This window comes from Ochotona princeps, chromosome 4, assembly GCF_030435755.1.
Source record: "Ochotona princeps isolate mOchPri1 chromosome 4, mOchPri1.hap1, whole genome shotgun sequence".
NCBI classification, from domain to species: Eukaryota; Metazoa; Chordata; class Mammalia; order Lagomorpha; family Ochotonidae; genus Ochotona; species Ochotona princeps.
The window spans coordinates 101,901,224-101,973,312 of NC_080835.1; positions in this window are offsets into that span (position 1 = coordinate 101,901,224).

Below are 72,089 nucleotides of genomic sequence, written 5' to 3' on the forward strand. Positions count from 1 at the left end.
AACTTCACATACCATCAGCTGTGCTAGCAGCGTTCTAAGAAACCCTGTTTGGTCACTTCCGGTCCAATGCCCATTGAGCCCAGTGGGATGGAATCAAGCAGGTTGAGCACCCACACTAAACTAACATGGAGCTCCTCACTCAAGGCGCTCAAAACTCCACAGCCAAACACAAGTTCAGTGCAAAAGCCATTTCCCGCTGCCATGGAAACCAAGTGCTCTGGCACCACATATGTCTGAAAGTGGATATGACACCTAGGGAACTCAGGGCAGTGGTGAATGGCAAGTGCCCGAAGCAGCAGCACAGCTCTTCCAGTGCCAAAACAACTCCACCTGCCTCATGAACTTCACATAGCATCAGCTGTGCTAGGAGCTAACTAGGAAACCCTGTTTGGTCACTTCCGGTCCAATGCCCATTGAGCCCAGTGGGATGGAATCAAGCAGGTTGAGCACCGACACTAAACTCACATGGAGCTCCTCACTCAAGGCACTCAAAACTCCAGAGCCAAACACAAGTTCAGCACCCAAGCCATTTCCCGCTGCCATGGAAACCAAGTGCTCTGGCACCACATATGTCTGAAAGTGGATATGACACCTACGGAACTCAGGGCGGTGGTGAATGGAAACTGCCTGAAGCAGCAGCACAGCTCTTCCAGTGCCAAAACAACTCCACCTGCCTCATTCACTTCACATACCATCAGCTGTGCTAGCAGCTATCTAGGAAACCCTGTTTGGTCACTTCCGGTCCAATGCCCATTGAGCCCAGTGGGATGGAATCAAGCAGGTTGAGCACCCACACTAAACTAACATGGAGCTCCTCACTCAAGGCGCTCAAAACTCCACAGCCAAACACAAGTTCAGCGCCCAAGCCATTTCCCGCTGCCATGGAAACCAAGTGCTCTGGCACCACATATGTCTGAAAGTGGATATGACACCTAGGGAACTCAGTGACGTAGTGGTGAATGGCAACTGCCTGAAGCAGCACAGCTCTTCCAGTGCCAAAACAACTCCACCTGCCTCATGAACTTCACATACCATCAGCTGTGCTAGCAGCGTTCTAAGAAACCCTGTCTGGTCACTTCCGGTCCAATGCCCATTGAGCCCAGTGGGATGGAATCAAGCAGGTTGAGCACCCACACTAAACTAACATGGAGCTCCTCACTCAAGGCGCTCAAAACTCCACAGCCAAACACAAGTTCAGTGCAAAAGCCATTTCCCGCTGCCATGGAAACCAAGTGCTCTGGCACCACATATGTCTGAAAGTGGATATGACACCTAGGGAACTCACGGCGGTGGTGAATGGCAACTGCCTGAAGCAGCAGCACAGCTCTTCCAATGCCAAAACAACTCCACCTGCCTCATGAACTTCACATACCATCAGCTGTGCTAGCAGCTATCTAGGAAACCCTGTTTGGTCACTTCCGGTCCAATGACCATTGAGCCCAGTGGGATGGAATCAAGCAGGTTGAGCACCCACACGAAACTAACATGGAGCTCCTCACTCAAGGCGCTCAAAACTCCACAGCCAAACACAAGTTCAGTGCAAAAGCCATTTCCCGCTGCCATGGAAACCAAGTGCTCTGGCACCACATATGTCTGAAAGTGGATATGACACCTAGGGAACTCAGGGCGGTGGTGAATGGAAACTGCCTGAAGCAGCAGCACAGCTCTTCCAGTGCCAAAACAACTCCACCTGCCTCATTCACTTCACATACCATCAGCTGTGCTAGCAGCTATCTAGGAAACCCTGTTTGGTCACTTCCGGTCCAATGCCCATTGAGCCCAGTGGGATGGAATCAAGCAGGTTGAGCACCCACACTAAACTAACATGGAGCTACTCACTCAAGGCGCTCAAAACTCCACAGCCAAACACAAGTTCAGTGCAAAAGCCATTTCCCGCTGCCATGGAAACCAAGTGCTCTGGCACCACATATGTCTGAAAGTGGATATGACACCTAGGGAACTCAGGGCGGTGGTGAATGGCAAGTGCCCGAAGCAGCAGCACAGCTCTTCCAGTGCCAAAACAACTCCACCTGCCTCATGAACTTCACATACCATCAGCTGTGCTAGCAGCTATCTAGGAAACCCTGTTTGGTCACTTCCGGTCCAATGCCCATTGAGCCCAGTGGGATGGAATCAAGCAGGTTGAGCAGCCACACTAAACTAACATGGAGCTCCTCACTCAAGGCACTCAAAACTCCACAGCCAAACACAAGTTCAGCGCCCAAGCCATTTCCCGCTGCCATGGAAACCAAGTGCTCTGGCACCACATATGTCTGAAAGTGGCTATGACACCTAGGGAACTCAGGGCGGTGGTGAATGGAAACTGCCCGAAGCAGCAGCACAGCTCTTCCAGTGCCAAAGGAACTCCACCTGCCTCATGAACTTCACATACCATCAGCTGTGCTAGCAGCTATCTAGGAAACCCTGTTTGGTCACTTCCGGTCCAATGCCCATTGAGCCCAGTGGGATGGAATCAAGCAGGTTGAGCACCCACACTAAACTAACATGGAGCTCCTCACTCAAGGCGCTCAAAACTCCACAGCCAAACACAAGTTCAGCGCCCAAGCCATTTCCCGCTGCCATGGAAACCAAGTGCTCTGGCACCACATATGTCTGAAAGTGGATATGACACCTAGGGAACTCAGTGACGTAGTGGTGAATGGCAACTGCCCGAAGCAGCAGCACAGCTCTTCCAGTGCCAAAACAACTCCACCTGCCTCATGAACTTCACATACCATCAGCTGTGCTAGCAGCTATCTAGGAAACCCTGTTTGGTCACTTCCGGTCCAATGCCCATTGAGCCCAGTGGGATGGAATCAAGCAGGTTGAGCACCCACACTAAACTCACATGGAGCTCCTCACTCAAGGCGCTCAAAACTCCACAGCCAAACACAAGTTCAGCGCCCAAGCCATTTCCCGCTGCCATGGAAACCAAGTGCTCTGGCACCACATATGTCTGAAAGTGGCTATGACACCTAGGGAACTCAGAGCGTTGGAGAATGGGAACTGCCTGAAGCAGCAGCACAGCTCTTCCAGTGCCAAAACAACTCCACCTGCCTCATGAACTTCACATACCATCAGCTGTGCTAGCAGCTATCTAGGAAACCCTGTTTGGTCACTTCCGGTCCAATGCCCATTGAGCCCAGTGGGATGGAATCAAGCAGGTTGAGCACCCACACTAAACTAACATGGAGCTCCTCACTCAAGGCACTCAAAACTCCACAGCCAAACACAAGTTCAGTGCCGAAGCCATTTTCCGCTGCCATGGAAACCAAGTGCTCTGGCACCACATATGTCTGAAAGTGGATATGACACCTAGGGAACTCAGGGCGGTGGTGAATGGCAACTGCCCGAAGCAGCAGCACAGCTCTTCCAGTGCCAAAGGAACTCCACCTGCCTCATGAACTTCACATACCATCAGCTGTGCTAGCAGCTATCTAGGAAACCCTGTTTGGTCACTTCCGGTCCAATGCCCATTGAGCCCAGTGGGATGGAATCAAGCAGGTTGAGCACCCACACTAAACTAACATGGAGCTCCTCACTCAAGGCACTCAAAACTCCACAGCCAAACACAAGTTCAGTGCCGAAGCCATTTTCCGCTGCCATGGAAACCAAGTGCTCTGGCACCACGTATGTCTGAAAGTGGCTATGACACCTAGGGAACTCAGGGCGGTGGTGAATGGCAACTGCCCGAAGCAGCAGCACAGCTCTTCCAATGCCAAAACAACTCCTCCTGCCTCATTCACTTCACATACCATCAGCTGTGCTAGCAGCTATCTAGGAAACCCTGTTTGGTCACTTCCGGTCCAATGCCCATTGAGCCCAGTGGGATGGAATCAAGCAGGTTGAGCACCCACACTAAACTAACATGGAGCTCCTCACTCAAGGTGCTCAAACCTCCACAGCCAAACACAAGTTCAGCGCAAAAGCTATTTCCCGCTGCCATGGAAACCAAGTGCTCTGGCACCACATATATCTGAAAGTGGATATGACACCTAGGGAACTTAGGGCGGTGGTGAATGGCAACTGCCTGAAGCAGCAGCACAGCTCTTCCAATGGCAAAACAACTCCACCTGCCTCATGAACTTCACATACCATCAGCTGTGCTAGCAGCTATCTAGGAAACCCTGTTTGGTCACTTCCGGTCCAATGCCCATTGAGCCCAGTGGGATGGAATCAAGCAGGTTGAACAAACACACTAAACTAACATGGAGTTCGTCACTCAAGGCACTCAAACTCCACAGCCAAACACAAGTTCAGCGCCCAAGCCATTTCCCGCTGCCATGGAAACCAAGTGCTCTGGCACCACATATGTCTGAAAGTGGCTATGACACCTAGGGAACTCAGGGCGGTGGTGAATGGCAACTGCCCGAAGCAGCAGCACAGCTCTTCCAGTGCCAAAACAACTCCACCTGCCTCATTCACTTCACATACCATCAGCTGTGCTAGCAGCTATCTAGGAAACCCTGTTTGGTCACTTCCGGTCCAATGCCCATTGAGCCCAGTGGGGTGGAATCAAGCAGGTTGAGCACCCACAATAAACTAACATGGAGCTCCTGACTCAAGGCGCTCAAAACTCCACAGCCAAACACAAGTTCAGCGCCCAAGCCATTTCCCGCTGCCATGGAAACCAAGTGCTCTGGCACCACATATGTCTGAAAGTGGATATGACACCTAGGGAACACAGGGCGATGGTGAATGGCAAGTGCCCGAAGCAGCAGCACAGCTCTTCCAGTGCCAAAACAACTCCACCTGCCTCATTCACTTCACATACCATCAGCTGTGCTAGCAGCTATCTAGGAAACCCTGTTTGGTCACTTCCGGTCCAATGCCCATTGAGCCCAGTGGGATGGAATCAAGCAGGTTGAGCACCCACACTAAACTAACATGGAGCTCCTCACTCAAGGCGCTCAAAACTCCACAGCCAAACACAAGTTCAGCGCCCAAGCCATTTCCCGCTGCCATGGAAACCAAGTGCTCTGGCACCACATATGTCTGAAAGTGGATGTGATACCTAGGGAACTCAGGGCGGTGACGAATGGCAAGCGCCCGAAGCAGCAGCACAGCTCTTCCAGTGCCAAAACAACTCCACCTGCCTCATTCACTTCACATACCATCAGCTGTGCTAGCAGCGTTCTAGGAAACCCTGTTTGGTCACTTCCAGTCCAATGCCCATTGAGCCCAGTGGGATGGAATCAAGCAGGTTGAGCACCCACACTAAACTAACATGGAGCTCCTCACTCAAGGCGCTCAAAACTCCACAGCCAAACACAAGTTCAGCGCCCAAGCCATTTCCCGCTGCCATGGAAACCAAGTGCTCTGGCACCACATATGTCTGAAAGTGGCTATGACACCTAGGGAACTCAGGGCGGTGACGAATGGCAAGTGCCCGAAGCAGCAGCACAGCTCTTCCAGTGCCAAAACAACTCCACCTGCCTCATGAACTTCACATACCATCAGCTGTGCTAGCAGCTATCTAGGAAACCCTGTTTCGTCACTTCCGGTCCAATGCCCATTGAGCCCAGTGGGATGGAATCAAGCAGGTTGAGCACCCACACTAAACTAACATGGAGCTCCTGACTCAAGGCGCTCAAAACTCCACAGCCAAACACAAGTTCAGCGCCCAAGCCATTTCCCGCTGCCATGGAAACCAAGTGCTCTGGCACCACATATGTCTGAAAGTGGATATGACACCTAGGGAACTCAGGGCGGTGGTGAATGGCAACTGCCTGAAGCAGCAGCACAGCTCTTCCAGTGCCAAAACAACTCCACCTGCCTCATGAACTTCACATACCATCAGCTGTGCTAGCAGCTATCTAGGAAACCCTGTTTGGTCACTTCCGGTCCAATGCCCATTGAGCCCAGTGGGATGGAATCAAGCAGGTTGAGCACCCACACTAAACTAACATGGAGTTCGTTACTCAAGGCACTCAAAACTCCACAGCCAAACACAAGTTCAGTGCAAAAGCCATTTCCCGCTGCCATGGAAACCAAGTGCTCTGGCACCACATATGTCTGAAAGTGGATATGACACCTAGGGAACTCAGTGTGGTGGTGAATGGCAACTGCCCGAAGCAGCAGCACAGCTCTTCCAGTGCAAAAACAACTCCACCTGCCTCATTCACTTCACATACCATCAGCTGTGCTAGCAGCTATCTAGGAAACCCTGTTTGGTCACTTCCGGTCCAATGCCCATTGAGCCCAGTGGGATGGAATCAAGCAGGTTGAACACCCACACTAAACTAACATGAGTTCGTCACTAAAGGCACTCAAAACTCCACACCCAAACACAAGTTCAGCATCCAAGCCATTTCCCGCTGCCATGGAAACCAAGTGCTCTGGCACCACATATGTCTGAAAGTGGATATGACACCTAGGGAACTCAGGGCGGTGGTGAATGGCAACTGCCCGAAGCAGCAGCACAGCTCTTCCAGTGCCAAAACAACTCCACCTGCCTCATGAACTTCACATACCATCAGCTGTGCTAGCAGCTATCTAGGAAACCCTGTTTGGTCACTTCCGGTCCAATGCCCATTGAGCCCAGTGGGATGGAATCAAGCAGGTTGAGCACCCACACTGAACTATCATTGAGCTCCTCACTCAAGGCGCTCAAAACTCCACAGCCAAACACAAGTTCAGTGCAAAAGCCATTTCCCGCTGCCATGGAAACCAAGTGCTCTGGCAGCACATATGTCTGAAAGTGGCTATGACACCTAGGGAACTCAGGGCGGTGGTGAATGGCAAGTGCCCGAAGTAGCAGCACAGCTCTTCCAGTGCCAAAACAACTCCACCTGCCTCATGAACTTCACATACCATCAGCTGTGCTAGCAGCGTTCTAAGAAACCCTGTTTGGTCACTTCCGGTCCAATGCCCATTGAGCCCAGTGGGATGGAATCAAGCAGGTTGAGCAACCACACTAAACTAACATGGAGCTCCTCACTCAAGGCGCTCAAAACTCCACAGCCAAACACAAGTTCAGTGCAAAAGCCATTTCCCGCTGCCATGGAAACCAAGTGCTCTGGCACCACATATGTCTGAAAGTGGATATGACACCTACGGATCTCTGGGCGGTGGTGAATGGCAACTGCCTGAAGCAGCAGCACAGCTCTTCCAGTGCCAAAACAACTCCACCTGCCTCATGAACTTCACATACCATCAGCTGTGCTAGCAGCTATCTAGGAAACCCTGTTTGGTCACTTCCGGTCCAATGCCCATTGAGCCCAGTGGGATGGAATCAAGCAGGTGGAGCACCCACACTAAAATAACATGCAGCTCCTCACTCAAGGCACTCAAACCTCCACAGCCAAACACAAGTTCAGCGCCCAAGCCATTTCCCGCTGCCATGGAAACCAAGTGCTCTGGCACCACATATGTCTGAAAGTGGATATGACACCTAGGGAACTCACGGCGGAAGTGAATGGCAAGTGCCTGAAGCAGCAGCACAGCTCTTCAAATGGCAAAACAACTCCACCTGCCTCATTCACTTCACATACCATCAGCTGTGCTAGCAGCTATCTAGGAAACCCTGTTTGGTCACTTCCGGTCCAATGCCCATTGAGCCCAGTGGGATGGAATCAAGCAGGTTGAGCACCCACACTAAACTCACATGGAGCTCCTCACTCAAGGCGCTCAAAACTCCACAGCCAAACACAAGTTCAGCGCCCAAGCCATTTCCCGCTGCCATGGAAACCAAGTGCTCTGGCACCACATATGTCTGAAAGTGGCTATGACACCTAGGGAACTCAGAGCGTTGGAGAATGGGAACTGCCTGAAGCAGCAGCACAGCTCTTCCAGTGCCAAAACAACTCCACCTGCCTCATGAACTTCACATACCATCAGCTGTGCTAGCAGCTATCTAGGAAACCCTGTTTGGTCACTTCCGGTCCAATGCCCATTGAGCCCAGTGGGATGGAATCAAGCAGGTTGAGCACCCACACTAAACTAACATGGAGCTCCTCACTCAAGGCACTCAAAACTCCACAGCCAAACACAAGTTCAGTGCCGAAGCCATTTTCCGCTGCCATGGAAACCAAGTGCTCTGGCACCACATATGTCTGAAAGTGGATATGACACCTAGGGAACTCACGGCGGTGGTGAATGGCAACTGCCCGAAGCAGCAGCACAGCTCTTCCAGTGCCAAAGGAACTCCACCTGCCTCATGAACTTCACATACCATCAGCTGTGCTAGCAGCTATCTAGGAAACCCTGTTTGGTCACTTCCGGTCCAATGCCCATTGAGCCCAGTGGGATGGAATCAAGCAGGTTGAGCACCCACACTAAACTAACATGGAGCTCCTCACTCAAGGCACTCAAAACTCCACAGCCAAACACAAGTTCAGTGCCGAAGCCATTTTCCGCTGCCATGGAAACCAAGTGCTCTGGCACCACGTATGTCTGAAAGTGGCTATGACACCTAGGGAACTCAGGGCGGTGGTGAATGGCAACTGCCCGAAGCAGCAGCACAGCTCTTCCAATGCCAAAACAACTCCTCCTGCCTCATTCACTTCACATACCATCAGCTGTGCTAGCAGCTATCTAGGAAACCCTGTTTGGTCACTTCCGGTCCAATGCCCATTGAGCCCAGTGGGATGGAATCAAGCAGGTTGAGCACCCACACTAAACTAACATGGAGCTCCTCACTCAAGGTGCTCAAACCTCCACAGCCAAACACAAGTTCAGCGCAAAAGCTATTTCCCGCTGCCATGGAAACCAAGTGCTCTGGCACCACATATATCTGAAAGTGGATATGACACCTAGGGAACTTAGGGCGGTGGTGAATGGCAACTGCCTGAAGCAGCAGCACAGCTCTTCCAATGGCAAAACAACTCCACCTGCCTCATGAACTTCACATACCATCAGCTGTGCTAGCAGCTATCTAGGAAACCCTGTTTGGTCACTTCCGGTCCAATGCCCATTGAGCCCAGTGGGATGGAATCAAGCAGGTTGAACAAACACACTAAACTAACATGGAGTTCGTCACTCAAGGCACTCAAACTCCACAGCCAAACACAAGTTCAGCGCCCAAGCCATTTCCCGCTGCCATGGAAACCAAGTGCTCTGGCACCACATATGTCTGAAAGTGGCTATGACACCTAGGGAACTCAGGGCGGTGGTGAATGGCAAGTGCCCGAAGCAGCAGCACAGCTCTTCCAGTGCCAAAACAACTCCACCTGCCTCATTCACTTCACATACCATCAGCTGTGCTAGCAGCTATCTAGGAAACCCTGTTTGGTCACTTCCGGTCCAATGCCCATTGAGCCCAGTGGGGTGGAATCAAGCAGGTTGAGCACCCACAATAAACTAACATGGAGCTCCTGACTCAAGGCGCTCAAAACTCCACAGCCAAACACAAGTTCAGCGCCCAAGCCATTTCCCGCTGCCATGGAAACCAAGTGCTCTGGCACCACATATGTCTGAAAGTGGATATGACACCTAGGGAACACAGGGCGATGGTGAATGGCAAGTGCCCGAAGCAGCAGCACAGCTCTTCCAGTGCCAAAACAACTCCACCTGCCTCATTCACTTCACATACCATCAGCTGTGCTAGCAGCTATCTAGGAAACCCTGTTTGGTCACTTCCGGTCCAATGCCCATTGAGCCCAGTGGGATGGAATCAAGCAGGTTGAGCACCCACACTAAACTAACATGGAGCTCCTCACTCAAGGCGCTCAAAACTCCACAGCCAAACACAAGTTCAGCGCCCAAGCCATTTCCCGCTGCCATGGAAACCAAGTGCTCTGGCACCACATATGTCTGAAAGTGGATGTGATACCTAGGGAACTCAGGGCGGTGACGAATGGCAAGCGCCCGAAGCAGCAGCACAGCTCTTCCAGTGCCAAAACAACTCCACCTGCCTCATTCACTTCACATACCATCAGCTGTGCTAGCAGCGTTCTAGGAAACCCTGTTTGGTCACTTCCAGTCCAATGCCCATTGAGCCCAGTGGGATGGAATCAAGCAGGTTGAGCACCCACACTAAACTAACATGGAGCTCCTCACTCAAGGCGCTCAAAACTCCACAGCCAAACACAAGTTCAGCGCCCAAGCCATTTCCCGCTGCCATGGAAACCAAGTGCTCTGGCACCACATATGTCTGAAAGTGGCTATGACACCTAGGGAACTCAGGGCGGTGACGAATGGCAAGTGCCCGAAGCAGCAGCACAGCTCTTCCAGTGCCAAAACAACTCCACCTGCCTCATGAACTTCACATACCATCAGCTGTGCTAGCAGCTATCTAGGAAACCCTGTTTCGTCACTTCCGGTCCAATGCCCATTGAGCCCAGTGGGATGGAATCAAGCAGGTTGAGCACCCACACTAAACTAACATGGAGCTCCTGACTCAAGGCGCTCAAAACTCCACAGCCAAACACAAGTTCAGCGCCCAAGCCATTTCCCGCTGCCATGGAAACCAAGTGCTCTGGCACCACATATGTCTGAAAGTGGATATGACACCTAGGGAACTCAGGGCGGTGGTGAATGGCAACTGCCTGAAGCAGCAGCACAGCTCTTCCAGTGCCAAAACAACTCCACCTGCCTCATGAACTTCACATACCATCAGCTGTGCTAGCAGCTATCTAGGAAACCCTGTTTGGTCACTTCCGGTCCAATGCCCATTGAGCCCAGTGGGATGGAATCAAGCAGGTTGAGCACCCACACTAAACTAACATGGAGCTCCTCACTCAAGGTGCTCAAAACTCCACAGCCAAACACAAGTTCAGCGCCCAAGCCATTTCCCGCTGCCATGGAAACCAAGTGCTCTGGCACCACATATGTCTGAAAGTGGATATGACACCTAGGGAACTCAGTGTGGTGGTGAATGGCAACTGCCCGAAGCAGCAGCACAGCTCTTCCAGTGCAAAAACAACTCCACCTGCCTCATTCACTTCACATACCATCAGCTGTGCTAGCAGCTATCTAGGAAACCCTGTTTGGTCACTTCCGGTCCAATGCCCATTGAGCCCAGTGGGATGGAATCAAGCAGGTTGAACACCCACACTAAACTAACATGAGTTCGTCACTAAAGGCACTCAAAACTCCACACCCAAACACAAGTTCAGCATCCAAGCCATTTCCCGCTGCCATGGAAACCAAGTGCTCTGGCACCACATATGTCTGAAAGTGGATATGACACCTAGGGAACTCAGGGCGGTGGTGAATGGCAACTGCCCGAAGCAGCAGCACAGCTCTTCCAGTGCCAAAACAACTCCACCTGCCTCATGAACTTCACATACCATCAGCTGTGCTAGCAGCTATCTAGGAAACCCTGTTTGGTCACTTCCGGTCCAATGCCCATTGAGCCCAGTGGGATGGAATCAAGCAGGTTGAGCACCCACACTGAACTATCATTGAGCTCCTCACTCAAGGCGCTCAAAACTCCACAGCCAAACACAAGTTCAGTGCAAAAGCCATTTCCCGCTGCCATGGAAACCAAGTGCTCTGGCAGCACATATGTCTGAAAGTGGCTATGACACCTAGGGAACTCAGGGCGGTGGTGAATGGCAAGTGCCCGAAGTAGCAGCACAGCTCTTCCAGTGCCAAAACAACTCCACCTGCCTCATGAACTTCACATACCATCAGCTGTGCTAGCAGCGTTCTAAGAAACCCTGTTTGGTCACTTCCGGTCCAATGCCCATTGAGCCCAGTGGGATGGAATCAAGCAGGTTGAGCAACCACACTAAACTAACATGGAGCTCCTCACTCAAGGCGCTCAAAACTCCACAGCCAAACACAAGTTCAGTGCAAAAGCCATTTCCCGCTGCCATGGAAACCAAGTGCTCTGGCACCACATATGTCTGAAAGTGGATATGACACCTACGGATCTCTGGGCGGTGGTGAATGGCAACTGCCTGAAGCAGCAGCACAGCTCTTCCAGTGCCAAAACAACTCCACCTGCCTCATGAACTTCACATACCATCAGCTGTGCTAGCAGCTATCTAGGAAACCCTGTTTGGTCACTTCTGGTCCAATGCCCATTGAGCCCAGTGGGATGGAATCAAGCAGGTGGAGCACCCACACTAAAATAACATGCAGCTCCTCACTCAAGGCACTCAAACCTCCACAGCCAAACACAAGTTCAGCGCCCAAGCCATTTCCCGCTGCCATGGAAACCAAGTGCTCTGGCACCACATATGTCTGAAAGTGGATATGACACCTAGGGAACTCACGGCGGAAGTGAATGGCAAGTGCCTGAAGCAGCAGCACAGCTCTTCAAATGGCAAAACAACTCCACCTGCCTCATTCACTTCACATACCATCTGCTGTGCTAGCAGCTATCTAGGAAACCCTGTTTGGTCACTTCCGGTCCAATGCCCATTGAGCCCAGTGGGATGGAATCAAGCAGGTTGAGCACCCACACTAAACTAACATGGAGCTCCTCACTCAAGGCGCTCAAAACTCCACAGCCAAACACAAGTTCAGCCCCCAAGCCATTTCCCGCTGCCATGGAAACCAAGTGCTCTGGCACCACATATGTCTGAAAGTGGATATGACACCTAGGGAACTCAGGGCGGTGGTGAATGGCAACTGCCCGAAGCAGCAGCACAGCTCTTCCAGTGCCAAAACAACTCCACCTGCCTCATTCACTTCACATACCATCAGCTGTGCTACCAGCTATCTAGGAAACCCTGTTTGGTCACTTCCGGTCCAATGCCCATTGAGCCCAGTGGGATGGAATCAAGCAGGTTGAACACCCACACTAAACTAACATGAGTTCGTCACTAAAGGCACTCAAAACTCCACAGCCAAACACAAGTTCAGCATCCAAGCCATTTCCCGCTGCCATGGAAACCAAGTGCTCTGGCACCACATATGTCTGAAAGTGGATATGACACCTAGGGAACTCAGGGCGGTGGTGAATGGCAACTGCCCGAAGCAGCAGCACAGCTCTTCCAGTGCCAAAACAACTCCACCTGCCTCATGAACTTCACATACCATCAGCTGTGCTAGCAGCTATCTAGGAAACCCTGTTTGGTCACTTCCGGTCCAATGCCCATTGAGCCCAGTGGGATGGAATCAAGCAGGTTGAGCACCCACACTAAACTAACATGGAGCTCCTCACTTAAGGCACTCAAAACTCCACAGCCAAACACAAGCTCAGTGCAAAAGCCATTTCCCGCTGCCATGGAAACCAAGTGCTCTGGCACCACATATGTCTGAAAGTGGATATGACACCTAGGGAACTCAGGGCGGTGGTGAATGGCAACTGCCCGAAGCAGCAGCACAGCTCTTCCAGTGCCAAAACAACTCCACCTGCCTCATTCACTTCACATACCATCAGCTGTGCTAGCAGCTATCTAGGAAACCCTGTTTGGTCACTTCCGGTCCAATGCCCATTGAGCCCAGTGGGATGGAATCAAGCAGGTTGAGCACCCACACTAAACTAACATGGAGCTCCTCACTCAAGGCGCTCAAAACTCCACAGCCAAACACAAGTTCAGCGCAAAAGCCATTTCCCGCTGCCATGGAAACCAAGTGCTCTGGCACCACATATGTTTGAAAGTGGCTATGACACCTAGGGAACTCAGGGCGGTGGTGAATGGCAACTGCCTGAAGCAGCAGCACAGCTCTTCCAGTGCCAAAACAACTCCACCTGCCTCATTCACTTCACATACCATCAGCTGTGCTAGCAGCTATCTAGGAAACCCTGTTTGGTCACTTCCGGTCCAATGCCCATTGAGCCCAGTGGGATGGAATCAAGCAGGTGGAGCACCCACACTAAACTAACATGGAGCTCCTCACTCAAGGCGCTCAAAACTCCACAGCCAAACACAAGTTCAGCGCCCAAGCCATTTCCCGCTGCCATGGAAACCAAGTGCTCTGGCACCACATATGTCTGAAAGTGGCTATGACACCTAGGGAACTCAGGGCGGTGGTGAATGGCAAGTGCCCGAAGCAGCAGCACAGCTCTTCCAGTGCCAAAACAACTCCACCTGCCTCATTCACTTCACATACCATCAGCTGTGCTAGCAGCTATCTAGGAAACCCTGTTTGGTCACTTCCTGTCCAATGCCCATTGAGCCCAGTGGGATGGAATCAAGCAGGTTGAGCACCCACACTAACCTAACATGGAGCTCCTGACTCAAGGCGCTCAAAACTCCACAGCCAAACACAAGTTCAGCGCAAAAGCCATTTCCCGCTGCCATGGAAACCAAGTGCTCTGGCACCACATATGTCTGAAAGTGGATATGACACCTAGGGAACTCAGGGCGGTGGTGAATGGCAACTGCCCGAAGCAGCAGCACAGCTCTTCCAGTGCCAAAACAACTCCACCTGCCTCATGAACTTCACATACCATCAGCTGTGCTAGCAGCTATCTAGGAAACCCTGTTTGGTCACTTCCGGTCCAATGCCCATTGAGCCCAGTGGGATGGAATCAAGCAGGTTGAGCACCCACACTAAACTAACATGGAGCTCCTCACTCAAGGCACTCAAAACTCCACAGCCAAACACAAGTTCAGTGCCCAAGCCATTTCCCGCTGCCATGGAAACCAAGTGCTCTGGCACCACATATGTCTGAAAGTGGCTATGACACCTAGGGAACTCAGGGCGGTGGTGAATGGCAACTGCCCGAAGCAGCAGCACAGCTCTTCCAGTGCCAAAACAACTCCACCTGCCTCATGAACTTCACATACCATCAGCTGTGCTAGCAGCTATCTAGGAAACCCTGTTTGGTCACTTCCGGTCCAATGCCCATTGAGCCCAGTGGGATGGAATCAAGCAGGTTGAGCACCCACACTAAACTAACATGGAGCTCCTCACTTAAGGCACTCAAAACTCCACAGCCAAACACAAGTTCAGTGCAAAAGCCATTTCCCGCTGCCATGGAAACCAAGTGCTCTGGCACCACATATGTCTGAAAGTGGATATGACACCTAGGGAACTCAGAGCGGTGGTGAATGGCAACTACCCGAAGTAGCAGCACAGCTCTTCCAGTGCCAAAACAAGTCCACCTGCTTCATGAACTTCACATACCATCAGCTGTGCTAGCAGCGTTCTAAGAAACCCTGTTTATTCACTTCCGGTCCAATGCCCATTGAGCCCAGTGGGATGGAATCAAGCAGGTTGAGCACCCACACTGAACTAACATGGAGCTCCTCACTCAACGCGCTCAAAACTCCACAGCCAAACACAAGTTCAGTGCAAAAGCCATTTCCCGCTGCCATGGAAACCAAGTGCTCTGGCACCACATATGTCTGAAAGTGGATATGACACCTACGGATCTCAGGGCGGTGGTGAATGGCAACTGCCTGAAGCAGCAGCACAGCTCTTCCAATGCCAAAACAACTCCACCTGCCTCATGAACTTCACATACCATCAGCTGTGCTAGCAGCTATCTAGGAAACCCTGTTTGGTCACTTCCGGTCCAATGCCCATTGAGCCCAGTGGGATGGAATCAAGCAGGTGGAGCACCCACACTAAACTAACATGCAGCTCCTCACTCAAGGCACTCAAACCTCCACAGCCAAACACAAGTTCAGCGCCCAAGCCATTTCCCGCTGCCATGGAAACCAAGTGCTCTGGCACCACATATGTCTGAAAGTGGCTATGACACCTAGGGAACTCAGGGCGGTGGTGAATGGCAAGTGCCTGAAGCAGCAGCACAGCTCTTCAAATGGCAAAACAACTCCACCTGCCTCATGAACTTCACATACCATCTGCTGTGCTAGCAGCTATCTAGGAAACCCTGTTTGGTCACTTCCGGTCCAATGCCCATTGAGCCCAGTGGGATGGAATCAAGCAGGTTGAGCACCCACACTAAACTAACATGGAGCTCCTCACTCAAGGCACTCAAAACTCCACAGCCAAACACAAGTTCAGCACCCAAGCCATTTCCCGCTGCCATGGAAACCAAGTGCTCTGGCACCACATATGTCTGAAAGTGGATATGACACCTAGGGAACTCAGGGCGGTGGTGAATGGCAACTGCCCGAAGCAGCAGCACAGCTCTTCCAGTGCCAAAACAACTCCACCTGCCTCATTCACTTCACATACCATCAGCTGTGCTAGCAGCTATCTAGGAAACCCTGTTTGGTCACTTCCGGTCCAATGCCCATTGAGCCCAGTGGGATGGAATCAAGCAGGTTGAACACCCACACTAAACTAACATGAGTTCGTCACTAAAGGCACTCAAAACTCCACAGCCAAACACAAGTTCAGCATCCAAGCCATTTCCCGCTGCCATGGAAACCAAGTGCTCTGGCACCACATATGTCTGAAAGTGGATATGACACCTAGGGAACTCAGGGCGGTGGTGAATGGCAACTGCCCGAAGCAGCAGCACAGCTCTTCCAGTGCCAAAACAACTCCACCTGCCTCATTCACTTCACATACCATCAGCTGTGCTAGCAGCTATCTAGGAAACCCTGTTTGGTCACTTGTGGTCCAATGCCCATTGAGCCCAGTGGGATGGAATCAAGCAGGTTGAGCACCTACACTAAACTAACATGGAGCTCCTCACTCAAGGCACTCAAAACTCCACAGCCAAACACAAGTTCAGCGCCCAAGCCATTTCCCGCTGCCATAGAAACCAAGTGCTCTGGCACCACATATGTCTGAAAGTGGATATGACACCTAGGGAACTCAGGGCGGTGGTGAATGGAAACTGCCCGAAGCAGCAGCACAGCTCTTCCAGTGCCAAAACAACTCCACCTGCCTCATGAACTTCACATACCATCAGCTGTGCTAGCAGCTATCTAGGAAACCCTGTTTGGTCACTTCCGGTCCAATGCCCATTGAGCCCAGTGGGATGGAATCAAGCAGGTTGAGCACCCACACTAAACTAACATGGAGCTCCTCACTCAAGGCGCTCAAAACTCCACAGCCAAACACAAGTTCAGCGCCCAAGCCATTTCCCGCTGCCATGGAAACCAAGTGCTCTGGCACCACATATGTTTGAAAGTGGATATGACACCTAGGGAACTCAGGGCGGTGGTGAATGGCAACTGCCTGAAGCAGCAGCACAGCTCTTCCAGTGCCAAAACAACTCCACCTGCCTCATGAACTTCACATACCATCAGCTGTGCTACCAGTTAATTAGGAAACCCTGTTTGGTCACTTCCGGTCCAATGCCCATTGAGCCCAGTGGGATGGAATCAAGCAGGTTGAGCACCCACACGAAACTAACATGGAGCTCCTCACTCAAGGCGCTCAAAACTCCACAGCCAAATACAAGTTCAGCGCCCAAGCCATTTCCCGCTGCCATGGAAACCAAGTGCTCTGGCACCACATATGTCTGAAAGTGGCTATGACACCTAGGGAACTCAGGGCGGTGGTGAATGGCAACTGCCCGAAGCAGCAGCACAGCTCTTCCAGTGCCAAAACAACTCCACCTGCCTCATTCACTTCACATACCATCAGCTGTGCTAGCAGCTATCTAGGAAACCCTGTTTGGTCACTTCCGGTCCAATGCCCATTGAGCCCAGTGGGATGGAATCAAGCAGGTTGAGCACCCACACTGAACTATCATGGAGCTCCTCACTCAAGGCGCTCAAAACTCCACAGCCAAACACAAGTTCAGTGCAAAAGCCATTTCCCGCTGATATGGAAACCAAGTGCTCTGGCAGCACATATGTCTGAAAGTGGATATGACACCTAGGGAACTCAGGGCGATGGTGAATGGCAACTGCCCGAAGCAGCAGCACAGCTCTTCCAGTGCCAAAACAACTCCACCTGCCTCATTCACTTCACATACCATCAGCTGTGCTAGCAGCTATCTAGGAAAACCTGTTTGGTCACTTCCGGTCCAATGCCCATTGAGCCCAGTGGGATGGAATCAAGCAGGTTGAGCACCCACACTAAACTAACATGGAGCTCCTCACTCAAGGCACTCAAAACTCCACAGCCAAACACAAGTTCAGTGCAAAAGCCATTTCCCGCTGCCATGGAAACCAAGTGCTCTGGCACCACATATGTCTGAAAGTGGCTATGACACCTAGGGAACTCAGTGACGCGGTGGTGAATGGCAACTGGATGAAGCAGCAGCACAGCTCTTCCAGTGCCAAAACAACTCCACCTGCCTCATGAACTTCACATACCATCAGCTGTGCTAGCAGCTATCTAGGAAACCCTGTTTGGTCACTTCCGGTCCAATGCCCATTGAGCCCAGTGGGATGGAATCAAGCAGGTTGAGCACCCACACTAAACTAACATGGAGCTCCTCACTCAAGGCGCTCAAAACTCCACAGCCAAACACAAGTTCAGCGCCCAAGCCATTTCCCGCTGCCATGGAAACCAAGTGCTCTGGCACCATATATGTCTGAAAGTGGATATGACACCTAGGGAACTCAGTGACGCGGTGGTGAATGGCAAGTGCCCGAAGAAGCAGCACAGCTCTTCCAGTGCCAAAACAACTCCACCTGCCTCATTCACTTCACATACCATCAGCTGTGCTAGCAGCTATCTAGGAAACCCTGTTTGGTCACTTCCGGTCCAATGCCCATTGAGCCCAGTGGGATGGAATCAAGCAGGTGGAGCACCCACACTAAACTAACATGGAGCTCCTGACTCAAGGCGCTCAAAACTCCACAGCCAAACACAAGTTCAGCGCAAAAGCCATTTCCCGCTGCCATGGAAACCAAGTGCTCTGGCACCACATATGTCTGAAAGTGGATATGACACCTAGGGAACTCAGGGAGGTGGTGAATGGCAACTGCCCGAAGCAGCAGCACAGCTCTTCCAGTGCCAAAACAACTCCACCTGCCTCATGAACTTCACATACCATCAGCTGTGCTAGCAGCGTTCTAAGAAACCCTGTTTGGTCACTTCCGGTCCAATGCTCATTGAGCCCAGTGGGATGGAATCAAGCAGGTTGAGCACCCACACTAAACTAACATGGAGCTCCTCACTCAAGGCACTCAAAACTCCACAGCCAAATACAAGTTCAGTGCCCAAGCCATTTCCCGCTGCCATGGAAACCAAGTGCTCTGGCACCACATATGTCTGAAAGTGGATATGACACCTAGGGAACTCAGGGAGGTGGTGAATGGCAACTGCCCGAAGCAGCAGCACAGCTCTTCCAGTGCCAAAACAACTCCACCTGCCTCATTCACTTCACATACCATCAGCTGTGCTAGCAGCTATCTAGGAAACCCTGTTTGGTCACTTCCGGTCCAATGCCCATTGAGCCCAGTGGGATGGAATCAAGCAGGTTGAGCACCCACACTAAACTAACATGGAGCTTCTCACTAAAGGCACTCAAAACTCCACAGCCAAACACAAGCTCAGTGCAAAAGCCATTTCCCGCTGCCATAGAAACCAAGTGCTCTGGCACCACATATGTCTGAAAGTGGATATGACACCTAGGGAACTCAGGGCGGTGGTGAATGGCAAGTGCCCGAAGCAGCAGCACAGCTCTTCCAGTGCCAAAACAACTCCACCTGCCTCATTCACTTCACATACCATCAGCTGTGCTAGCAGCTATCTAGGAAACCCTGTTTGGTCACTTCCGGTCCAATGCCCATTGAGCCCAGTGGGATGGAATCAAGCAGGTTGAGCACCCACACTAAACTAACATGGAGCTCCTCACTCAAGGCGCTCAAAACTCCAGGGCCAAACACAAGTTCAGTGCCCAAGCCATTTCCCGCTGCCATGGAAACCAAGTGCTCTGGCACCACATATGTTTGAAAGTGGCTATGACACCTAGGGAACTCAGGGCGGTGGTGAATGGCAACTGCCTGAAGCAGCAGCACAGCTCTTCCAGTGCCAAAACAACTCCACCTGCCTCATGAACTTCACATACCATCAGCTGTGCTAGCAGCTATCTAGGAAACCCTGTTTGGTCACTTCCGGTCCAAAGCCCATTGAGCCCAGTGGGATGGAATCAAGCAGGTTGAGCACCCACACTAAACTAACATGGAGCTCCTCACTCAAGGCGCTCAAAACTCCACAGCCAAACACAAGTTCAGCCCCCAAGCCATTTCCCGCTGCCATGGAAACCAAGTGCTCTGGCACCACATATGTCTGAAAGTGGATATGACACCTAGGGAACTCAGGGCGGTGGTGAATGGCAACTGCCCGAAGCAGCAGCACAGCTCTTCCAGTGCCAAAACAACTCCACCTGCCTCATGAACTTCACATACCATCAGCTGTGCTAGCAGCTATCTAGGAAACCCTGTTTGGTCACTTCCGGTCCAATGCCCATTGAGCCCAGTGGGATGGAATCAAGCAGGTTGAGCACCCACACTAAACTAACATGGAGCTCCTCACTCAAGGCGCTCAAAACTCCACAGCCAAACACAAGTTCAGCGCCCAAGCCATTTCCCGCTGCCATGGAAACCAAGTGCTCTGGCACCACATATGTCTGAAAGTGGCTATGACACCTAGGGAACTCAGTGTCGCGGTGGTGAATGGCAACTGCCCGAAGCAGCAGCACAGCTCTTCCAGTGCCAAAACAACTCCACCTGCCTCATGAACTTCACATACCATCAGCTGTGCTAGCAGCTATCTAGGAAACCCTGTTTGGTCACTTCCGGTCCAATGCCCATTGAGCCCAGTGGGATGGAATCAAGCAGGTTGAGCACCCACAATAAACTAACATGGAGCTCCTCACTCAAGGCGCTCAAAACTCCACAGCCAAACACAAGTTCAGCGCCCAAGCCATTTCCCGCTGCCATGGAAACCAAGTGCTCTGGCACCACATATGTCTGAAAGTGGATATGACACCTAGGGAACTCAGGGCGGTGGTGAATGGCAAGTGCCCGAAGCAGCAGCACAGCTCTTCCAGTGCCAAAACAACTCCACCTGCCTCATTCACTTCACATACCATCAGCTGTGCTAGCAGCTATCTAGGAAACCCTGTTTGGTCACTTACGGTCCAATGCCCATTGAGCCCAGTGGGATGGAATCAAGCAGGTTGAGCACCCACAATAAACTAACATGGAGCTCCTCACTCAAGGCACTCAAAACTCCACAGCCAAATACAAGTTCAGCGCCCAGGCCATTTCCCGCTGCCATGGAAACCAAGTGCTCTGGCACCACATATGTCTGAAACTGGATATGACACCTAGGGAACTCAGGGCGGTGGTGAATGGCAACTGCCCGAAGCAGCAGCACAGCTCTTCCAGTGCCAAAACAACTCCACCTGCCTCATGAACTTCACATACCATCAGCTGTTCCAGCAGCGTTCTAAGAAACCCTGTTTCGTCACTTCCGGTCCAATGCCCATTGAGCCCAGTGGGATGGAATCAAGCAGGTGGAGCACCCACACTAAACTAACATGCAGCTCCTCACTCAAGGCACTCAAACCTCCACAGCCAAACACAAGTTCAGCGCCCAAGCCATTTCCCGCTGCCATGGAAACCAAGTGCTCTGGCACCACATATGTCTGAAAGTGGCTATGACACCTAGGGAACTCAGGGCGGTGGTGAATGGCAAGTGCCTGAAGCAGCAGCACAGCTCTTCAAATGGCAAAACAACTCCACCTGCCTCATGAACTTCACATACCATCTGCTGTGCTAGCAGCTATCTAGGAAACCCTGTTTGGTCACTTCCGGTCCAATGCCCATTGAGCCCAGTGGGATGGAATCAAGCAGGTTGAGCACCCACACTAAACTAACATGGAGCTCCTCACTCAAGGCACTCAAAACTCCACAGCCAAACACAAGTTCAGCACCCAAGCCATTTCCCGCTGCCATGGAAACCAAGTGCTCTGGCACCACATATGTCTGAAAGTGGATATGACACCTAGGGAACTCAGGGCGGTGGTGAATGGCAACTGCCCGAAGCAGCAGCACAGCTCTTCCAGTGCCAAAACAACTCCACCTGCCTCATTCACTTCACATACCATCAGCTGTGCTAGCAGCTATCTAGGAAACCCTGTTTGGTCACTTCCGGTCCAATGCCCATTGAGCCCAGTGGGATGGAATCAAGCAGGTTGAGCACCCACACTGAACTATCATGGAGCTCCTCACTCAAGGCGCTCAAAACTCCACAGCCAAACACAAGTTCAGTGCAAAAGCCATTTCCCGCTGATATGGAAACCAAGTGCTCTGGCACCACATATGTCTGAAAGTGGATATGACACCTAGGGAACTCAGGGCGATGGTGAATGGCAACTGCCCGAAGCAGCAGCACAGCTCTTCCAGTGCCAAAACAACTCCACCTGCCTCATTCACTTCACATACCATCAGCTGTGCTAGCAGCTATCTAGGAAAACCTGTTTGGTCACTTCCGGTCCAATGCCCATTGAGCCCAGTGGGATGGAATCAAGCAGGTTGAGCACCCACACTAAACTAACATGGAGCTCCTCACTCAAGGCACTCAAAACTCCACAGCCAAACACAAGTTCAGTGCAAAAGCCATTTCCCGCTGCCATGGAAACCAAGTGCTCTGGCACCACATATGTCTGAAAGTGGCTATGACACCTAGGGAACTCAGTGACGCGGTGGTGAATGGCAACTGGATGAAGCAGCAGCACAGCTCTTCCAGTGCCAAAACAACTCCACCTGCCTCATGAACTTCACATACCATCAGCTGTGCTAGCAGCTATCTAGGAAACCCTGTTTGGTCACTTCCGGTCCAATGCCCATTGAGCCCAGTGGGATGGAATCAAGCAGGTTGAGCACCCACACTAAACTAACATGGAGCTCCTCACTCAAGGCGCTCAAAACTCCACAGCCAAACACAAGTTCAGCGCCCAAGCCATTTCCCGCTGCCATGGAAACCAAGTGCTCTGGCACCATATATGTCTGAAAGTGGATATGACACCTAGGGAACTCAGTGACGCGGTGGTGAATGGCAAGTGCCCGATGAAGCAGCACAGCTCTTCCAGTGCCAAAACAACTCCACCTGCCTCATTCACTTCACATACCATCAGCTGTGCTAGCAGCTGTCTAGGAAACCCTGTTTGGTCACTTCCGGTCCAATGCCCATTGAGCCCAGGGGGATGGAATCAAGCAGGTGGAGCACCCACACTAAACTAACATGGAGCTCCTGACTCAAGGCGCTCAAAACTCCACAGCCAAACACAAGTTCAGCGCAAAAGCCATTTCCCGCTGCCATGGAAACCAAGTGCTCTGGCACCACATATGTCTGAAAGTGGATATGACACCTAGGGAACTCAGGGCGGTGGTGAATGGCAACTGCCCGAAGCAGCAGCACAGCTCTTCCAGTGCCAAAACAACTCCACCTGCCTCATTCACTTCACATACCATCAGCTGTGCTAGCAGCTATCTAGGAAACCCTGTTTGGTCACTTCCGGTCCAATGCTCATTGAGCCCAGTGGGATGGAATCAAGCAGGTTGAGCACCCACAATAAACTAACATGGAGCTCCTCACTCAAGGCACTCAAAACTCCACAGCCAAATACAAGTTCAGCGCCCAAGCCATTTCCCGCTGCCATGGAAACCAAGTGCTCTGGCACCACATATGTCTGAAAGTGGATATGACACCTAGGGAACTCAGGGAGGTGGTGAATGGCAAGTGCCCGAAGCAGCAGCACAGCTCTTCCAGTGCCAAAACAACTCCACCTGCCTCATTCACTTCACATACCATCAGCTGTGCTAGCAGCTATCTAGGAAACCCTGTTTGGTCACTTCCGGTCCAATGCCCATTGAGCCCAGTGGGATGGAATCAAGCAGGTTGAGCACCCACACTAAACTAACATGGAGCTTCTCACTCAAGGCACTCAAAACTCCACAGCCAAACACAAGCTCAGTGCAAAAGCCATTTCCCGCTGCCATAGAAACCAAGTGCTCTGGCACCACATATGTCTGAAAGTGGATATGACACCTAGGGAACTCAGGGCGGTGGTGAATGGCAACTGCCCGAAGCAGCAGCACAGCTCTTCCAGTGCCAAAACAACTCCACCTGCCTCATTCACTTCACATACCATCAGCTGTGCTAGCAGCTATCTAGGAAACCCTGTTTGGTCACTTCCGGTCCAATGCCCATTGAGCCCAGTGGGATGGAATCAAGCAGGTTGAGCACCCACACTAAACTCACATGGAGCTCCTCACTCAAGGCGCTCAAAACTCCAGGGCCAAACACAAGTTCAGTGCCCAAGCCATTTCCCGCTGCCATGGAAACCAAGTGCTCTGGCACCACATATGTTTGAAAGTGGCTATGACACCTAGGGAACTCAGGGCGGTGGTGAATGGCAACTGCCTGAAGCAGCAGCACAGCTCTTCCAGTGCCAAAACAACTCCACCTGCCTCATTCACTTCACATACCATCAGCTGTGCTAGCAGCTATCTAGGAAACCCTGTTTGGTCACTTCCGGTCCAATGCCCATTGAGCCCAGTGGGATGGAATCAAGCAGGTTGAGCACCCACACTAAACTAACATGGAGCTCCTCACTCAAGGCGCTCAAAACTCCACAGCCAAACACAAGTTCAGCCCCCAAGCCATTTCCCGCTGCCATGGAAACCAAGTGCTCTGGCACCACATATGTCTGAAAGTGGATATGACACCTAGGGAACTCAGGGCGGTGGTGAATGGCAACTGCCCGAAGCAGCAGCACAGCTCTTCCAGTGCCAAAACAACTCCACCTGCCTCATGAACTTCACATACCATCAGCTGTGCTAGCAGCTATCTAGGAAACCCTGTTTGGTCACTTCCGGTCCAATGCCCATTGAGCCCAGTGGGGTGGAATCAAGCAGGTTGAGCACCCACACTAAACTAACATGGAGCTCCTCACTCAAGGCGCTCAAAACTCCACAGCCAAACACAAGTTCAGCGCCCAAGCCATTTCCCGCTGCCATGGAAACCAAGTGCTCTGGCACCACATATGTCTGAAAGTGGCTATGACACCTAGGGAACTCAGTGACGCGGTGGTGAATGGCAACTGCCCGAAGCAGCAGCACAGCTCTTCCAGTGCCAAAACAACTCCACCTGCCTCATGAACTTCACATACCATCAGCTGTGCTAGCAGCTATCTAGGAAACCCTGTTTGGTCACTTCCGGTCCAATGCCCATTGAGCCCAGTGGGATGGAATCAAGCAGGTTGAGCACCCACAATAAACTAACATGGAGCTCCTCACTCAAGGCGCTCAAAACTCCACAGCCAAACACAAGTTCAGCGCCCAAGCCATTTCCCGCTGCCATGGAAACCAAGTGCTCTGGCACCACATATGTCTGAAAGTGGATATGACACCTAGGGAACTCAGGGCGGTGGTGAATGGCAAGTGCCCGAAGCAGCAGCACAGCTCTTCCAGTGCCAAAACAACTCCACCTGCCTCATTCACTTCACATACCATCAGCTGTGCTAGCAGCTATCTAGGAAACCCTGTTTGGTCACTTCCGGTCCAATGCCCATTGAGCCCAGTGGGATGGAATCAAGCAGGTTGAGCACCCACAATAAACTAACATGGAGCTCCTCACTCAAGGCACTCAAAACTCCACAGCCAAATACAAGTTCAGCGCCCAGGCCATTTCCCGCTGCCATGGAAACCAAGTGCTCTGGCACCACATATGTCTGAAAGTGGATATGACACCTAGGGAACTCAGGGCGGTGGTGAATGGCAACTGCCCGAAGCAGCAGCACAGCTCTTCCAGTGCCAAAACAACTCCACCTGCCTCATGAACTTCACATACCATCAGCTGTTCCAGCAGCGTTCTAAGAAACCCTGTTTCGTCACTTCCGGTCCAATGCCCATTGAGCCCAGTGGGATGGAATCAAGCAGGTGGAGCACCCACACTAAACTAACATGCAGCTCCTCACTCAAGGCACTCAAACCTCCACAGCCAAACACAAGTTCAGCGCCCAAGCCATTTCCCGCTGCCATGGAAACCAAGTGGTCTGGCACCACATATGTCTGAAAGTGGCTATGACACCTAGGGAACTCAGGGCGGTGGTGAATGGCAAGTGCCTGAAGCAGCAGCACAGCTCTTCAAATGGCAAAACAACTCCACCTGCCTCATGAACTTCACATACCATCTGCTGTGCTAGCAGCTATCTAGGAAACCCTGTTTGGTCACTTCCGGTCCAATGCCCATTGAGCCCAGTGGGATGGAATCAAGCAGGTTGAGCACCCACACTAAACTAACATGGAGCTCCTCACTCAAGGCACTCAAAACTCCACAGCCAAACACAAGTTCAGCACCCAAGCCATTTCCCGCTGCCATGGAAACCAAGTGCTCTGGCACCACATATGTCTGAAAGTGGATATGACACCTAGGGAACTCAGGGCGGTGGTGAATGGCAACTGCCCGAAGCAGCAGCACAGCTCTTCCAGTGCCAAAACAACTCCACCTGCCTCATTCACTTCACATACCATCAGCTGTGCTAGCAGCTATCTAGGAAACCCTGTTTGGTCACTTCCGGTCCAATGCCCATTGAGCCCAGTGGGATGGAATCAAGCAGGTTGAACACCCACACTAAACTAACATGAGTTCGTCACTAAAGGCACTCAAAACTCCACAGCCAAACACAAGTTCAGTGCAAAAGCCATTTCCCGCTGCCATGGAAACCAAGTGCTCTGGCACCACATATGTCTGAAAGTGGATATGACACCTAGGGAACTCAGGGCGGTGGTGAATGGCAACTACCCGAAGCAGCAGCACAGCTCTTCCAGTGCCAAAACAACTCCACCTGCCTCATTCACTTCACATACCATCAGCTGTGCTAGCAGCTATCTAGGAAACCCTGTTTGGTCACTTGTGGTCCAATGCCCATTGAGCCCAGTGGGATGGAATCAAGCAGGTTGAGCACCTACACTAAACTAACATGGAGCTCCTCACTCAAGGCACTCAAAACTCCACAGCCAAACACAAGTTCAGCGCCCAAGCCATTTCCCGCTGCCATGGAAACCAAGTGCTCTGGCACCACATATGTCTGAAAGTGGATATGACACCTAGGGAACTCAGGGCGGTGGTGAATGGAAACTGCCCGAAGCAGCAGCACAGCTCTTCCAGTGCCAAAACAACTCCAGCTGCCTCATGAACTTCACATACCATCAGCTGTGCTAGCAGCTATCTAGGAAACCCTGTTTGGTCACTTCCGGTCCAATGCCCATTGAGCCCAGTGGGATGGAATCAAGCAGGTTGAGCACCCACACTAAACTAACATGGAGCTCCTCACTCAAGGCGCTCAAAACTCCACAGCCAAACACAAGTTCAGCGCCCAAGCCATTTCCCGCTGCCATGGAAACCAAGTGCTCTGGCACCACATATGTTTGAAAGTGGATATGACACCTAGGGAACTCAGGGCGGTGGTGAATGGCAACTGCCTGAAGCAGCAGCACAGCTCTTCCAGTGCCAAAACAACTCCACCTGCCTCATGAACTTCACATACCATCAGCTGTGCTAGCAGCTATCTAGGAAACCCTGTTTGGTCACTTCCGGTCCAATGCCCATTGAGCCCAGTGGGATGGAATCAAGCAGGTTGAGCACCCACACGAAACTAACATGGAGCTCCTCACTCAAGGCGCTCAAAACTCCACAGCCAAATACAAGTTCAGCGCCCAGGCCATTTCCCGCTGCCATGGAAACCAAGTGCTCTGGCACCACATATGTCTGAAAGTGGCTATGACACCTAGGGAACTCAGTGACGCGGTGGTGAATGGCAACTGCCCGAAGCAGCAGCACAGCTCTTCCAGTGCCAAAACAACTCCACCTGCCTCATGAACTTCACATACCATCAGCTGTGCTAGCAGCTATCTAGGAAACCCTGTTTGGTCACTTCCGGTCCAATGCCCATTGAGCCCAGTGGGATGGAATCAAGCAGGTTGAGCACCCACAATAAACTAACATGGAGCTCCTCACTCAAGGCGCGCAAAACTCCACAGCCAAACACAAGTTCAGCGCCCAAGCCATTTCCCGCTGCCATGGAAACCAAGTGCTCTGGCACCACATATGTCTGAAAGTGGATATGACACCTAGGGAACTCAGGGCGGTGGTGAATGGCAAGTGCCCGAAGCAGCAGCACAGCTCTTCCAGTGCCAAAACAACTCCACCTGCCTCATTCACTTCACATACCATCAGCTGTGCTAGCAGCTATCTAGGAAACCCTGTTTGGTCACTTCCGGTCCAATGCCCATTGAGCCCAGTGGGATGGAATCAAGCAGGTTGAGCACCCACAATAAACTAACATGGAGCTCCTCACTCAAGGCACTCAAAACTCCACAGCCAAATACAAGTTCAGCGCCCAGGCCATTTCGCGCTGCCATGGAAACCAAGTGCTCTGGCACCACATATGTCTGAAACTGGATATGACACCTAGGGAACTCAGGGCGGTGGTGAATGGCAACTGCCCGAAGCAGCAGCACAGCTCTTCCAGTGCCAAAACAACTCCACCTGCCTCATGAACTTCACATACCAGCAGCTGTTCCAGCAGCGTTCTAAGAAACCCTGTTTCGTCACTTCCGGTCCAATGCCCATTGAGCCCAGTGGGATGGAATCAAGCAGGTTGAGCACCCACACTAAACTAACATGGAGCTCCTCACTCAAGGCGCTCAAAACTCCACAGCCAAACACAAGTTCAGCACCCAAGCCATTTCCCGCTGCAATGGAAACCAAGTGCTCTGGCGCCACATATGTCTGAAAGTGGATATGACACCTAGGGAACTCAGGGCGGTGGTGAATGGCAAGTGCCCGAAGCAGCAGCACAGCTCTTCCAGTGCCAAAACAACTCCACCTGCCTCATTCACTTCACATACCATCAGCTGTGCTAGCAGCTATCTAGGAAAGCCTGTTTGGTCACTTCCGGTCCAATGCCCATTGAGCCCAGTGGGATGGAATCAAGCAGGTTGAGCACCCACACTAAACTAACATGGAGTTCGTCACTCAAGGCACTCAAAACTCCACAGCCAAACACAAGTTCAGTGCCCAAGCCATTTCCCGCTGCCATGGAAACCAAGTGCTCTGGCACCACATATGTCTGAAAGTGGATATGACACCTAGGGAACTCAGGGCGGTGGTGAATGGCAAGTGCCCGAAGCAGCAGCACAGCTCTTCCAGTGCCAAAACAACTCCACCTGCCTCATGAACTTCACATACCATCAGCTGTGCTAGCAGCTATCTAGGAAACCCTGTTTGGTCACTTCCGGTCCAATGCCCATTGAGCCCAGTGGGATGGAATCAAGCAGGTTGAGCACCCACACTAAACTAACATGGAGCTCCTCACTCAAGGCGCTCAAAACTCCACAGCCAAACACAAGTTCAGCACCCAAGCCATTTCCCGCTGCCATGGAAACCAAGTGCTCTGGCACCACATATGTCTGAAAGTGGATATGACACCTAGGGAACTCAGGGTGGTGGTGAGTGGCAACTGCCCGAAGCAGCAGCACAGCTCTTCCAGTGCCAAAACAACTCCACCTGCCTCATGAACTTCACATACCATCAGCTGTGCTAGCAGCTATCTAGGAAACCCTGTTTGGTTACTTCCGGTCCAATGCCCATTGAGCCCAGTGGGATGGAATCAAGCAGGTTGAGCACCCACACTAAACTAACATGGAGTTCGTCACTCAAGGCACTCAAAACTCCACAGCCAAACACAAGTTCAGTGCCCAAGCCATTTCCCGCTGCCACGGAAACCAAGTGCTCTGGCACCACATATGTCTGAAAGTGGATATGACACCTAGGGAACTCAGGGCGGTGGTGAATGGCAACTGCCCGAAGCAGCAGCACAGCTCTTCCAGTGCCAAAACAACTCCACCTGCCTCATTCACTTCACATACCATCAGCTGTGCTAGCAGCTATCTAGGAAACCCTGTTTGGTCACTTCCGGTCCAATGCCCATTGAGCCCAGTGGGATGGAATCAAGCAGGTTGAGCATCCACACTAAACTCACATGGAGCTCCTCACTCAAGGCACTCAAAACTCCACAGCCAAACACAAGTTCAGCGCAAAAGCCATTTCCCGCTGCCATGGAAACCAAGTGCTCTGGCACCACATATGTCTGAAAGTGGATATGACACCTAGGGAACTCAGGGCGGTGGTGAATGGCAACTGCCCGAAGCAGCAGCACAGCTCTTCCAGTGCCAAAACAACTCCACCTGCCTCATTCACTTCACATACCATCAGCTGTGCTAGCAGCTATCTAGGAAACCCTGTTTGGTCACTTCCGGTCCAATGCCCATTGAGCCCAGTGGGATGGAATCAAGCAGGTTGAGCACCCACACTAAACTAACATGGAGCTCCTCACTCAAGGCGCTCAAAACTTCACAGCCAAATACAAGTTCAGCACCCAAGCCATTTCCCGCTGCCATGGAAACCAAGTGCTCTGGCACCACATATGTCTGAAAGTGGATATGACACCTAGGGAACTCAGGGCGGTGGTGAATGGCAAGTGCCCGAAGCAGCAGCACAGCTCTTCCAGTGCCAAAACAACTCCTCCTGCCTCATGAACTTCACATACCATCAGCTGTGCTAGCAGCTATCTAGGAAACCCTGTTTGGTCACTTCCGGTCCAATGCCCATTGAGCCCAGTGGGATGGAATCAAGCAGGTTGAGCACCCACACTAAACTAACATGGAGTTCGTCACTCAAGGCACTCAAAACTCCACAGCCAAACACAATTTCAGTGCCCAAGCCATTTCCCGCTGCCATGGAAACCAAGTGCTCTGGCACCACATATGTCTGAAAGTGGATATGACACCTAGGGAACTCAGGGCGGTGGTGAATGGCAACTGCCCGAAGCAGCAGCACAGCTCTTCCAGTGCCAAAACAACTCCACCTGCCTCATTCACTTCACATACCATCAGCTGTGCTAGCAGCTATCTAGGAAACCCTGTTTGGTCACTTCCGGTCCAATGCCCATTGAGCCCAGTGGGATGGAATCAAGCAGGTTGAGCATCCACACTAAACTAACATGGAGCTCCTCACTCAAGGCACTCAAAACTCCACACCTAAACACAAGTTCAGCACCCAAGCCATTTCCCGCTGCCATGGAAACCAAGTGCTCTGGCACCACATATGTCTGAAAGTGGATATGACACCTAGGGATCTCAGGGCGGTGGTGAATGGCAAGTGCCCGAAGCAGCAGCACAGCTCTTCCAGTGCCAAAACAACTCCACCTGCCTCATTCACTTCACATACCATCAGCTGTGCTAGCAGCTATCTAGGAAACCCTGTTTGGTCACTTCCGGTCCAATGCCCATTGAGCCCAGTGGGATGGAATCAAGCAGGTTGAGCACCCACACTAAACTAACATGGAGTTCGTCACTCAAGGCACTCAAAACTCCACAGCCAAACACAAGTTCAGTGCCCAAGCCATTTCCCGCTGCCATGGAAACCAAGTGCTCTGGCACCACATATGTCTGAAAGTGGATATGACACCTAGGGAACTCAGGGCGGTGGTGAATGGCAACTGCCCGAAGCAGCAGCACAGCTCTTCCAGTGCCAAAACAACTCCACCTGCCTCATGAACTTCACATACCATCAGCTGTGCTAGCAGCTATCTAGGAAACCCTGTTTGGTCACTTCCGGTCCAATGCCCATTGAGCCCAGTGGGATGGAATCAAGCAGGTTGAGCATCCACAGTAAACTCACATGGAGCTCCTCACTCAAGGCACTCAAAACTCCACACCTAAACACAAGGTCAGCACCCAAGCCATTTCCCGCTGCCATGGAAACCAAGTGCTCTGGCACCACATATGTCTGAAAGTGGCTATGACACCTAGGGAACTCAGTGAGGCGGTGGTGAATGGCAACTGCCCGAAGCAGCAGCACAGCTCTTCCAGTGCCAAAACAACTCCACCTGCCTCATGAACTTCACATACCATCAGCTGTGCTAGCAGCTATCTAGGAAACCCTGTTTGGTCACTTCCGGTCCAATGCCCATTGAGCCCAGTGGGATGGAATCAAGCAGGTTGAGCACCCACACTAAACTAACATGGAGCTCCTCACTCAAGGCGCTCAAAACTCCACAGCCAAATACAAGTTCAGCACCCAAGCCATTTCCCGCTGCCATGGAAACCAAGTGCTCTGGCACCACATATGTCTGAAAGTGGATATGACACCTAGGGAACTCAGGGCGGTGGTGAATGGCAACTGCCCGAAGCAGCAGCACAGCTCTTCCAGTGCCAAAACAACTCCTCCTGCCTCATGAACTTCACATACCATCAGCTGTGCTAGCAGCTATCTAGGAAACCCTGTTTGGTCACTTCCGGTCCAATGCCCATTGAGCCCAGTGGGATGGAATCAAGCAGGTTGAGCACCCACACTAAACTAACATGGAGCTCCTCACTCAAGGCGCTCAAAACTCCACAGCCAAATACAAGTTCAGCCCCCAAGCCATTTCCCGCTGCCATGGAAACCAAGTGCTCTGGCACCACATATGTCTGAAAGTGGATATGACACCTAGGGAACTCAGGGCGATGGTGAATGGCAACTGCCCGAAGCAGCAGCACAGCTCTTCCAGTGCCAAAACAACTCCACCTGCCTCATTCACTTCACATACCATCAGCTGTGCTAGCAGCTATCTAGGAAACCCTGTTTGGTCACTTCCGGTCCAATGCCCATTGAGCCCAGTGGGATGGAATCAAGCAGGTTGAGCACCCACATTAAACTCACATGGAGCTCCTCACTCAAGGCACTCAAAACTCCACAGCCAAACACAAGTTCAGCACCCAAGCCATTTCCCGCTGCCATGGAAACCAAGTGCTCTGGCACCACATATGTCTGAAAGTGGCTATGACACCTAGGGAACTCAGTGTGGTGGTGAATGGCAACTGCCCGAAGCAGCAGCACAGCTCTTCCAGTGCCAAAACAACTCCACCTGCCTCATTCACTTCACATACCATCAGCTGTGCTAGCAGCGTTCTAAGAAACCCTGTTTGGTCACTTCCGGTCCAATGCCCATTGAGCCCAGTGGGATGGAATCAAGCAGGTTGAGCACCCACACTAAACTAACATGGAGTTCGTCACTCAAGGCACTCAAAACTCCACAGCCAAACACAAGTTCAGTGCAAAAGCCATTTCCCGCTGCCATGGAAACCAAGTGTTGTGGCACCACATATGTCTGAAAGTGGATATGACACCTAGGGAACTCAGGGCGGTGGTGAATGGCAACTGCCCGAAGCAGCAGCACAGCTCTTCCAGTGCCAAAACAACTCCACCTGCCTCATGAACTTCACATACCATCAGCTGTGCTAGCAGCTATCTAGGAAACCCTGTTTGGTCACTTCCGGTCCAATGCCCATTGAGCCCAGTGGGATGGAATCAAGCAGGTTGAGCACCCACACTAAACTAACATGGAGCTCCTCACTCAAGGCACTCAAAACTCCACAGCCAAACACAAGTTCAGCGCCCAAGCCATTTCCCGCTGCCATGGAAACCAAGTGCTCTGGCACCACATATGTCTGAAAGTGGCTATGACACCTAGGGAACTCAGGGCGGTGGTGAATGGCAAGTGCCCGAAGCAGCAGCACAGCTCTTCCAGTGCCACAACAACTCCACCTGCCTCATGAACTTCACATACCATCAGCTGTGCTAGCAGCTATCTAGGAAACCCTGTTTGGTCACTTCCGGTCCAATGCCCATTGAGCCCAGTGGGATGGAATCAAGCAGGTTGAGCACCCACACTAAACTAACATGGAGCTCCTCACTCAAGGCGCTCAAAACTCCACAGCCAAACACAAGTTCAGCGCCCAAGCCATTTCCCGCTGCCATGGAAACCAAGTGCTCTGGCACCACATATGTCTGAAAGTGGATATGACACCTAGGGAACTCAGGGCGGTGGTGAATGGCAACTGCCCGAAGCAGCAGCACAGCTCTTCCAGTGCCAAAACAACTCCACCTGCCTCATGAACTTCACATACCATCAGCTGTGCTAGCAGCTATCTAGGAAACCCTGTTTGGTCACTTCCGGTCCAATGCCCATTGAGCCCAGTGGGATGGAATCAAGCAGGTTGAGCACCCACACTAAACTAACATGGAGCTCCTCACTCAAGGCGCTCAAAACTCCACAGCCAAACACAAGTTCAGCGCCCAAGCCATTTCCCGCTGCCATGGAAACCAAGTGTTGTGGCACCACATATGTCTGCAAGTGGCTATGACACCTAGGGAACTCAGGGCGGTGGTGAATGGCAACTGCCCGAAGCAGCAGCACAGCTCTTCCAGTGCCAAAACAACTCCACCTGCCTCATGAACTTCACATACCATCAGCTGTGCTAGCAGCTATCTAGGAAACCCTGTTTGATCACTTCCGGTCCAATGCCCATTGAGCCCAGTGGGATGGAATCAAGCAGGTTGAGCACCCACACTAAACTCACATGGAGCTTCTCACTCAAGGCACTCAAAACTCCACAGCCAAACACAAGTTCATTGCCCAAGCCATTTCCCGCTGCCATGGAAACCAAGTGCTCTGGCACCACATATGTCTGAAAGTGGATATGACACCTAGGGAACTCAGGGCGGTGGTGAATGGCAACTGCCCGAAGCAGCAGCACAGCTCTTCCAGTGCCAAAACAACTCCACCTGCCTCATGAACTTCACATACCATCAGCTGTGCTAGCAGCTATCTAGGAAACCCTGTTTGGTCACTTCCGGTCCAATGCCCATTGAGCCCAGTGGGATGGAATCAAGCAGGTTGAGCACCCACACTAAACTAACATGGAGCTCCTCACTCAAGGCACTCAAAACTCCACAGCCAAACACAAGTTCAGCGCCCAAGCCATTTCCCGCTGCCATGGAAACCAAGTGCTCTGGCACCACATATGTCTGAAAGTGGATATGACACCTAGGGAACTCAGGGCGGTGGTGAATGGCAACTGCCCGAAGCAGCAGCACAGCTCTTCCAGTGCCAAAACAACTCCACCTGCCTCATGAACTTCACATACCATCAGCTGTGCTAGCAGCTATCTAGGAAACCCTGTTTGATCACTTCCGGTCCAATGCCCATTGAGCCCAGTGGGATGGAATCAAGCAGGTTGAGCACCCACACTAAACTCACATGGAGCTTCTCACTCAAGGCACTCAAAACTCCACAGCCAAACACAAGTTCATTGCCCAAGCCATTTCCCGCTGCCATGGAAACCAAGTGCTCTGGCACCACATATGTCTGAAAGTGGATATGACACCTAGGGAACTCAGGGCGGTGGTGAATGGCAACTGCCCGAAGCAGCAGCACAGCTCTTCCAGTGCCAAAACAACTCCACCTGCCTCATTCACTTCACATACCATCAGCTGTGCTAGCAGCTATCTAGGAAACCCTGTTTGGTCACTTCCGGTCCAATGCCCATTGAGCCCAGTGGGATGGAATCAAGCAGGTTGAGCACCCACACTAAAGTAACATGGAGCTCCTCACTCAAGGCACTCAAAACTCCACAGCCAAACACAAGTTCATTGCCCAAGCCATTTCCCGCTGCCATGGAAACCAAGTGCTCTGGCACCACATATGTCTGAAAGTGGATATGACACCTAGGGAACTCAGGGCGGTGGTGAATGGCAAGTACCCGAAGCAGCAGCACAGCTCTTCCAGTGCCAAAACAACTCCACCTGCCTCATTCACTTCACATACCATCAGCTGTGCTAGCAGCTATCTAGGAAACCCTGTTTGGTCACTTCCGGTCCAATGCCCATTGAGCCCAGTGGGATGGAATCAAGCAGGTTGAGCACCCACACTAAACTAACATGGAGCTCCTCACTCAAGGCACTCAAAACTCCACAGCCAAACACAAGTTCAGCGCCCAAGCCATTTCCCGCTGCCATGGAAACCAAGTGCTCTGGCACCACATATGTCTGAAGGTGGCTATGACACCTAGGGAACTCAGGGCGGTGGTGAATGGCAACTGCCCGAAGCAGCAGCACAGCTCTTCCAGTGCCAAAACAACTCCACCTGCCTCATTCACTTCACATACCATCAGCTGTGCTAGCAGCTATCTAGGAAACCCTGTTTGGTCACTTCCGGTCCAATGCCCATTGAGCCCAGTGGGATGGAATCAAGCAGGTTGAGCACCCACACTAAACTCACATGGAGCTCCTCACTCAAGGCGCTCAAAACTCCACAGCCAAGCACAAGTTCAGCGCCCAAGCCATTTCCCGCTGCCATGGAAACCAAGTGCTCTGGCACCACATATGTCTGAAAGTGGCTATGACACCTAGGGAACTCAGGGCGGTGATGAATGGCAACTGCCCGAAGCAGCAGCACAGCTCTTCCAGTGCCAAAACAACTCCACCTGCCTCATGAACTTCACATACCATCAGCTGTGCTAGCAGCTATCTAGGAAACCCTGTTTGGTCACTTCCGGTCCAATGCCCATTGAGCCCAGTGGGATGGAATCAAGCAGGTTGAGCACCCACACTAAACTCACATGGAGCTCCTCACTCAAGGCGCTCAAAACTCCACAGCCAAACACAAGTTCAGCGCCCAAGCCATTTCCCGCTGCCATGGAAACCAAGTGCTCTGGCACCACATATGTCTGAAAGTGGATATGACACCTAGAGAACTCAGGGCGATGGTGAATGGCAACTGCCCGAAGCAGCAGCACAGCTCTTCCAGTGCCAAAACAACTCCACCTGCCTCATGAACTTCACATACCATCAGCTGTGCTAGCAGCTATCTAGGAAACCCTGTTTGGTCACTTCCGGTCCAATGCCCATTGAGCCCAGTGGGATGGAATCAAGCAGGTTGAGCACCCACACTAAACTAACATGGAGCTCCTGACTCAAGGCGCTCAAAACTCCACAGCCAAACACAAGTTCAGCGCCCAAGCCATTTCCCGCTGCCATGGAAACCAAGTGCTCTGGCACCACATATGTCTGAAAGTGGATATGACACCTAGGGAACTCAGGGCGGTGGTGAATGGCAACTGCCCGAAGCAGCAGCACAGCTCTTCCAGTGCCAAAACAACTCCACCTGCCTCATTCACTTCACATATCATCAGCTGTGCTAGCAGCTATCTAGGAAACCCTGTTTGGTCACTTCCGGTCCAATGCCCATTGAGCCCAGTGGGATGGAATCAAGCAGGTGGAGCACCCACACTAAACTCACATGGAGCTCCTCACTCAAGGCACTCAAAACTCCACAGCCAAACACAAGTTCAGCGCCCAAGCCATTTCCCGCTGCCATGGAAACCAAGTGCTCTGGCACCACATATGTCTGAAAGTGGATATGACACCTAGGGAACTCAGGGCGGTGGTGAATGGCAAGTGCCCGAAGCAGCAGCACAGCTCTTCCAGTGCCAAAACAACTCCACCTGCCTCATGAACTTCACATACCATCAGCTGTGCTAGCAGCTATCTAGGAAACCCTGTTTGGTCACTTCCGGTCCAAAGCCCATTGAGCCCAGTGGGATGGAATCAAGCAGGTTGAGCACCCACACTAAACTAACATGGAGCTCCTCACTCAAGGCACTCAAAACTCCACAGCCAAACACAAGTTCAGCGCCCAAGCCATTTCCCGCTGCCATGGAAACCAAGTGCTCTGGCACCACATATGTCTGAAAGTGGCTATGACACCTAGGGAACTCAGGGCGGTGGTGAATGGCAACTGCCCGAAGCAGCAGCACAGCTCTTCCAGTGCCAAAACAACTCCACCTGCCTCATGAACTTCACATACCATCAGCTGTGCTAGCAGCTATCTAGGAAACCCTGTTTGGTCACTTCCGGTCCAATGCCCATTGAGCCCAGTGGGATGGAATCAAGCAGGTTGAGCACCCACACTAAACTCACATGGAGCTCCTCACTCAAGGCGCTCAAAACTCCACAGCCAAGCACAAGTTCAGCGCCCAAGCCATTTCCTGCTGCCATGGAAACCAAGTGCTCTGGCACCACATATGTCTGAAAGTGGATATGACACCTAGGGAACTCAGTGACGCGGTGGTGAATGGCAACTGCCCGAAGCAGCAGCACAGCTCTTCCAGTGCCAAAACAACTCCACCTGCCTCATGAACTTCACATACCATCAGCTGTGCTAGCAGCTATCTAGGAAACCCTGTTTGGTCACTTCCGGTCCAATGCCCATTGAGCCCAGTGGGATGGAAACAAGCAGGTTGAGCACCCACACTAAACTAACATGGAGCTCCTCACTCAAGGCGCTCAAAACTCGACAGCCAAACACAAGTTCAGCCCCCAAGCCATTTCCCGCTGCCATGGAAACCAAGTGCTCTGGCACCACATATGTCTGAAAGTGGCTATGACACCTAGGGAACTCAGTGACGCGGTGGTGAATGGCAACTGCCCGAAGCAGCAGCACAGCTCTTCCAGTGCCAAAACAACTCCACCTGCCTCATGAACTTCACATACCATCAGCTACGCTAGCAGCTATCTAGGAAACCCTGTTTGGTCACTTCCGGTCCAATGCCCATTGAGCCCAGTGGGATGGAATCAAGCAGGTTGAGCACCCACACTAAACTAACATGGAGCTCCTCACTCAAGGCACTCAAAACTCCACAGCCAAACACAAGTTCAGCGCCCAAGCCATTTCCCGCTGCCATGGAAACCAAGTGCTCTGGCACCACATATGTCTGAAAGTGGCTATGACACCTAGGGAACTCAGGGCGGTGGTGAATGGAAACTGCCCGAAGCAGCAGCACAGCTCTTCCAGTGCCAAAACAACTCCACCTGCCTCATGAACTTCATATACCATCAGCTGTGCTAGCAGCTATCTAGGAAACCCTGTTTGGTCACTTCCAGTCCAATGCCCTTTGAGCCCAGTGGGATGGAATGAAGCAGGTTGAGTACCCACACTAAACTAACATGGAGCTCCTCAATGAAGGCGCTCAAAACTCCACAGCCAAATACAAGTTCAGCACCCAAGCCATTTCCCGCTGCCATGGAAACCAAGTGCTCTGGCACCACATATGTCTGAAAGTGGCTATGACACCTAGGGAACTCAGGGCGGTGGTGAATGGCAAGTGCCCGAAGCAGCAGCACAGCTCTTCCAGTGCCAAAACAACTCCACCTGCCTCATTCACTTCACATACCATCAGCTGTGCTAGAAGCTATCTAGTAAACCCTGTTTCGTCACTTCCGGTCCAATGCCCATTGAGCCCAGTGGGATGGAATCAAGCAGGTTGAGCACCCACACTAAACTAACATGGAGCTCCTGACTCAAGGCGCTCAAAACTCCACAGCCAAGCACAAGTTCAGCGCCCAAGCCATTTCCCGCTGCCATGGAAACCAAGTGCTCTGGCACCACATATGTCTGAAAGTGGATATGACACCTAGGGAACTCAGTGACGCGGTGGTGAATGGCAACTGCCTGAAGCAGCAGCACAGCTCTCCCAGTGCCAAAACAACTCCAAATGCCTCATTCACTTCACATACCATCAGCTGTGCTAGCAGCTATCTAGGAAACCCTGTTTGGTCACTTCCGGTCCAATGCCCATTGAGCCCAGTGGGATGGAATCAAGCAGGTTGAGCACCCACACTAAACTCACATGGAGCTCCTCACTCAAGGCACTCAAAACTCCACAGGCAAACACAAGTTCAGTGCAAAAGCCATTTCCCGCTGCCATGGAAACCAAGTGCTCTGGCACCACATATGTCTGAAAGTGGCTAGGACACCTAGGGATCTCAAGGCGGTGGTGAATGGCAAGTGCCCGAAGCAGCAGCACAGCTCTTCCAGTGCCAAAACAACTCCACCTGCCTCATTCACTTCACATACCATCAGCTGTGCTAGCAGCTATCTAGGAAACCCTGTTTGGTCACTTCCGGTCCAATGCCCATTGAGCCCAGTGGGATGGAATCAAGCAGGTTGAGCACCCACACTAAACTAACATGGAGCTCCTCACTCAAGGCGCTCAAAACTCCACAGCCAAACACAACTTAAGCGCCCAAGCCATTTCCCGCTGCCATGGAAACCAAGTGCTCTGGCACCACATATGTCTGAAAGTGGATATGACACCTAGGGAACTCAGTGACGCGGTGGTGAATGGCAACTGCCCGAAGCAGCAGCACAGCTCTTCCAGTGCCAAAACAACTCCACCTGCCTCATGAACTTCACATACCATCAGCTGTGCTAGCAGCTATCTAGGAAACCCTGTTTGGTCACTTCCGGTCCAATGCCCATTGAGCCCAGTGGGATGGAATCAAGCAGGTTGAGCACCCACACTAAACTAACATGGAGCTCCTCACTCAAGGCACTCAAAACTCCACAGCCAAACACAAGTTCATTGCCCAAGCCATTTCCCGCTGCCATGGAAACCAAGTGCTCTGGCACCACATATGTCTGAAAGTGGCTATGACACCTAGGGAACTCACGGCGGTGGTGAATGGCAACTGCCTGAAGCAGCAGCACAGCTCTTCCAGTGCCAAAACAACTCCACCTGCCTCATGAACTTCACATACCGTCAGCTGTGCTAGCAGCTATCTAGGAAACCCTGTTTGGTCACTTCCGGTCCAATGCCCATTGAGCCCAGTGGGATGGAATCAAGCAGGTTGAGCACCCACACTAAACTAACATGGAGCTCCTCACTCAAGGCGCTCAAAACTCCACAGCCAAACACAACTTCAGCGCCCAAGCCATTTCCCGCTGCCATGGAAACCAAGTGCTCTGGCACCACATATGTCTGAAAGTGGCTATGACACCTAGGGAACTCAGGGCGGTGGTGAATGGCAACTGCCCGAAGCAGCAGCACAGCTCTTCCAGTGCCAAAACAACTCCACCTGCCTCATGAACTTCATATACCATCAGCTGTGCTAGCAGCTATCTAGGAAACCCTGTTTGGTCACTTCCGGTCCAATGCCCATTGAGCCCAGTGGGATGGAATCAAGCAGGTTGAGTACCCACACTAAACTAACATGGAGCTCCTCAATCAAGGCGTTCAAAACTCCACAGCCAAACACAAGTTCAGCACCCAAGCCATTTCCCGCTGCCATGGAAACCAAGTGCTCTGGCACCACATATGTCTGAAAGTGGCTATGACACCTAGGGAACTCAGGGCGGTGGTGAATGGCAACTGCCCGAAGCAGCAGCACAGCTCTTCCAGTGCCAAAACAACTCCACCTGCCTCATTCACTTCACATACCATCAGCTGTGCTAGCAGCTATCTAGGAAACCCTGTTTGGTCACTTCCGGTCCAATGCCCATTGAGCCCAGTGGGATGGAATCAAGCAGGTTGAGCACCCACACTAAACTAACATGGAGCTCCTCACTAAAGGCGCTCAAAACTCCACAGCCAAACACAAGTTCAGTGCAAAAGCTATTTCCCGCTGCCATGGAAACCAAGTGCTCTGGCACCACATATGTCTGAAGGTGGCTAGGACACCTAGGGATCTCAGGGCGGTGGTGAATGGCAAGTGCCCGAAGCAGCAGCACAGCTCTTCCAGTGCCAAAACAACTCCACCTGCCTCATTCACTTCACATACCATCAGCTGTGCTAGCAGCTATCTAGGAAACCCTGTTTGGTCACTTCCGGTCCAATGCCCATTGAGCCCAGTGGGATGGAATCAAGCAGGTTGAGCACCCACACTAAACTAACATGGAGCTCCTCACTCAAGGCACTCAAAACTCCACAGCCAAATACAAGTTCAGCGCCCAAGCCATTTCCCGCTGCCATGGAAACCAAGTGCTCTGGCACCACATATGTCTGAAAGTGGCTATGACACCTAGGGAACTCAGGGCGGTGGTGAATGGCAAGTGCCCGAAGCAGCAGCACAGCTCTTCCAGTGCCAAAACAACTCCACCTGCCTCATTCACTTCACATACCATCAGCTGTGCTAGCAGCTATCTAGTAAACCCTGTTTGGTCACTTCCGGTCCAATGCCCATTGAGCCCAGTGGGATGGAATCAAGCAGGTTGAGCACCCACACTAAACTAACATGGAGCTCCTGACTCAAGGCGCTCAAAACTCCACAGCCAAGCACAAGTTCAGCGCCCAAGCAATTTCCCGCTGCCATGGAAACCAAGTGCTCTGGCACCACATATGTCTGAAAGTGGATATGACACCTAGGGAACTCAGTGACGCGGTGGTGAATGGCAACTGCCTGAAGCAGCAGCACAGCTCTCCCAGTGCCAAAACAACTCCACCTGCCTCATTCACTTCACATACCATCAGCTGTGCTAGCAGCTATCTAGGAAACCCTGTTTGGTCACTTCCGGTCCAATGCCCATTGAGCCCAGTGGGATGGAATCAAGCAGGTTGAGCACCCACACTAAACTAACATGGAGCTCCTCACTCAAGGCACTCAAAACTCCACAGCCAAACACAAGTTCAGCGCCCAAGCCATTTCCCGCTGCCATGGAAACCAAGTGCTCTGGCACCACATATGTCTGAAAGTGGATATGACACCTAGGGAACTCAGGGCGGTGGTGAATGGAAACTGCCCGAAGCAGCAGCACAGCTCTTCCAGTGCCAAAACAACTCCACCTGCCTCATGAACTTCACATACCATCAGCTGTGCTAGCAGCTATCTAGGAAACCCTGTTTGGTCACTTCCCGTCCAATGCCCATTGAGCCCAGTGGGATGGAATCAAGCAGGTTGAGCACCCACACTAAACTAACATGGAGCTTCTCACTCAAGGCGCTCAAAACTCCACAGCCAAACACAACTTAAGCGCCCAAGCCATTTCCCGCTGCCATGGAAACCAAGTGCTCTGGCACCACATATGTCTGAAAGTGGATATGACACCTAGGGAACTCAGTGTGGTGGTGAATGGCAACTGCCCGAAGCAGCAGCACAGCTCTTCCAGTGCCAAAACAACTCCACCTGCCTCATTCACTTCACATACCATCAGCTGTGCTAGCAGCTATCTAGGAAACCCTGTTTCGTCACTTCCGGTCCAATGCCCATTGAGCCCAGTGGGATGGAATCAAGCAGGTTGAGCACCCACACTAAACTAACATGGAGCTCCTCACTCAAGGCACTCAAAACTCCACAGCCAAACACAAGTTCATTGCCCAAGCCATTTCCCGCTGCCATGGAAACCAAGTGCTCTGGCACCACATATGTCTGAAAGTGGCTATGACACCTAGGGAACTCAGGGCGGTGGTGAATGGCAAGTGCCCGAAGCAGCAGCACAGCTCTTCCAGTGCCAAAACAACTCCACCTGCCTCTTGAACTTCACATACCGTCAGCTGTGCTAGCAGCTATCTAGGAAACCCTGTTTGGTCACTTCCGGTCCAATGCCCATTGAGCCCAGTGGGATGGAATCAAGCAGGTTGAGCACCCACACTAAACTAACATGGAGCTCCTCACTCAAGGCGCTCAAAACTCCACAGCCAAACACAAGTTCAGCGCCCAAGCCATTTCCCGCTGCCATGGAAACCAAGTGCTCTGGCACCACATATGTCTGAAAGTGGATATGACACCTAGGGAACTCAGGGCGGTGGTGAATGGCAACTGGCTGAAGCAGCAGCACAGCTCTTCCAGTGCCAAAACAACTCCACCTGCCTCATGAACTTCACATACCATCAGCTGTGCTAGCAGCTATCTAGGAAACCCTGTTTCGTCACTTCCGGTCCAATGCCCATTGAGCCCAGTGGGATGGAATCAAGCAGGTTGAGCACCCACACTAAACTAACATGGAGCTCCTCACTAAAGGCGCTCAAAACTCCACAGCCAAACACAAGTTCAGTGCAAAAGCTATTTCCCGCTGCCATGGAAACCAAGTGCTCTGGCACCACATATGTATGAAGGTGGCTAGGACACCTAGGGATCTCAGGGCGGTGGTGAATGGCAAGTGCCCGAAGCAGCAGCACAGCTCTTCCAGTGCCAAAACAACTCCACCTGCCTCATGAACTTCACATACCATCAGCTGTGCTAGCAGCTATCTAGGAAACCCTGTTTGGTCACTTCCGGTCCAATGCCCATTGAGCCCAGTGGGATGGAATCAAGCAGGTTGAGCACCCACACTAAACTAACATGGAGCTCCTCACTCAAGGCACTCAAAACTCCACAGCCAAATACAAGTTCAGCGCCCAAGCCATTTCCCGCTGCCATGGAAACCAAGTGCTCTGGCACCACATATGTCTGAAAGTGGATATGACACCTAGGGAACTCAGGGCGGTGGTGAATGGCAAGTGCCCGAAGCAGCAGCACAGCTCTTCCAGTGCCAAAACAACTCCACCTGCCTCATGAACTTCACATACCATCAGCTGTGCTAGCAGCTATCTAGTAAACCCTGTTTGGTCACTTCCGGTCCAATGCCCATTGAGCCCAGTGGGATGGAATCAAGCAGGTTGAGCACCCACACTAAACTAACATGGAGCTCCTGACTCAAGGCGCTCAAAACTCCACAGCCAAGCACAAGTTCAGCGCCCAAGCCATTTCCCGCTGCCATGGAAACCAAGTGCTCTGGCACCACATATGTCTGAAAGTGGATATGACACCTAGGGAACTCAGTGACGCGGTGGTGAATGGCAACTGCCTGAAGCAGCAGCACAGCTCTCCCAGTGCCAAAACAACTCCACCTGCCTCATTCACTTCACATACCATCAGCTGTGCTAGCAGCTATCTAGGAAACCCTGTTTGGTCACTTCCGGTCCAATGCCCATTGAGCCCAGTGGGATGGAATCAAGCAGGTTGAGCACCCACACTAAACTCACATGGAGCTCCTCACTCAAGGCACTCAAAACTCCACAGCCAAACACAAGTTCAGCACCCAAGCCATTTCCCGCTGCCATGGAAACCAAGTGCTCTGGCACCACATATGTCTGAAAGTGGCTAGGACACCTAGGGAACTCAGGGCGGTGGTGAATGGAAACTGCCCGAAGCAGCAGCACAGCTCTTCCAGTGCCAAAACAACTCCACCTGCCTCATGAACTTCACATACCATCAGCTGTGCTAGCAGCTATCTAGGAAACCCTGTTTCGTCACTTCCGGTCCAATGCCCATTGAGCCCAGTGGGATGGAATCAAGCAGGTTGAGCACCCACACTAAACTAACATGGAGCTCCTCACTCAAGGCGCTCAAAACTCCACAGCCAAACACAACTTAAGCGCCCAAGCCATTTCCCGCTGCCATGGAAACCAAGTGCTCTGGCACCACATATGTCTGAAAGTGGATATGACACCTAGGGAACTCAGTGTGGTGGTGAATGGCAACTGCCCGAAGCAGCAGCACAGCTCTTCCAGTGCCAAAACAACTCCACCTGCCTCATTCACTTCACATACCATCAGCTGTGCTAGCAGCTATCTAGGAAACCCTGTTTCGTCACTTCCGGTCCAATGCCCATTGAGCCCAGTGGGATGGAATCAAGCAGGTTGAGCACCCACACTAAACTAACATGGAGCTCCTCACTCAAGGCACTCAAAACTCCACAGCCAAACACAAGTTCATTGCCCAAGCCATTTCCCGCTGCCATGGAAACCAAGTGCTCTGGCACCACATATGTCTGAAAGTGGATTAGACACCTAGGGAACTCAGGGCGGTGGTGAATGGCAAGTGCCCGAAGCAGCAGCACAGCTCTTCCAGTGCCAAAACAACTCCACCTGCCTCATGAACTTCACATACCGTCAGCTGTGCTAGCAGCTATCTAGGAAACCCTGTTTGGTCACTTCCGGTCCAATGCCCATTGAGCCCAGTGGGATGGAATCAAGCAGGTTGAGCACCCACACTAAACTAACATGGAGCTCCTCACTCAAGGCGCTCAAAACTCCACAGCCAAACACAAGTTCAGCGCCCAAGCCATTTCCCGCTGCCATGGAAACCAAGTGCTCTGGCACCACATATGTCTGAAAGTGGATATGACACCTAGGGAACTCAGGGCGGTGGTGAATGGCAACTGCCTGAAGCAGCAGCACAGCTCTTCCAGTGCCAAAACAACTCCACCTGCCTCATGAACTTCACATACCATCAGCTGTGCTAGCAGCTATCTAGGAAACCCTGTTTCGTCACTTCCGGTCCAATGCCCATTGAGCCCAGTGGGATGGAATCAAGCAGGTTGAGCACCCACACTAAACTAACATGGAGCTCCTTACTCAAGGCGCTCAAAACTCCACAGCCAAACACAAGTTCAGCGCCCAAGCCATTTCCCGCTGCCATGGAAACCAAGTGCTCTGGCACCACATATGTCTGCAAGTGGCTATGACACCTAGGGAACTCAGTGACGCGGTGGTGAATGGCAACTGCCTGAAGCAGCAGCACAGCTCTTCCAGTGCCAAAACAACTCCACCTGCCTCATGAACTTCACATACCATCAGCTGTGCTAGCAGCGTTCTAAGAAACCCTTTCTGGTCACTTCCGGTCCAATGCCCATTGAGCCCAGTGGGATGGAATCAAGCAGGTTGAGCACCCACACTAAACTAACATGGAGTTCGTCACTCAAGGCACTCAAAACTCCACAGCCAAACACAAGCTCAGTGCACAAGCCATTTCCCGCTGCCATAGAAACCAAGTGCTCTGGCACCACATATGTCTGAAAGTGGCTATGACACCTAGGGATCTCAGGGCGGTGGTGAATGGCAACTGCCCGAAGCAGCAGCACAGCCCTTCCAGTGCCAAAACAACTCCACCTGCCTCATTCACTTCACATACCATCAGCTGTTCCAGCAGCGTTCTAAGAAACCCTGTTTGGTCACTTCCGGTCCAATGCCCATTGAGCCCAGTGGGATGGAATCAAGCAGGTTGAGCACCCACACTAAACTAACATGGACCTCCTCACTCAAGGCGCTCAAAACTCCACAGCCAAACACAAGTTCAGCGCCCAAGCCATTTCCCGCTGCCATGGAAACCAAGTGCTCTGGCACCACATATGTCTGAAAGTGGATATGACACCTAGGGAACTAGGGCGGTGGTGAATGGCAAGTGCCCGAAGCAGCAGCACAGCTCTTCCAGTGCCAAAACAACTCCACCTGCCTCATTCACTTCACATACCATCAGCTGTGCTAGCAGCTATCTAGGAAACCCTGTTTGGTCACTTCCGGTCCAATGCCCATTGAGCCCAGTGGGATGGAATCAAGCAGGTTGAACAACCACACTAAACTAACATGGAGTTCGTCACTCAAGGCACTCAAAACTCCACAGCCAAACACAAGTTCAGCACCCAAGCCATTTCCCGCTGCCATGGAAACCAAGTGCTCTGGCACCACATATGTCTGAAAGTGGATATGACACCTAGGGAACTCAGGGCGGTGGTGAATGGCAACTGCCTGAAGCAGCAGCACAGCTCTTCCAGTGCCAAAACAAGTCCACCTGCCTCATGAACTTCACATACCATCAGCTGTGCTAGCAGCTATCTAGGAAACCCTGTTTGGTCACTTCCGGTCCAATGCCCATTGAGCCCAGTGGGATGGAATCAAGCAGGTTGAGCACCCACACTAAACTAACATGGAGCTCCTCACTCAAGGCGCTCAAAACTCCACAGCCAAACACAAGTTCAGCGCCCAAGCCATTTCCCGCTGCCATGGAAACCAAGTGCTCTGGCACCACATATGTCTGCAAGTGGCTATGACACCTAGGGAACTCAGTGACGCGGTGGTGAATGGCAACTGCCTGAAGCAGCAGCACAGCTCTTCCAGTGCCAAAACAACTCCACCTGCCTCATGAACTTCACATACCATCAGCTGTGCTAGCAGCGTTCTAAGAAACCCTTTCTGGTCACTTCCGGTCCAATGCCCATTGAGCCCAGTGGGATGGAATCAAGCAGGTTGAGCACCCACACTAAACTAACATGGAGTTCGTCACTCAAGGCACTCAAAACTCCACAGCCAAACACAAGCTCAGTGCACAAGCCATTTCCCGCTGCCATAGAAACCAAGTGCTCTGGCACCACATATGTCTGAAAGTGGCTATGACACCTAGGGATCTCAGGGCGGTGGTGAATGGCAACTGCCCGAAGCAGCAGCACAGCCCTTCCAGTGCCAAAACAACTCCACCTGCCTCATTCACTTCACATACCATCAGCTGTTCCAGCAGCGTTCTAAGAAACCCTGTTTGGTCACTTCCGGTCCAATGCCCATTGAGCCCAGTGGGATGGAATCAAGCAGGTTGAGCACCCACACTAAACTAACATGGAGCTCCTCACTCAAGGCGCTCAAAACTCCACAGCCAAACACAAGTTCAGCGCCCAAGCCATTTCCCGCTGCCATGGAAACCAAGTGCTCTGGCACCACATATGTCTGAAAGTGGATATGACACCTAGGGAACTAGGGCGGTGGTGAATGGCAAGTGCCCGAAGCAGCAGCACAGCTCTTCCAGTGCCAAAACAACTCCACCTGCCTCATTCACTTCACATACCATCAGCTGTGCTAGCAGCTATCTAGGAAACCCTGTTTGGTCACTTCCGGTCCAATGCCCATTGAGCCCAGTGGGATGGAATCAAGCAGGTTGAACAACCACACTAAACTAACATGGAGTTCGTCACTCAAGGCACTCAAAACTCCACAGCCAAACACAAGTTCAGCACCCAAGCCATTTCCCGCTGCCATGGAAACCAAGTGCTCTGGCACCACATATGTCTGAAAGTGGATATGACACCTAGGGAACTCAGGGCGGTGGTGAATGGCAACTGCCTGAAGCAGCAGCACAGCTCTTCCAGTGCCAAAACAAGTCCACCTGCCTCATGAACTTCACATACCATCAGCTGTGCTAGCAGCTATCTAGGAAACCCTGTTTGGTCACTTCCGGTCCAATGCCCATTGAGCCCAGTGGGATGGAATCAAGCAGGTTGAGCACCCACACTAAACTAACATGGAGCTCCTCACTCAAGGCGCTCAAAACTCCACAGCCAAACACAAGTTCAGCGCCCAAGCCATTTCCCGCTGCCATGGAAACCAAGTGCTCTGGCACCACATATGTCTGCAAGTGGCTATGACACCTAGGGAACTCAGTGACGCGGTGGTGAATGGCAACTGCCTGAAGCAGCAGCACAGCTCTTCCAGTGCCAAAACAACTCCACCTGCCTCATGAACTTCACATACCATCAGCTGTGCTAGCAGCGTTCTAAGAAACCCTTTCTGGTCACTTCCGGTCCAATGCCCATTGAGCCCAGTGGGATGGAATCAAGCAGGTTGAGCACCCACACTAAACTAACATGGAGTTCGTCACTCAAGGCACTCAAAACTCCACAGCCAAACACAAGCTCAGTGCACAAGCCATTTCCCGCTGCCATAGAAACCAAGTGCTCTGGCACCACATATGTCTGAAAGTGGCTATGACACCTAGGGATCTCAGGGCGATGGTGAATGGCAACTGCCCGAAGCAGCAGCACAGCCCTTCCAGTGCCAAAACAACTCCACCTGCCTCATTCACTTCACATACCATCAGCTGTTCCAGCAGCGTTCTAAGAAACCCTGTTTGGTCACTTCCGGTCCAATGCCCATTGAGCCCAGTGGGATGGAATCAAGCAGGTTGAGCACCCACACTAAACTAACATGGAGCTCCTCACTCAAGGCACTCAAAACTCCACAGCCAAACACAAGTTCAGCGCCCAAGCCATTTCCCGCTGCCATGGAAACCAAGTGCTCTGGCACCACATATGTCTGAAAGTGGATATGACACCTAGGGAACTAGGGCGGTGGTGAATGGCAAGTGCCCGAAGCAGCAGCACAGCTCTTCCAGTGCCAAAACAACTCCACCTGCCTCATTCACTTCACATACCATCAGCTGTGCTAGCAGCTATCTAGGAAACCCTGTTTGGTCACTTCCGGTCCAATGCCCATTGAGCCCAGTGGGATGGAATCAAGCAGGTTGAACAACCACACTAAACTAACATGGAGTTCGTCACTCAAGGCACTCAAAACTCCACAGCCAAACACAAGTTCAGCACCCAAGCCATTTCCCGCTGCCATGGAAACCAAGTGCTCTGGCACCACATATGTCTGAAAGTGGATATGACACCTAGGGAACTCAGGGCGGTGGTGAATGGCAACTGCCTGAAGCAGCAGCACAGCTCTTCCAGTGCCAAAACAAGTCCACCTGCCTCATGAACTTCACATACCATCAGCTGTGCTAGCAGCTATCTAGGAAACCCTGTTTGGTCACTTCCGGTCCAATGCCCATTGAGCCCAGTGGGATGGAATCAAGCAGGTTGAGCACCCACACTAAACTAACATGGAGCTCCTCACTCAAGGCGCTCAAAACTCCACAGCCAAACACAAGTTCAGCGCCCAAGCCATTTCCCGCTGCCATGGAAACCAAGTGCTCTGGCACCACATATGTCTGAAAGTGGCTATGACACCTAGGGAACTCAGTGACGCGGTGGTGAATGGCAACTGCCTGAAGCAGCAGCACAGCTCTTCCAGTGCCAAAACAACTCCACCTGCCTCATGAACTTCACATACCATCAGCTGTGCTAGCAGCGTTCTAAGAAACCCTTTCTGGTCACTTCCGGTCCAATGCCCATTGAGCCCAGTGGGATGGAATCAAGCAGGTTGAGCACCCACACTAAACTAACATGGAGTCCGTCACTCAAGGCACTCAAAACTCCACAGCCAAACACAAGCTCAGTGCACAAGCCATTTCCCGCTGCCATAGAAACCAAGTGCTCTGGCACCACATATGTCTGAAAGTGGATATGACACCTAGGGATCTCAGGGCGGTGGTGAATGGCAACTGCCCGAAGCAGCAGCACAGCCCTTCCAGTGCCAAAACAACTCCACCTGCCTCATTCACTTCACATACCATCAGCTGTTCCAGCAGCTATCTAGGAAACCCTGTTTGGTCACTTCCGGTCCAATGCCCATTGAGCCCAGTGGGATGGAATCAAGCAGGTTGAGCACCCACACTAAACTAACATGGAGCTCCTCACTCAAGGCGCTCAAAACTCCACAGCCAAACACAAGTTCAGCGCCCAAGCCATTTCCCGCTGCCATGGAAACCAAGTGCTCTGGCACCACATATGTCTGAAAGTGGATATGACACCTAGGGAACTAGGGCGGTGGTGAATGGCAAGTGCCCGAAGCAGCAGCACAGCTCTTCCAGTGCCAAAACAACTCCACCTGCCTCATTCACTTCACATACCATCAGCTGTGCTAGCAGCTATCTAGGAAACCCTGTTTGGTCACTTCCGGTCCAATGCCCATTGAGCCCAGTGGGATGGAATCAAGCAGGTTGAACAACCACACTAAACTAACATGGAGTTCGTCACTCAAGGCACTCAAAACTCCACAGCCAAACACAAGTTCAGCACCCAAGCCATTTCCCGCTGCCATGGAAACCAAGTGCTCTGGCACCACATATGTCTGAAAGTGGATATGACACCTAGGGAACTCAGGGCGGTGGTGAATGGCAACTGCCTGAAGCAGCAGCACAGCTCTTCCAGTGCCAAAACAAGTCCACCTGCCTCATGAACTTCACATACCATCAGCTGTGCTAGCAGCTATCTAGGAAACCCTGTTTGGTCACTTCCTGTCCAATGCCCATTGAGCCCAGTGGGATGGAATCAAGCAGGTTGAGCACCCACACTAAACTAACATGGAGCTCCTCACTCAAGGCGCTCAAAACTCCACAGCCAAACACAAGTTCAGCGCCCAAGCCATTTCCCGCTGCCATGGAAACCAAGTGCTCTGGCACCACATATGTCTGAAAGTGGATATGACACCTAGGGAACTCAGTGACGCGGTGGTGAATGGCAACTGCCTGAAGCAGCAGCACAGCTCTTCCAGTGCCACAACAACTCCACCTGCCTCATGAACTTCACATACCATCAGCTGTGCTAGCAGCTATCTAGGAAACCCTGTTTGGTCACTTCCGGTCCAATGCCCATTGAGCCCAGTGGGATGGAATCAAGCAGGTTGAGCACCCACACTAAACTAACATGGAGCTCCTCACTCAAGGCGCTCAAAACTCCACAGCCAAACACAAGTTCAGCGCCCAAGCCATTTCCCGCTGCCATGGAAACCAAGTGCTCTGGCACCACATATGTCTGCAAGTGGCTATGACACCTAGGGAACTCAGTGACGCGGTGGTGAATGGCAACTGCCTGAAGCAGCAGCACAGCTCTTCCAGTGCCAAAACAACTCCACCTGCCTCATGAACTTCACATACCATCAGCTGTGCTAGCAGCGTTCTAAGAAACCCTTTCTGGTCACTTCCGGTCCAATGCCCATTGAGCCCAGTGGGATGGAATCAAGCAGGTTGAGCACCCACACTAAACTAACATGGAGTCCGTCACTCAAGGCACTCAAAACTCCACAGCCAAACACAAGCTCAGTGCACAAGCCATTTCCCGCTGCCATAGAAACCAAGTGCTCTGGCACCACATATGTCTGAAAGTGGATATGACACCTAGGGATCTCAGGGCGGTGGTGAATGGCAACTGCCCGAAGCAGCAGCACAGCCCTTCCAGTGCCAAAACAACTCCACCTGCCTCATTCACTTCACATACCATCAGCTGTTCCAGCAGCTATCTAGGAAACCCTGTTTGGTCACTTCCGGTCCAATGCCCATTGAGCCCAGTGGGATGGAATCAAGCAGGTTGAGCACCCACACTAAACTAACATGGAGCTCCTCACTCAAGGCGCTCAAAACTCCACAGCCAAACACAACTTCAGCGCCCAAGCCATTTCCCGCTGCCATGGAAACCAAGTGCTCTGGCACCACATATGTCTGAAAGTGGCTATGACACCTAGGGAACTCAGGGCGGTGGTGAATGGCAACTGCCTGAAGCAGCAGCACAGCTCTTCCAGTGCCAAAACAACTCCACCTGCCTCATGAACTTCACATACCATCAGCTGTGCTAGCAGCTATCCAGGAAACCCTGTTTGGTCACTTCCGGTCCAATGCCCATTGAGCCCAGTGGGATGGAATCAAGCAGGTTGAGCACCCACACTAAACTAACATGGAGCTCCTCACTCAAGGCGCTCAAAAATCCACAGCCAAACACAAGTTCAGCACCCAAGCCATTTCCCGCTGCCATGGAAACCAAGTGCTCTGGCACCACATATGTCTGAAAGTGGCTATGACACCTAGGGAACTCAGTGACGCGGTGGTGAATGGCAACTGGCTGAAGCAGCAGCACAGCTCTTCCAGTGCCAAAACAACTCCACCTGCCTCATGAACTTCACATACCATCAGCTGTGCTAGCAGCTATCTAGGAAACCCTGTTTGGTCACTTCCGGTCCAATGCCCATTGAGCCCAGTGGGATGGAATCAAGCAGGTTGAGCACCCACACTAAACTAACATGGAGTTCGTCACTCAAGGCACTCAAAACTCCACAGCCAAACACAAGCTCAGTGCACAAGCCATTTCCCGCTGCCATAGAAACCAAGTGCTCTGGCACCACATATGTCTGAAAGTGGATATGACACCTAGGGATCTCAGGGCGGTGGTGAATGGCAACTGCCCGAAGCAGCAGCACAGCTCTTCCAGTGCCAAAACAACTCCACCTGCCTCATGAACTTCACATACCATCAGCTGTTCCAGCAGCGTTCTAAGAAACCCTGTTTGGTCACTTCCGGTCCAATGCCCATTGAGCCCAGTGGGATGGAATCAAGCAGGTTGAGCACCCACACTAAACTAACATGGAGCTCCTCACTCAAGGCGCTCAAAACTCCACAGCCAAACACAAGTTCAGCACCCAAGCCATTTCCCGCTGCCATGGAAACCAAGTGCTCTGGCACCACATATGTCTGAAAGTGGCTATGACACCTAGGGAACTCAGTGACGCGGTGGTGAATGGCAACTGCCTGAAGCAGCAGCACAGCTCTTCCAGTGCCAAAACAACTCCACCTGCCTCATGAACTTCACATACCATCAGCTGTGCTAGCAGCTATCTAGGAAACCCTGTTTGGTCACTTCCGGTCCAATGCCCATTGAGCCCAGTGGGATGGAATCAAGCAGGTTGAGCACCCACACTAAACTAACATGGAGCTCCTCACTCAAGGCGCTCAAAACTCCACAGCCAAACACAACTTCAGCGCCCAAGCCATTTCCCGCTGCCATGGAAACCAAGTGCTCTGGCACCACATATGTTTGAAAGTGGCTATGACACCTAGGGAACTCAGGGCGGTGGTGAATGGCAACTGCCTGAAGCAGCAGCACAGCTCTTCCAGTGCCAAAACAACTCCACCTGCCTCATGAACTTCACATACCATCAGCTGTGCTAGCAGCTATCCAGGAAACCCTGTTTGGTCACTTCCGGTCCAATGCCCATTGAGCCCAGTGGGATGGAATCAAGCAGGTTGAGCACCCACACTAAACTAACATGGAGCTCCTCACTCAAGGCGCTCAAAAATCCACAGCCAAACACAAGTTCAGCACCCAAGCCATTTCCCGCTGCCATGGAAACCAAGTGCTCTGGCACCACATATGTCTGAAAGTGGCTATGACACCTAGGGAACTCAGTGAGGCGGTGGTGAATGGCAACTGCCCGAAGCAGCAGCACAGCTCTTCCAGTGCCAAAACAACTCCACCTGCCTCATGAACTTCACATACCATCAGCTGTGCTAGCAGCTATCTAGGAAACCCTGTTTGGTCACTTCCGGTCCAATGCCCATTGAGCCCAGTGGGATGGAATCAAGCAGATTGAGCACCCACACTAAACTAACATGGAGCTCCTCACTCAAGGCGCTCAAAACTCCACAGCCAAATACAAGTTCAGCCCCCAAGCCATTTCCCGCTGCCATGGAAACCAAGTGCTCTGGCACCACATATGTCTGAAAGTGGATATGACACCTAGGGAACTCAGGGCGGTGGTGAATGGCAAGTGCCCGAAGCAGCAGCACAGCTCTTCCAGTGCCAAAACAACTCCACCTGCCTCTTTCACTTCACATACCATCAGCTGTGCTAGCAGCTATCTAGGAAACCCTGTTTGGTCACTTCCGGTCCAATGCCCATTGAGCCCAGTGGGATGGAATCAAGCAGGTTGAGCACCCACACTAAACTAACATGGAGCTCCTCACTCAAGGCGCTCAAAACTCCACAGCCAAACACAACTTCAGCGCCCAAGCCATTTCCCGCGCCCATGGAAACCAAGTGCTCTGGCACCACATATGTCTGAAAGTGGATATGACACCTAGGGAACTCAGTGACGCGGTGGTGGTGAATGGCAACTGCCCGAAGCAGCAGCACAGCTCTTCCAGTGCCAAAACAACTCCACCTGCCTCATTCACTTCACATACCATCAGCTCTGCTAGCAGCTATCTAGGAAACCCTGTTTTGTCACTTCCGGTCCAATGCCCATTGAGCCCAGTGGGATGGAATCAAGCAGGTTGAGCACCCACATTAGACTAACATGGAGCTCCTCACTCAAGGCACTCAAAACTCCACAGCCAAACACAAGTTCAGCGCCCAAGCCATTTCCCGCTGCCATGGAAACCAAGTGCTCTGGCACCACATATGTCTAAAAGTGGCTATGACACCTAGGGAACTCAGGGCGGTGGTGAATGGCAAGTGCCCGAAGCAGCAGCACAGCTCTTCCAGTGCCAAAACAACTCCACCTGCCTCATGAAGTTCACATACCATCAGCTGTGCTAGCAGCTATCTAGGAAACCCTGTTTGGTCACTTCCGGTCCAATGCCCATTGAGCCCAGTGGGATGGATTCAAGCAGGTTGAGCACCCACACTAAACTAACATGGAGCTTCTCACTCAAGGCACTCAAAACTCCACAGCCAAACACAAGTTCAGCACCCAAGCCATTTCCCGCTGCCATGGAAACCAAGTGCTCTGGCACCACATATGTCTGAAAGTGGATATGACACCTAGGGAACTCAGAGCGTTGGAGAATGGCAACTGCCCGAAGCAGCAGCACAGCTCTTCCAGTGCCAAAACAACTCCACCTGCCTCATGAACTTCACATACCATCAGCTGTGCTAGCAGCTATCTAGGAAACCCTGTTTGTCACTTCCGGTCCAATGCCCATTGAGCCCAGTGGGATGGAATCAAGCAGGTTGAACACCCTCACTAAACTCACATGGAGCTCCTCACTCAAGGCACTCAAAACTCCACAGCCAAACACAAGTTCAGTGCCCAAGCCATTTCCCGCTGCCATGGAAACCAAGTGCTCTGGCACCACATATGTCTGAAAGTGGATATGACACCTAGGGAACTCAGGGCGGTGGTGAATGACAACTGCCCGAAGTAGCAGCACAGCTCTTCCAGTGCCAAAACAACTCCACCTGCCTCATGAACTTCACATACCATCAGCTGTGCTAGCAGCTATCTAGGAAACCCTGTTTGGTCACTTCCGGTCCAATGCCCATTGAGCCCAGTGGGATGGAATCAAGCAGGTTGAGCACCCACACTAAACTAACATGGAGCTCCTCACTCAAGGCGCTCAAAACTCCACAGCCAAACACAACTTCAGCGCCCAAGCCATTTCCCGCTGCCATGGAAACCAAGTGCTCTGGCACCACATATGTCTGAAAGTGGCTATGACACCTAGGGAACTCAGTGTGGTGGTGAATGGCAACTGCCCGAAGCAGCAGCACAGCTCTTCCAGTGCCAAAACAACTCCACCTGCCTCATGAACTTCACATACCATCAGCTGTGCTAGCAGCTATCTAGGAAACCCTGTTTGGTCACTTCCTGTCCAATGCCCATTGAGCCCAGTGGGATGGAATCAAGCAGGTTGAGCACCCACACTAAACTAACATGGAGCTCCTCACTCAAGGCGCTCAAAAATCCACAGCCAAATACAAGTTCAGCCCCCAAGCCATTTCCCGCTGCCATGGAAACCAAGTGCTCTGGCACCACATATGTCTGAAAGTGGATTAGACACCTAGGGAACTCAGGGCGGTGGTGAATGGCAAGTGCCCGAAGCAGCAGCACAGCTCTTCCAGTGCCAAAACAACTCCACCTGCCTCATGAACTTCACATACCATCAGCTGTGCTAGCAGCTATCTAGGAAACCCTGTTTGGTCACTTCCGGTCCAATGCCCATTGAGCCCAGTGGGATGGAATCAAGCAGGTTGAGCACCCACACTAAACTAACATGGAGCTCCTCACTCAAGGCACTCAAAACTCCACAGCCAAACACAAGTTCAGCGCCCAAGCCATTTCCCGCTGCCATGGAAACCAAGTGCTCTGGCACCACATATGTCTGAAAGTGGCTATGACACCTAGGGAACTCAGTGAGGCGGTGGTGAATGGCAACTGCCTGAAGCAGCAGCACAGCTCTTCCAGTGCCAAAACAACTCCACCTGCCTCATTCACTTCACATACCATCAGCTGTGCTAGCAGCTATCTAGGAAACCCTGTTTGGTCACTTCCGGTCCAATGCCCATTGAGCCCAGTGGGATGGAATCAAGCAGATTGAGCACCCACACTAAACTAACATGGAGCTCCTCACTCAAGGCGCTCAAAACTCCACAGCCAAATACAAGTTCAGCCCCCAAGCCATTTCCCGCTGCCATGGAAACCAAGTGCTCTGGCACCACATATGTCTGAAAGTGGATATGAAACCTAGGGAACTCAGGGCGGTGGTGAATGGCAAGTGCCCGAAGCAGCAGCACAGCTCTTCCAGTGCCAAAACAACTCCACCTGCCTCATGAAGTTCACATACCATCAGCTGTGCTAGCAGCTATCTAGGAAACCCTGTTTGGTCACTTCCGGTCCAATGCCCATTGAGCCCAGTGGGATGGATTCAAGCAGGTTGAGCACCCACACTAAACTAACATGGAGCTTCTCACTCAAGGCACTCAAAACTCCACAGCCAAACACAAGTTCAGCACCCAAGCCATTTCCCGCTGCCATGGAAACCAAGTGCTCTGGCACCACATATGTCTGAAAGTGGATATGACACCTAGGGAACTCAGGGCGGTGGTGAATGGCAACTGCCTGAAGCAGCAGCACAGCTCTTCCAGTGCCAAAACAAGTCCACCTGCCTCATGAACTTCACATACCATCAGCTGTGCTAGCAGCTATCTAGGAAACCCTGTTTGGTCACTTCCTGTCCAATGCCCATTGAGCCCAGTGGGATGGAATCAAGCAGGTTGAGCACCCACACTAAACTAACATGGAGCTCCTCACTCAAGGCGCTCAAAACTCCACAGCCAAACACAAGTTCAGCGCCCAAGCCATTTCCCGCTGCCATGGAAACCAAGTGCTCTGGCACCACATATGTCTGAAAGTGGATATGACACCTAGGGAACTCAGTGACGCGGTGGTGAATGGCAACTGCCTGAAGCAGCAGCACAGCTCTTCCAGTGCCAAAACAACTCCACCTGCCTCATGAACTTCACATACCATCAGCTGTGCTAGCAGCTATCTAGGAAACCCTGTTTGGTCACTTCCGGTCCAATGCCCATTGAGCCCAGTGGGATGGAATCAAGCAGGTTGAGCACCCACACTAAACTAACATGGAGTTCGTCACTCAAGGCACTCAAAACTCCACAGCCAAACACAAGCTCAGTGCACAAGCCATTTCCCGCTGCCATGGAAACCAAGTGCTCTGGCACCACATATGTCTGAAAGTGGATATGACACCTAGGGATCTCAGGGCGGTGGTGAATGGCAACTGCCCGAAGCAGCAGCACAGCTCTTCCAGTGCCAAAACAACTCCACCTGCCTCATTCACTTCACATACCATCAGCTGTTCCAGCAGCGTTCTAAGAAACCCTGTTTGGTCACTTGTGGTCCAATGCCCATTGAGCCCAGTGGGATGGAATCAAGCAGGTTGAGCACCCACACTAAACTAACATGGAGCTCCTCACTCAAGGCGCTCAAAACTCCACAGCCAAACACAAGTTCAGCACCCAAGCCATTTCCCGCTGCCATGGAAACCAAGTGCTCTGGCACCACATATGTCTGAAAGTGGCTATGACACCTAGGGAACTCAGTGACGCGGTGGTGAATGGCAACTGGCTGAAGCAGCAGCACAGCTCTTCCAGTGCCAAAACAACTCCACCTGCCTCATGAACTTCACATACCATCAGCTGTGCTAGCAGCTATCTAGGAAACCCTGTTTCGTCACTTCCGGTCCAATGCCCATTGAGCCCAGTGGGATGGAATCAAGCAGGTTGAGCACCCACACTAAACTAACATGGAGCTCCTGACTCAAGGCGCTCAAAACTCCACAGCCAAACACAACTTCAGCGCCCAAGCCATTTCCCGCTGCCATGGAAACCAAGTGCTCTGGCACCACATATGTTTGAAAGTGGCTATGACACCTAGGGAACTCAGGGCGGTGGTGAATGGCAACTGCCTGAAGCAGCAGCACAGCTCTTCCAGTGCCAAAACAACTCCACCTGCCTCATGAACTTCACATACCATCAGCTGTGCTAGCAGCTATCCAGGAAACCCTGTTTGGTCACTTCCGGTCCAATGCCCATTGAGCCCAGTGGGATGGAATCAAGCAGGTTGAGCACCCACACTAAACTAACATGGAGCTCCTCACTCAAGGCGCTCAAAACTCCACAGCCAAACACAAGTTCAGCACCCAAGCCATTTCCCGCTGCCATGGAAACCAAGTGCTCTGGCACCACATATGTCTGAAAGTGGCTATGACACCTAGGGAACTCAGTGACGCGGTGGTGAATGGCAACTGGCTGAAGCAGCAGCACAGCTCTTCCAGTGCCAAAACAACTCCACCTGCCTCATGAACTTCACATACCATCAGCTGTGCTAGCAGCTATCTAGGAAACCCTGTTTGGTCACTTCCGGTCCAATGCCCATTGAGCCCAGTGGGATGGAATCAAGCAGGTTGAGCAGCCACACTAAACTCACATGGAGCTCCTCACTCAAGGCACTCAAAACTCCACAGCCAAACACAAGTTCAGTGCAAAAGCCATTTCCCGCTGCCATGGCAACCAAGTGCTCTGGCACCACATATGTCTGAAAGTGGATATGACACCTAGGGAACTCAGGGCGGTGGTGAATGGCAACTGCCTGAAGCAGCAGCACAGCTCTTCCAGTGCCACAACAACTCCACCTGCCTCATGAACTTCACATACCATCAGCTGTGCTAGCAGCTATCTAGGAAACCCTGTTTGGTCACTTCCGGTCCAATGCCCATTGAGCCCAGTGGGATGGAATCAAGCAGGTTGAGCACCCACACTAAACTAACATGGAGCTCCTCACTCAAGGCGCTCAAAACTCCACAGCCAAACACAACTTCAGCGCCCAAGCCATTTCCCGCTGCCATGGAAACCAAGTGCTCTGGCACCACATATGTCTGAAAGTGGCTATGACACCTAGGGAACTCAGTGACGCGGTGGTGAATGGCAACTGCCTGAAGCAGCAGCACAGCTCTTCCAGTGCCAAAACAACTCCACCTGCCTCATTCACTTCACATACCATCAGCTGTGCTACCAGCTATCCAGGAAACCCTGTTTGGTCACTTCCGGTCCAATGCCCATTGAGCCCAGTGGGATGGAATCAAGCAGGTTGAGCACCCACACTAAACTAACATGGAGCTCCTCACTCAAGGCGCTCAAAACTCCACAGCCAAACACAAGTTCAGCACCCAAGCCATTTCCCGCTGCCATGGAAACCAAGTGCTCTGGCACCACATATGTCTGAAAGTGGCTATGACACCTAGGGAACTCAGTGACGCGGTGGTGAATGGCAACTGGCTGAAGCAGCAGCACAGCTCTTCCAGTGCCAAAACAACTCCACCTGCCTCATTCACTTCACATACCATCAGCTGTGCTAGCAGCTATCTAGGAAACCCTGTTTGGTCACTTCTGGTCCAATGCCCATTGAGCCCAGTGGGATGGAATCAAGCAGGTTGAGCAGCCACACTAAACTAACATGGAGCTCCTCACTCAAGGCGCTCAAAACTCCACAGCCAAACACAAGTTCAGTGCAAAAGCCATTTCCCGCTGCCATGGCAACCAAGTGCTCTGGCACCACATATGTCTGAAAGTATCTATGACACCTAGGGAACTCAGGGCGGTGGTGAATGGCAACTGCCTGAAGCAGCAGCACAGCTCTTCCAGTGCCACAACAACTCCACCTGCCTCATGAACTTCACATACCATCAGCTGTGCTAGCAGCTATCTAGGAAACCCTGTTTGGTCACTTCCGGTCCAATGCCCATTGAGCCCAGTGGGATGGAATCAAGCAGGTTGAGCACCCACACTAAACTAACATGGAGCTCCTCACTCAAGGCGCTCAAAACTCCACAGCCAAACACAAGTTCAGCGCCCAAGCCATTTCCCGCTGCCATGGAAACCAAGTGCTCTGGCACCACATATGTCTGAAAGTGGCTATGACACCTAGGGAACTCAGTGACGCGGTGGTGAATGGCAACTGCCTGAAGCAGCAGCACAGCTCTTCCAGTGCCAAAACAACTCCACCTGCCTCATTCACTTCACATACCATCAGCTGTGCTACCAGCTATCTAGGAAACCCTGTTTGGTCACTTCCGGTCCAATGCCCATTGAGCCCAGTGGGATGGAATCAAGCAGGTTGAGCACCCACACTAAACTAACATGGAGCTCCTCACTCAAGGCACTCAAAACTCCACAGCCAAACACAAGCTCAGTGCACAAGCCATTTCCCGCTGCCATAGAAACCAAGTGCTCTGGCACCACATATGTCTGAAAGTGGATATGACACCTAGGGATCTCAGGGCGGTGGTGAATGGCAACTGCCCGAAGCAGCAGCACAGCTCTTCCAGTGCCAAAACAACTCCACCTGCCTCATTCACTTCACATACCATCAGCTGTTCCAGCAGCTATCTAGGAAACCCTGTTTCGTCACTTCCGGTCCAATGCCCATTGAGCCCAGTGGGATGGAATCAAGCAGGTTGAGCACCCACACTAAACTAACATGGAGCTCCTCACTGAAGGCGCTCAAAACTCCACAGCCAAACACAAGTTCAGCGCCCAAGCCATTTCCCGCTGCCATGGAAACCAAGTGCTCTGGCACCACATATGTCTGAAAGTGGCTATGACACCTAGGGAACTCAGTGACGCGGTGGTGAATGGCAACTGGCTGAAGCAGCAGCACAGCTCTTCCAGTGCCAAAACAACTCCACCTGCCTCATGAACTTCACATACCATCAGCTGTGCTAGCAGCTATCTAGGAAACCCTGTTTGGTCACTTCCGGTCCAATGCCCATTGAGCCCAGTGGGATGGAATCAAGCAGGTTGAGCACCCACACTAAACTCACATGGAGCTCCTCACTCAAGGCGCTCAAAACTCCACAGCCAAACACAAGTTCAGTGCAAAAGCCATTTCCCGCTGCCATGGAAACCAAGTGCTCTGGCACCACATATGTCTGAAAGTGGCTATGACACCTAGGGAACTCAGTGAGGCGGTGGTGAATGTCAACTGCCCGAAGCAGCAGCACAGCTCTTCCAGTGCCAAAACAACTCCACCTGCCTCATGAACTTCACATACCATCAGCTGTGCTAGCAGCTATCTAGGAAACCCTGTTTCGTCACTTCCGGTCCAATGCCCATTGAGCCCAGTGGGATGGAATCAAGCAGATTGAGCACCCACACTAAACTAACATGGAGCTCCTCACTCAAGGCGCTCAAAACTCCACAGCCAAATACAAGTTCAGCCCCCAAGCCATTTCCCGCTGCCATGGAAACCAAGTGCTCTGGCACCACATATGTCTGAAAGTGGATATGACACCTAGGGAACTCAGGGCGGTGGTGAATGGCAAGTGCCCGAAGCAGCAGCACAGCTCTTCCAGTGCCAAAACAACTCCACCTGCCTCTTTCACTTCACATACCATCAGCTGTGCTAGCAGCTATCTAGGAAACCCTGTTTGGTCACTTCCGGTCCAATGCCCATTGAGCCCAGTGGGATGGAATCAAGCAGGTTGAGCACCCACACTAAACTAACATGGAGCTCCTCACTCAAGGCGCTCAAAACTCCACAGCCAAACACAACTTCAGCGCCCAAGCCATTTCCCGCTGCCATGGAAACCAAGTGCTCTGGCACCACATATGTCTGAAAGTGGATATGACACCTAGGGAACTCAGTGTGGTGGTGAATGGCAACTGCCCGAAGCAGCAGCACAGCTCTTCCAGTGCCAAAACAACTCCACCTGCCTCATGAACTTCACATACCATCAGCTCTGCTAGCAGCTATCTAGGAAACCCTGTTTGGTCACTTCCGGTCCAATGCCCATTGAGCCCAGTGGGATGGAATCAAGCAGGTTGAGCACCCACACTAGACTAACATGGAGCTCCTCACTCAAGGCACTCAAAACTCCACAGCCAAACACAAGTTCAGCGCCCAAGCCATTTCCCGCTGCCATGGAAACCAAGTGCTCTGGCACCACATATGTCTAAAAGTGGCTATGACACCTAGGGAACTCAGGGCGGTGGTGAATGGCAAGTGCCCGAAGCAGCAGCACAGCTCTTCCAGTGCCAAAACAACTCCACCTGCCTCATGAAGTTCACATACCATCAGCTGTGCTAGCAGCTATCTAGGAAACCCTGTTTGGTCACTTCCGGTCCAATGCCCATTGAGCCCAGTGGGATGGATTCAAGCAGGTTGAGCACCCACACTAAACTAACATGGAGCTTCTCACTCAAGGCACTCAAAACTCCACAGCCAAACACAAGTTCAGCACCCAAGCCATTTCCCGCTGCCATGGAAACCAAGTGCTCTGGCACCACATATGTCTGAAAGTGGATATGACACCTAGGGAACTCAGAGCGTTGGAGAATGGCAACTGCCCGAAGCAGCAGCACAGCTCTTCCAGTGCCAAAACAACTCCACCTGCCTCATGAACTTCACATACCATCAGCTGTGCTAGCAGCTATCTAGGAAACCCTGTTTGGTCACTTCCGGTCCAATGCCCATTGAGCCCAGTGGGATGGAATCAAGCAGGTTGAACACCCTCACTAAACTCACATGGAGCTCCTCACTCAAGGCACTCAAAACTCCACAGCCAAACACAAGTTCAGTGCCCAAGCCATTTCCCGCTGCCATGGAAACCAAGTGCTCTGGCACCACATATGTCTGAAAGTGGCTATGACACCTAGGGAACTCAGTGAGGCGGTGGTGAATGTCAACTGCCCGAAGCAGCAGCACAGCTCTTCCAGTGCCAAAACAACTCCACCTGCCTCATTCACTTCACATACCATCAGCTGTGCTAGCAGCTATCTAGGAAACCCTGTTTGGTCACTTCCGGTCCAATGCCCATTGAGCCCAGTGGGATGGAATCAAGCAGATTGAGCACCCACACTAAACTAACATGGAGCTCCTCACTCAAGGCGCTCAAAACTCCACAGCCAAATACAAGTTCAGCCCCCAAGCCATTTCCCGCTGCCATGGAAACCAAGTGCTCTGGCACCACATATGTCTGAAAGTGGATATGACACCTAGGGAACTCAGGGCGGTGGTGAATGGCAAGTGCCCGAAGCAGCAGCACAGCTCTTCCAGTGCCAAAACAACTCCACCTGCCTCTTTCACTTCACATACCATCAGCTGTGCTAGCAGCTATCTAGGAAACCCTGTTTGGTCACTTCCGGTCCAATGCCCATTGAGCCCAGTGGGATGGAATCAAGCAGGTTGAGCACCCACACTAAACTAACATGGAGCTCCTCACTCAAGGCGCTCAAAACTCCACAGCCAAACACAACTTCAGCGCCCAAGCCATTTCCCGCTGCCATGGAAACCAAGTGCTCTGGCACCACATATGTCTGAAAGTGGATATGACACCTAGGGAACTCAGTGTGGTGGTGAATGGCAACTGCCCGAAGCAGCAGCACAGCTCTTCCAGTGCCAAAACAACTCCACCTGCCTCATGAACTTCACATACCATCAGCTCTGCTAGCAGCTATCTAGGAAACCCTGTTTGGTCACTTCCGGTCCAATGCCCATTGAGCCCAGTGGGATGGAATCAAGCAGGTTGAGCACCCACACTAGACTAACATGGAGCTCCTCACTCAAGGCACTCAAAACTCCACAGCCAAACACAAGTTCAGCGCCCAAGCCATTTCCCGCTGCCATGGAAACCAAGTGCTCTGGCACCACATATGTCTAAAAGTGGCTATGACACCTAGGGAACTCAGGGCGGTGGTGAATGGCAAGTGCCCGAAGCAGCAGCACAGCTCTTCCAGTGCCAAAACAACTCCACCTGCCTCATGAAGTTCACATACCATCAGCTGTGCTAGCAGCTATCTAGGAAACCCTGTTTGGTCACTTCCGGTCCAATGCCCATTGAGCCCAGTGGGATGGATTCAAGCAGGTTGAGCACCCACACTAAACTAACATGGAGCTTCTCACTCAAGGCACTCAAAACTCCACAGCCAAACACAAGTTCAGCACCCAAGCCATTTCCCGCTGCCATGGAAACCAAGTGCTCTGGCACCACATATGTCTGAAAGTGGATATGACACCTAGGGAACTCAGAGCGTTGGAGAATGGCAACTGCCCGAAGCAGCAGCACAGCTCTTCCAGTGCCAAAACAACTCCACCTGCCTCATGAACTTCACATACCATCAGCTGTGCTAGCAGCTATCTAGGAAACCCTGTTTGGTCACTTCCGGTCCAATGCCCATTGAGCCCAGTGGGATGGAATCAAGCAGGTTGAACACCCTCACTAAACTCACATGGAGCTCCTCACTCAAGGCACTCAAAACTCCACAGCCAAACACAAGTTCAGTGCCCAAGCCATTTCCCGCTGCCATGGAAACCAAGTGCTCTGGCACCACATATGTCTGAAAGTGGATATGACACCTAGGGAACTCAGGGCGGTGGTGAATGACAACTGCCCGAAGTAGCAGCACAGCTCTTCCAGTGCCAAAACAACTCCACCTGCCTCATGAACTTCACATACCATCAGCTGTGCTAGCAGCTATCTAGGAAACCCTGTTTGGTCACTTCCGGTCCAATGCCCATTGAGCCCAGTGGGATGGAATCAAGCAGGTTGAGCACCCACACTAAACTAACATGGAGCTCCTCACTCAAGGCGCTCAAAACTCCACAGCCAAACACAACTTCAGCGCCCAAGCCATTTCCCGCTGCCATGGAAACCAAGTGCTCTGGCACCACATATGTCTGAAAGTGGCTATGACACCTAGGGAACTCAGTGTGGTGGTGAATGGCAACTGCCCGAAGCAGCAGCACAGCTCTTCCAGTGCCAAAACAAATCCACCTGCCTCATGAACTTCACATACCATCAGCTGTGCTAGCAGCTATCTAGGAAACCCTGTTTGGTCACTTCCTGTCCAATGCCCATTGAGCCCAGTGGGATGGAATCAAGCAGGTTGAGCACCCACACTAAACTAACATGGAGCTCCTCACTCAAGGCGCTCAAAAATCCACAGCCAAATACAAGTTCAGCCCCCAAGCCATTTCCCGCTGCCATGGAAACCAAGTGCTCTGGCACCACATATGTCTGAAAGTGGATTAGACACCTAGGGAACTCAGGGCGGTGGTGAATGGCAAGTGCCCGAAGCAGCAGCACAGCTCTTCCAGTGCCAAAACAACTCCACCTGCCTCATGAACTTCACATACCATCAGCTGTGCTAGCAGCTATCTAGGAAACCCTGTTTGGTCACTTCCGGTCCAATGCCCATTGAGCCCAGTGGGATGGAATCAAGCAGGTTGAGCACCCACACTAAACTAACATGGAGCTCCTCACTCAAGGCACTCAAAACTCCACAGCCAAACACAAGTTCAGCGCCCAAGCCATTTCCCGCTGCCATGGAAACCAAGTGCTCTGGCACCACATATGTCTGAAAGTGGCTATGACACCTAGGGAACTCAGTGAGGCGGTGGTGAATGGCAACTGCCTGAAGCAGCAGCACAGCTCTTCCAGTGCCAAAACAACTCCACCTGCCTCATTCACTTCACATACCATCAGCTGTGCTAGCAGCTATCTAGGAAACCCTGTTTGGTCACTTCCGGTCCAATGCCCATTGAGCCCATTGGGACGGAAATAAGCAGGTTGAGCAACCACACTAAACTAACATGGAGCTCCTCACTCAAGGCGCTCAAAACTCCACAGCCAAATACAAGTTCAGCCCCCAAGCCATTTCCCGCTGCCATGGAAACCAAGTGCTCTGGCACCACATATGTCTGAAAGTGGATATGACACCTAGGGAACTCATGGCGGTGGTGAATGGCAAGTGCCCGAAGCAGCAGCACAGCTCTTCCAGTGCCAAAACAACTCCACCTGCCTCATGAAGTTCACATACCATCAGCTGTGCTAGCAGCTATCTAGGAAACCCTGTTTGGTCACTTCCGGTCCAATGCCCATTGAGCCCAGTGGGATGGATTCAAGCAGGTTGAGCACCCACACTAAACTAACATGGAGCTTCTCACTCAAGGCACTCAAAACTCCACAGCCAAACACAAGTTCAGCACCCAAGCCATTTCCCGCTGCCATGGAAACCAAGTGCTCTGGCACCACATATGTCTGAAAGTGGCTATGACACCTAGGGAACTCAGGGCGGTGGTGAATGACAACTGCCCGAAGTAGCAGCACAGCTCTTCCAGTGCCAAAACAACTCCACCTGCCTCATGAACTTCACATACCATCAGCTGTGCTAGCAGCTATCTAGGAAACCCTGTTTGGTCACTTCCGGTCCAATGCCCATTGAGCCCAGTGGGATGGATTCAAGCAGGTTGAGCACCCACACTAAACTAACATGGAGCTCCTCACTCAAGGCGCTCAAAACTCCACAGCCAAACACAAGTTCAGCGCCCAAGCCATTTCCCGCTGCCATGGAAACCAAGTGCTCTGGCACCACATATGTCTGAAAGTGGATATGACACCTAGGGAACTAGGGCGGTGGTGAATGGCAAGTGCCCGAAGCAGCAGCACAGCTCTTCCAGTGCCAAAACAACTCCACCTGCCTCATTCACTTCACATACCATCAGCTGTGCTAGCAGCTATCTAGGAAACCCTGTTTGGTCACTTCCGGTCCAATGCCCATTGAGCCCAGTGGGATGGAATCAAGCAGGTTGAACAACCACACTAAACTAACATGGAGTTCGTCACTCAAGGCACTCAAAACTCCACAGCCAAACACAAGTTCAGCACCCAAGCCATTTCCCGCTGCCATGGAAACCAAGTGCTCTGGCACCACATATGTCTGAAAGTGGATATGACACCTAGGGAACTCAGGGCGGTGGTGAATGGCAACTGCCTGAAGCAGCAGCACAGCTCTTCCAGTGCCAAAACAAGTCCACCTGCCTCATGAACTTCACATACCATCAGCTGTGCTAGCAGCTATCTAGGAAACCCTGTTTGGTCACTTCCGGTCCAATGCCCATTGAGCCCAGTGGGATGGAATCAAGCAGGTTGAGCACCCACACTAAACTAACATGGAGCTCCTCACTCAAGGCGCTCAAAACTCCACAGCCAAACACAAGTTCAGCGCCCAAGCCATTTCCCGCTGCCATGGAAACCAAGTGCTCTGGCACCACATATGTCTGCAAGTGGCTATGACACCTAGGGAACTCAGTGACGCGGTGGTGAATGGCAACTGCCTGAAGCAGCAGCACAGCTCTTCCAGTGCCAAAACAACTCCACCTGCCTCATGAACTTCACATACCATCAGCTGTGCTAGCAGCGTTCTAAGAAACCCTTTCTGGTCACTTCCGGTCCAATGCCCATTGAGCCCAGTGGGATGGAATCAAGCAGGTTGAGCACCCACACTAAACTAACATGGAGTTCGTCACTCAAGGCACTCAAAACTCCACAGCCAAACACAAGCTCAGTGCACAAGCCATTTCCCGCTGCCATAGAAACCAAGTGCTCTGGCACCACATATGTCTGAAAGTGGATATGACACCTAGGGATCTCAGGGCGGTGGTGAATGGCAACTGCCCGAAGCAGCAGCACAGCCCTTCCAGTGCCAAAACAACTCCACCTGCCTCATTCACTTCACATACCATCAGCTGTGCTAGCAGCTATCCAGGAAACCCTGTTTGGTCACTTCCGGTCCAATGCCCATTGAGCCCAGTGGGATGGAATCAAGCAGGTTGAGCACCCACACTAAACTAACATGGAGCTCCTCACTCAAGGCGCTCAAAACTCCACAGCCAAACACAACTTCAGCGCCCAAGCCATTTCCCGCTGCCATGGAAACCAAGTGCTCTGGCACCACATATGTCTGAAAGTGGCTATGACACCTAGGGAACTCAGTGTGGTGGTGAATGGCAACTGCCCGAAGCAGCAGCACAGCTCTTCCAGTGCCAAAACAAATCCACCTGCCTCATGAACTTCACATACCATCAGCTGTGCTAGCAGCTATCTAGGAAACCCTGTTTGGTCACTTCCTGTCCAATGCCCATTGAGCCCAGTGGGATGGAATCAAGCAGGTTGAGCACCCACACTAAACTAACATGGAGCTCCTCACTCAAGGCGCTCAAAAATCCACAGCCAAATACAAGTTCAGCCCCCAAGCCATTTCCCGCTGCCATGGAAACCAAGTGCTCTGGCACCACATATGTCTGAAAGTGGATTAGACACCTAGGGAACTCAGGGCGGTGGTGAATGGCAAGTGCCCGAAGCAGCAGCACAGCTCTTCCAGTGCCAAAACAACTCCACCTGCCTCATGAACTTCACATACCATCAGCTGTGCTAGCAGCTATCTAGGAAACCCTGTTTGGTCACTTCCGGTCCAATGCCCATTGAGCCCAGTGGGATGGAATCAAGCAGGTTGAGCACCCACACTAAACTAACATGGAGCTCCTCACTCAAGGCACTCAAAACTCCACAGCCAAACACAAGTTCAGCGCCCAAGCCATTTCCCGCTGCCATGGAAACCAAGTGCTCTGGCACCACATATGTCTGAAAGTGGCTATGACACCTAGGGAACTCAGTGAGGCGGTGGTGAATGGCAACTGCCTGAAGCAGCAGCACAGCTCTTCCAGTGCCAAAACAACTCCACCTGCCTCATTCACTTCACATACCATCAGCTGTGCTAGCAGCTATCTAGGAAACCCTGTTTGGTCACTTCCGGTCCAATGCCCATTGAGCCCATTGGGACGGAAATAAGCAGGTTGAGCAACCACACTAAACTAACATGGAGCTCCTCACTCAAGGCGCTCAAAACTCCACAGCCAAATACAAGTTCAGCCCCCAAGCCATTTCCCGCTGCCATGGAAACCAAGTGCTCTGGCACCACATATGTCTGAAAGTGGATATGACACCTAGGGAACTCATGGCGGTGGTGAATGGCAAGTGCCCGAAGCAGCAGCACAGCTCTTCCAGTGCCAAAACAACTCCACCTGCCTCATGAAGTTCACATACCATCAGCTGTGCTAGCAGCTATCTAGGAAACCCTGTTTGGTCACTTCCGGTCCAATGCCCATTGAGCCCAGTGGGATGGATTCAAGCAGGTTGAGCACCCACACTAAACTAACATGGAGCTTCTCACTCAAGGCACTCAAAACTCCACAGCCAAACACAAGTTCAGCACCCAAGCCATTTCCCGCTGCCATGGAAACCAAGTGATCTGGCACCACATATGTCTGAAAGTGGCTATGACACCTAGGGAACTCAGGGCGGTGGTGAATGACAACTGCCCGAAGTAGCAGCACAGCTCTTCCAGTGCCAAAACAACTCCACCTGCCTCATGAACTTCACATACCATCAGCTGTGCTAGCAGCTATCTAGGAAACCCTGTTTGGTCACTTCCGGTCCAATGCCCATTGAGCCCAGTGGGATGGATTCAAGCAGGTTGAGCACCCACACTAAACTAACATGGAGCTCCTCACTCAAGGCGCTCAAAACTCCACAGCCAAACACAAGTTCAGCGCCCAAGCCATTTCCCGCTGCCATGGAAACCAAGTGCTCTGGCACCACATATGTCTGAAAGTGGATATGACACCTAGGGAACTAGGGCGGTGGTGAATGGCAAGTGCCCGAAGCAGCAGCACAGCTCTTCCAGTGCCAAAACAACTCCACCTGCCTCATTCACTTCACATACCATCAGCTGTGCTAGCAGCTATCTAGGAAACCCTGTTTGGTCACTTCCGGTCCAATGCCCATTGAGCCCAGTGGGATGGAATCAAGCAGGTTGAACAACCACACTAAACTAACATGGAGTTCGTCACTCAAGGCACTCAAAACTCCACAGCCAAACACAAGTTCAGCACCCAAGCCATTTCCCGCTGCCATGGAAACCAAGTGCTCTGGCACCACATATGTCTGAAAGTGGATATGACACCTAGGGAACTCAGGGCGGTGGTGAATGGCAACTGCCTGAAGCAGCAGCACAGCTCTTCCAGTGCCAAAACAAGTCCACCTGCCTCATGAACTTCACATACCATCAGCTGTGCTAGCAGCTATCTAGGAAACCCTGTTTGGTCACTTCCGGTCCAATGCCCATTGAGCCCAGTGGGATGGAATCAAGCAGGTTGAGCACCCACACTAAACTAACATGGAGCTCCTCACTCAAGGCGCTCAAAACTCCACAGCCAAACACAAGTTCAGCGCCCAAGCCATTTCCCGCTGCCATGGAAACCAAGTGCTCTGGCACCACATATGTCTGCAAGTGGCTATGACACCTAGGGAACTCAGTGACGCGGTGGTGAATGGCAACTGCCTGAAGCAGCAGCACAGCTCTTCCAGTGCCAAAACAACTCCACCTGCCTCATGAACTTCACATACCATCAGCTGTGCTAGCAGCGTTCTAAGAAACCCTTTCTGGTCACTTCCGGTCCAATGCCCATTGAGCCCAGTGGGATGGAATCAAGCAGGTTGAGCACCCACACTAAACTAACATGGAGTTCGTCACTCAAGGCACTCAAAACTCCACAGCCAAACACAAGCTCAGTGCACAAGCCATTTCCCGCTGCCATAGAAACCAAGTGCTCTGGCACCACATATGTCTGAAAGTGGATATGACACCTAGGGATCTCAGGGCGGTGGTGAATGGCAACTGCCCGAAGCAGCAGCACAGCCCTTCCAGTGCCAAAACAACTCCACCTGCCTCATTCACTTCACATACCATCAGCTGTGCTAGCAGCTATCCAGGAAACCCTGTTTGGTCACTTCCGGTCCAATGCCCATTGAGCCCAGTGGGATGGAATCAAGCAGGTTGAGCACCCACACTAAACTAACATGGAGCTCCTCACTCAAGGCGCTCAAAACTCCACAGCCAAACACAAGTTCAGCGCCCAAGCCATTTCCCGCTGCCATGGAAACCAAGTGCTCTGGCACCACATATGTCTGAAAGTGGATATGACACCTAGGGAACTAGGGCGGTGGTGAATGGCAAGTGCCCGAAGCAGCAGCACAGCTCTTCCAGTGCCAAAACAACTCCACCTGCCTCATTCACTTCACATACCATCAGCTGTGCTAGCAGCTATCTAGGAAACCCTGTTTGGTCACTTCCGGTCCAATGCCCATTGAGCCCAGTGGGATGGAATCAAGCAGGTTGAACAACCACACTAAACTAACATGGAGTTCGTCACTCAAGGCACTCAAAACTCCACAGCCAAACACAAGTTCAGCACCCAAGCCATTTCCCGCTGCCATGGAAACCAAGTGCTCTGGCACCACATATGTCTGAAAGTGGA